Raw genomic sequence first — 72,089 nt, forward strand, 5'->3', positions numbered from 1 at the left:
TGGGGGTTGAATTTTGTCGAAAATTTCTCTGCATCTATTGAGATGATCATATAGTTTTTCTCCTTCAATTTTTTAATGTGATCTATCACGTTGATTGATTTTTGTATATTGAAAAATCCTTCCATTCCTGGGATAAACCCCAATTGATCATAATGTATGATCCTTTCAATGTGCTGTTGGATTCTGTTTGTTAGTAGTTTGTTGAGGATTTTTACATCTATGTTCATCAGTGATATTGGCCTGTAGTTTTCTTTCTTTGTGATATCTTTTTCTCATTTTGGTATCAGAGTGATGGTGGCCTTGTAGAATGAGTTTGGGAGTGTTCCTACCTCTGCTATATTTTGGAAGAGTTTGAGAACGGTAGGTGTTAGCTCTTCCGTAAATGTTTGATATAATTTGCCTGTGAAGCCATCTTTCCCTGGGCTCTTGTTAGTTGGAAGATTTTTAATCACAGTTTCAAATTCAGTTCTTGGAATTGGTCTGTTTATATTTTGTATTTTGTTCTGGTTCAGTCTCGGAAGGTTGTACATTTATAAGAATTTGTCCATTTCTTCCAGGTTGTCCATTTTTTTGGCAGACAGTTTCTTGTAGTAATCTCTCATGATCCTTTGTATTTCTGCAGTGTCGTTTTTACTTCTCCTTTTTCATATCTTATTCTATTTGTTTGAGTTTTCCCCATTTTGTCCTTGGTAAGTCTGACTAATGGTTTATCATTTTTTTGTCTTCTCAAAGAACCAGCTTTTAGTTTTATTGATCTTTGCTATTGTTACCCTCATTTCTTTTTCATTTATTCCTGATCTGATCTTTATGATTTCTTTCCTTCTGCTAACTTTGGAGTTTTTTTGCTCTTCTTTCTCTAATTGCTTTAGGTGTAAATTTAGGTTGTTTATTTGAGATGTTTCTTGTTTCTTAAGGTAGGATATTATTTCTTTAAACTTCCCTCTTAGAACTGCTTTTGCTGCATCCCATAGGTTTTTGGTCATCATGTATTCATTGTCATTTTTTTCTAGGTATTTTTTTATTTCCTCTTTGATTTCTCTAGTGATCTCTTGGTTATTAACTAGTGTGTTGTTTAGACTCCATGTGCTTTTATTTTTTACAGATCTTTTCTTGTAATTGATATCTAGTCTCATAGCATTGTGATTGGAAAAGATACCTGATACAATTTCAACTTTCTTAAACTCACCAAGGCTTGATTTGTGACCCAAGGTAGGATCTATCCTGGAGAATGTTCCATGAGCACTTGTGAAGAAAGGGTATTCTGTTGTTTTTGGATGGAATGTCCTATAAATTTCAATTAAGTCTATATTCTTTATTGTATCATTGAAAGCCTGTGTTTCCTTACTTATTTTCATTTTGGATTATCTCACCATTGGTGAAAGTGGGGTGTTACAGTCCCCTACTATGATTTTGTTACTGTCGATTCCCCCTTTGATGGCTGTTAGTATTTGCCTTATATATTGAGGTGCTCCTATGTTGTGTGCATAAATATTTACAGTTGTTATATCTTCTTCTTGGATTGATCCCTTGATCATTATGTAGTGTCCTTCTTTGTCTCTTGGAATAGTCTTTGTTTTAAAGTCTATTTTGTCTGATATGAGTATTGCTACTCCACCTTTCTTTTGATTTCCATTTGCATGAGATATCTTTTTCCATCTCCTCACTTTTAGTCTGTATGTGTCCCTAGGTTTGAAGTGGGTCTCTTGTAGACAGTATATATTCGGGTCTTGTTTTTGTATCCATTTAGGAATGTATATTTTTTGGTTTGAGTATTTAATCCATTTACATTTAAGGTATTTATCGATATGTATGTTTCTGTTACCATTTTCTTAATTGTTTTGGGTGTATTATTGTAGGTGTTTTCCTTCTTTTTTGTTTCCTGCCTAGAGAATTCATTTAGCTTTTGTTGTAAAGCTGGTTTAGTGGTTCTGTATTCTCTTACCTTTTGCTTGTCTGTAAAGGTTTTAATTTTTCCATCAAATCTGCATGAGATACTTTCTGGGTAGAGTAATCCTGGTTGTAGGATTTCTCTTTCTTCACTTTTAATAGGTCCTGTCACTCCCTGCTGGCTTTCAGTGTTTCTGCTGAATGATCAGCTGTTAATCTTATGGGGATTCCTTTTTGTGTTATTTGTTGTTTTTCCCTTGCTGGTTTTAATATATGTTCTTTGTATTTAATTTTTGATAGCTTGATTAATATGTGTCTTGTCATGTCTGTCCTTGGATTTATCCTGTATGGGACTCTCTGTCCTTCCAGGACTTTAACTATTTCCTTTCCCATATAGGGAAGTTTTCAAGTATAATCTCTTGAAATATTTTCTCAGACCCTTTCTCTTTCTTTTATTCTTCTGGGACTGTTCATTTCGAATGTTGGTTCATTTAGTGTTGTCCCAGACGTCTCTGAGACTGTCCTCAAAGCTTTTCATTCTTTTTTCTTTATTCTGCTCTACTGTAGTTATTTCCACTATTTTATATTCCGGTCACTTATCCATTCTTCTGCCTCAGTTATTCTACTATTGATCCCTTCTAGAGAATTTTCAATTTCATTTATTGTGTTGTTCATCACTGTTTGTTTGCTCTTTAGTTCTTCTAGTTCCTTGTTAAATGTTTCTTGTGTTTTCTCCATTCTATTTCCAAGATTTTGGATCATCTTTATTATCATTATTCTGAATTCTTTTTCAGGTAGACTGCCTATTTCCTCTTCATTTATTAGATCTGGTGTGTTTTTGCCTTGCTCCTTCATCTGCCATGTGTTTCTCTGTCTTCTCATTTTGCTTAACTTACTGTGTTTGAGGTCTCCTTTATGCAGGCTGCAGGTTCGCAGTTTCCATTGTTTTTGGTGTCTGTCCCAAGTGGCTAAGATTGCTTCGGTGGGTTGTGTAGGCTTCCTGGTGGAAGGGATTAATGTCTATGTTCTGGTGGATGAGGCTGGATCTTCTATTTCTGGTGGGCAGGTCCACACCTGGGAGTGTATTTTGTGGTGACTATGGCCTTATTATGATCTTAGGCAGCCTCTGTGCTAATGGATACTGTTGTGTTCCTGTCTTGCTACTTGTTTGGCATAAGCTGTTCAGCACTGTAGCTTGCTGGTCAGTGAGTGGAGCTGGGTCTTGGTATTGAGATGGAAATCTGTGGGAGATTTTCACCATTTGATACTACAAGGAACTGGGAGGTCTCTTGTGTACCAGTGTTCTGAACTTGGCTCTCCTACCTCAGAGGCACACCCTTAATACCTGGCTGGAGCACCATGAGCCTGTCCTCCACAATGCTCAGTAAAAAAGGGAGAAAAAAATTAATAAAAGAAAGAAGAATATAAAATAAAATGAAACAAAATAAATTAAAATAAAATAAAGTTATTAAAATAAAAATAAATTAAGTAATAAACACACACACACACACACACACACACACACACACACACACACACACACAAATGGACAGACAGAACCCTAGGACAAATGGTAAAAGCAAAGCTATGCAGACAAAATCACACAGAGAAGCATACATATACATACTCACAAAAAGAGAAAAAGTGAAATAAATAAATAAATATAAATAAATAAACAAATAAATAAACATATATATATATATATATATATATATATATATTTGCTCCTGAAGTCTACCTTCTCAATTTGAGATGATTTGTTGTCTATTCAGGTATTCCACAGATGCAGGGTACATCAAGTTGATTGTGAAGATTAATTCCACTGCTCCTGAGGCTGCTGGGTGAGATTTCCCTTTCTCTTCTTTGTTCGCACAGCTCCCAGGATTCAGCTTTGGATTTGTCCCCGTTTCTGTATGTAGGTCACCTGAGGGCATCTGTTCTTCGCTCAGAGAGGACGGGGTTAAAGGAGCAGCTGATTCGGGGGCTCTGGCTCACTCAGGCTGGGGGACGAAGGGGTACGGAGTGTGGGGCGAGCCTGCAGCGGCAGAGGCCGTTGTGATGTTGCATCAGCCTGAGACATGCCATGCATTTTCCTGGGGAAGTTGTCCCTGGATCCTGGGAGGGATCAGGCATAGGCTCCCCGGAGGGACAGTGTGTACAGTGACCTGTGCTTGCACACAGGCTTCTTGGCAGGTGCAGCAGCAGTCTTAGCATCTCATGCCCGTCTCTGGGGTCCTCGCTGATAGCCGCGGCTCACGCCTGTCTTTGGAGCTCCTTTAAGCAGTGCTCTTAATCCCCTCTCCTCAAGCACCAGGAAACAAAGAGGCAAGAAAAAGTCTCTTGTCCTTTCGGCAGGTTTTTCCTGGACTCCCTCTCAGCTAGCTGTAGCTCACTAGCCCCCTTCAGGCTGTGTTCATGCAACCAACCCCAGTCCTCTTCCTGATCTGACCACCTAAGTCTGTTCCTCAGCTCCCAGCCCCCACCAGTCCCGGCGGGTGAGCAGACAATCCTCTCAGGCTGGTGAGTGCTGGTCGGCACTGATCCTCTGTGCAGGAATCCATCTGCTTTGCCCTCCGCACCCCTGTTGCTGTGCTCTTCTCCGTGGCTTGAAGCTTCCCCCCTCCACCACCCACAGTCTCTGCCCGTGAAGGGCCTTCCTAATGTGTGGAAACCTTTCCTCCTTCACAGCTCCCTCCCACTTGTGCAGGTCCCGTCCCTATTCTTTTGTCTCTGTTTGTTTCTTTTTTCTTTTGCCCTACCCAGGTACGTGGGGAGTTTCTTGCGTTTTGGGAGTTCTGAGGTCTTCTGCCAGTGTTTAATAGGTGTTCTGTAAGAGTTGTTCCATATGTAGATGTATTTCTGATGTATTTGTGGGGAGGAAGGTGATCTCTGTCTCTTACTCTTCCACCATCTTGAAGCTCCTCTATTCTTTTATGAAGTAGCAAATAACTTGGCTGAATTATCTTTTAGTGTTTTGTGGAAAGTAGAAAATGGTAAGTTATAACTCTGTTATTTAATTGAGGCAATTTCTTCTTTTTTTTCATTCTGTCAGTGAAGCCATCTTTTCCTATGCTTTATTTCTTGGTAGATTTTTAAATTTCCCATTGAATCATTTTATTGGCTAGAGATCTATTCAGATTTACTATTTCTGCATGATTCATTCTTGGTAACTGTCTACATTTAGGAATTTGTTCATTTCATCCGTGTTTACCAAATTTGTTGGTATACCTTTGTTCTTATTATTCTCTTATAATCTTTTATTTTTCTTTTCTGTAAATCAATAATGTCTCTTCTTTGATTTCTCATTTTAGTTATTTGAATTTTCTTTTTTTTCCTTAATGTAGCTCAATTTTGTTAGTCTTATTGACCTTTTCAACAAACCAACACTTTGTTTGGTTTATTATTTATCTTTCCTATTTTGTTTATTTATACTTTATTTTTCCGTTGTCCTTCTACCTATGAGGTTAGTTCTTCTTTTTTCTAGTTCCTTAAGGAATAAACTTAGGTTGCTGATTTGAGACCTTTTGTAATGTAAATATTTGCAGACATGAATTTCCTTCTTAACACTGCTTTTGCTGCTTCTCGTATGTTTTAGTATGTTGTGTTTTCATTTTCCTTTGTCTCAGGAATTTTAAAATTTCTCTAGTGATATCTTTGACTCATTGGTTGTTTAAGAGTGTATTGTGTAATTTCCAGAGTATTTGTGGATTTTCCAGTTTTCCTTCTGTTGTTGATTTCTAATTTTAATCCATTGTGATTAGAAAATATATTTCATATAATTGCAATTAAAAAAAAACTAAGATATGTCTTGTGGCCTAATATGTGATCTATCCTCGAGAATATTCCATGTGCACTTAAGAAGAATATATATTCTACCTTTGTTGGGTATCATTCTGTGTAGGTCTGTTAGGTCTAATTGCTCTGTAGTTTTACTCAAATCCTCTATTTCCATATTCTTCTTATGTCTGGTTGTTCTTTTCACAATTGAAGGTGGATATTGAAGTCTCCTATTATTTTAGTAGAGTTGTCTATTTATCCCTTCTATTTTGTCAATTTATTTCATATGCTTAAAAGCTCTGATGTTTGGTGCATGTGTGTTTATAATCATCATAACATCTTGGAGATTTGATTCTTTTTCATTATCTATAATGCCTTTCTTTGTCTCTTGTAAGAGTTGTTTTTTCTTAAAGTGTTTTTTTTTATATATTAGTATAACCACCTTTGCTCTCATTTGGTTATTGTTTGCATGAAATATCTTTTTTCATTCTTTGACTTTGAAATTATGTGTATCCTTAGATCTAACGTGAGTTTCTTGTAGGGAGCATGTATTGGGTTCCTGTTTTAATTAATTTTGTCAATCTGTTTTTTAATTGAGGAGTTAAATCCATTTACATTTAATGCAATTACTGATAGTTAAGGACTTACTATTTCCATTTTGTTCTTTGTATTCTGTGTATTTTACAGCTTTTCTTTGTCTCTTATTTCCTCCCATACTGCATTCTTTTGTGATCAGTTAATTTGTTTTGTGTACTGGCATATTTTCATTCTTTTCTTATCTCATTTTGTATATATTCTAAAGATACTCTGTTGTTACAATGGGTATTATATATAACATCCTATAGTTATAAAAATTTATTTTAAACTAATATCATCTGAAATTCAATCACATTAACAAATACTTTTACAGCTCACACCCCCTCCTTTATGTTATTGAGGTCACAAATTATACCTTTATTTAATTAAATAGATTAGATTAAAATAGATTTATAATTACTTTTGTGCTTTTAGTTTAAATCCTTTGGAAGAATAAAAAATGGGGCTATAAACCAAAATTACAATAATGCTAATTTTTATATTTGCTCTTGTATTTATTTACCTTTATTCAGAAAGTTTATATTTATTGGCTTCTAGTTACCATTTAACCAATTTCATTTCCACTTGAAGAACTTCTTTTAGTATTTCTAATAGGGCAGGCCAACTCAGCTTTTGTTTATCTGAAAATAAGTTATTTCTTTCCTCTTTTTTTTTTTTTTTTTTTTTTTGCAGTACGTGGACCTCTCACTGTTGTGGCCTCTCCCATTGTGGAGCACAGGCTCCGGACGCACAGGCTCAGTGGCCATGGCTCATGGGCCTAGACGCTCTGTGGCATGTGGGATCTTCCCAGACCAGGGCACAAACCCATGTCCCCTGCATCGGCAGGCAGACTCTCAACCACTGCGCCACCAGGAAAGCCCTCTTTACTCATTGTTGAAAGAAAGCTTTACCATATACAGAAGTTTTAGTTGGCAGTTTCTTTCTTTTATTTTTTTTTAATTCCAGTACTTTAAACGTATAATCCCACTGTCTTTTGTCCTGAAAGTTTTCTGCTTAGAAATCTACTGATAATCTTACTGAGTATCCCTTTTACATGATGAGTGTCCTTCCTCTTGCTGCTTTCAAGTTTCTCTCATTATCTTTGTCTTTTGACAGCTTGATTGTAATGTGTCTCAGTGTAAGTCTCTTTGTATTTTTCCTACTTGTATTCCTTGAGCTTTTTGTGTTTGTATAGCTATGTCTTTCCTCAATTTTTGGACGTTCTCAGCAATTATTATTTCAAATAAAATTCTTTGCCCTTTTGCTTTTCTGTTCTCCTACCTGGACTTCCATCATATGTATATTTGTCTTTTTGATTGTGTCACACTAAGATCTATTCATTTTTATTCACTATTATTTTTCTTTTTGCTGTTCCAAACACATAATTTCAGATGACTTGTCACCAAGTATATTGACTTTTTTCTTCTGCCTGTTTGAGTCTACTGTTGAACCTTTCTGGTAAAATTTTCAATCCAGTTATTGCATTTTTCAGCTCCAGAATTTTTGTTTGGCTCTTTTTGTAATTTCTATCTCTTTGTCAATATTCTGATTTTGTTCATATGTTGTTTTCTGGATTTCCATTAGTTTTATTGTCTATGTTTTCCTTTAGGTGTTTGAGCATAATTAAGATAGTTGTTTTAAAGTTTTTATCTGGTAAATATGAAGTCTGTGTTTATTCATTGATGGTTTATGGAGATTAATATGTTTCTATAATGGGTTATGTTTTTCTGTTTCTTTGTGTTGTGATCTTTATTGAATATTGAGCATTAAAAAAAAAAAACTGCTCCTCTTGTCTTTGGATACTGGTTCCATGCAGGGGAAGATTTTCACCTATATGTCAGACATGAATGCTTTAGTTTTTCTCTGTATATTATGTACACGTGCCTTCTCTGTGTATATACATGTATGCATTTTTTCCCAATTCTCCTTAAATACTTCTGCTTTTAAATGTCTTAATTTCCCTAAGGGTCTTACCTTTGTTTCTACACAGAATTTTAGCTGCTTTCTTGCATATAGTAATGAGTAATTTCTTATTCTTTTGAGTGTGAGACTGAGTTTCCCTGTGGCATTCATGTATCATGCTGTTGATTCTTTTGTCTACCACTAGCCTGAGATTCCAGCTGCTTTTGACTATCTTAGCTTCAAGTTAGGGGTCACAGTGTCCTGTTACTGAGGAAGCCTGCAGACAAGTTAGAACTTTGCAATTTTCTCTTTGGTTCACAGCAGTGAACTACTAATCAGGTTGCTCCTTCCCCCAAACCATCCTGTACCACCTCAAGAAGGGTATGTGGCAAGATGAATTAAAAGCAACATAAAGTTTCCTACCATGTTGAATGTAGCTTTTTCTTTATTGGGTGTTTGTTTGATTGGTGAAGACCTTTGCATGATTTTCAGAACTCTTATTAAGTATTTTTAATTGAAATATTGTTGATTTACAATATTGTGTTAATTTCTGGTGTACAGCAAAGTGATTCAGATGTATATATATATTTCATATTATTATAGGTTGTTACAAGGTATTGAATATAGTTCCCTGTGCTATAGAGTAAATCCTTGCTGCTTAACTATTTTATGCATAGTAGTTTGTATCTTTTAATCCCATACTCCTAATTTATTCCCCTCTCCTTTTCCCCTTTGTAACCATAAGTTTCTTTTTTGTCTGCTAGTCTGTTTCTATTTTGTAAATAGATTCATTTATATTGATTTTAGATTCCACATATAAGTAATAACATATAATATTTGTATTTCTCTGTTTGACTTACTTCACCCTATTAATTTTGTATTCAGTTTTTTGTTGTTTATTTAATGTTTCCAGGGAAAGCATGAACCTTGAGCTTCTTAGTTCACCATCTTGCAGATATCATCAACCCTATCAGTTTTTGACTAACACATTTTGAAGATATGTAATTAGGTGCATGCAGATATGGATAGTTATTTATTTTTGATTAATTGAAACGTTAATTATTAGAAATATTCCTTTTGTCTATGATAATATACATTTTCTGAAATACAAGTTATCCCACATTAGAATAGCCACTTCAGGTTTCTGGATTAATTTTTTCACATTATAAGTGGGTAGAAATGAAAGCTTAGTCATCTAAGCTCCATGGTCACAAGGCTTTTCTGATTCTATAAAATACACACATTAATATTACTGCAAACTTAATTATACTAGCCTTTTCCTCACATACGTTCTCAAACCCAAGAAGAAACTCTCATTGAAAGACATATTTTCTTGAAGGTCAGTCTTATAGACTAGTTGGCTTTAGTCTTGTCTTTAGCCCATTTATTTAGCCTCTCTGAGCTCTAATTTCCTCATCTGCAAATGCATTATACATTTGACTTGACCTGTCAGAGTGCTTCCAGGTCTCACATTTCATAAATTTGGTCCTATGTTGCCACCTGAAGTTTTATTCTATTAGCCATAATGACCAAAGTATGTTCTGAAATTCCCTGGTATTCAGGGTAACGACTGATATGAATAATAGAGCAGGAAGAAAAATAAGTATAAGAATTCATTAATTCTTTATGTCAGATATGCTCAAGAGGTGAATTAGAATCAATCTGCAGATCTTAAGTACTTAAAGTTGTTAGCTTACAAATAAGCAATTTGTATAATTTATAGCATGGAGTAAGAAAGCATGGTCTTTCAGTAGACTGGTATCCTTCCCCACACAACTACACTGCCTGCACACAGTTCTCCCTATATTGTCATTGTCACAAAATGCTGGAGATAGAAATGAACCTATCTATGAAACAGAAACAGAATCAGCAACATAGAAAACAGACAGGTTGTTGCCAATGGGGAGGGAGTTGGAGGAGGAGTAGAGTGGGAGGTTTGGGTTAGCAGATGTAAGCTTTTATATACAGAATGGATAAACAACAAGGTCCTATTGCATAGCACAGAGAACTATATTCAAGATCCTATGATAAACCATAATGGAAAAGAACATTAAAAAATAATGCATATATATGTGTAATTGAATCACTTTACTGTATATCAGTAATTAACACAACATTATAAATCAACTATACTTCAATTAAAAAAGTAAATAAAAATTTTAAAAATATGGGAGAAAAATAGAGTTCTGCAGCAAAATGTTGAGGCTCCTGCCTCAAGATTTAGTTCATTCTCCAAGAAGAAAAAACTTGAAGAAATAACTCTGCAAGAATGTATTTTAACTTCTGACATTATATACCATGTATCATTTTACCTACACAGTCTGAATTTCTTTGTTAACTTTTGTTGTTCTTCATATTGCATGTCATATAAAAGACATGCTTATTACTAATGTGACTATCAGTCTTCATGTTGATTTTTTTTAGTAGGGAAAATTGGTACAACTGTGATCTTTTTGACTTTTCTTCATTGATTCAATACCTACTACAAATTCTTTGTTCCACTGAAAAGAAAAATTGTATTCCCCTTTTTGTAAAAAAAAAATATTAAGGAAGTAAAATTACATTTACTTTATAAAGTCAAATTGATGACTACAAATGTTCATATTCCCCCTTAAAATACACTTCTTTATAAATCCTGACATAATTGTTTCTTCAAAAGATGTTTATTTTAACTGAAATTGTTGCAATAATCACATTAAAATATATGTAAATCAAACCATCATGCTATATGCCTTAAACTTATGCATTCAATTATTTCTCAATAAAACTGGGGGAAAAAAGCTATTTTTTTCCTTGTGTTTAAATTTTTAAATGGGATCAAACTTAATCAATGCTTTTATTCAGTGAATATCTACTATATGTTCCAAACTGAAGTAATTGAAAATATTTTAAAAATATATTATGATAGATGAGAAGTTTTCAAAATTAAAAATTGGAAATATACTTTGACAAAATTAATTTTGTAAATGAAGTGTTAAAAAGGTCACTCTGTGTGGTGATATTTTTATTTTTTATAAAAATTGTATTGTGTTAATAATCTTGCAAACTCTCAGAGCAATTATTAAGAATAAAAAACATGTTACATAAGGAAAGGAAATGTATGCTATTTGCAGTGTAAAATGGCCCCACTCTAGTGATGACTGATACCACTTGAATTTACAAAAGTGCTTGTAATAAAACTTTTGTCTTTTTTTATGTCTTTTCTGCACAAAGAAAAACTCTGTGTTTTATACTCAATGGAGTGCTCCTAATACAGCCTGTGTGTATATTTTGTACGTGTGTTCATGGTCTATATTCTGCAAGATCTTCAACAGAAAACTTATCAAACTCATGAGGTACAGGATTTTGTCAGCTGTGGGACATAAGCATTCTTTTTGTCATGATTCCAGGCTTCTAAAAACAGTGCTTAGAAGTTGGAAGGTATTGAGGGGGTGGAGGAAGTGTTACATTTGGGTGAATTTGGGTTAGACTAGAGTTAGATGTGCCAAGATTTTCTCTGGAGTTCTGAATGACATAAAGCACTTGGCATTAGTTCTGGCAATTTTATTTGCCACCTATTCAGAAACAGAGAAGCCCAAAGGAACCCTCATATGTTTTAGTAGAAAGCAGAACAGCTTTTGCTGACTTTCCCCATGTATATTCCTCAGAGGATTTATCAAGTACAAAGAGGATAGCAAGTTTGCCAGCTGCTGAGGTCCTGTGCCAGTACCAACTAAAAGGCAGGCAGTAGACACTTCCTCTACTGATAGTTCCCCAAATGTTAAGAATGGCCAGGAATTCTGGGAATTTTTAAATTCTAGGAGACTTAGTTTACCTGAAACAAAAGAAATGTCATACCAAAATCCCATGGAAACAATTTTTCTGTCTCTTCCCCTTCTTTCCCCTGCTTCTTTGGATTTTCTCTTTTGTTCTCTTTCCTTTGAGCATCTGTTTTATGTTATTGGTGTCCATTCATAGGAACTAAAATAAACTTTATAAACTATATTATGTACAGCATTCTTGATAGCTTACAATGTGACATTAATAATAGAATAAATGGAATTCAAAAACTTTTCTCTCTCTCTGTCTCTGATTTTCTCTCTCTCTCTCTCTCTCTCTCTCTCTCTCTATATATATATATATATATATATATATGTATATTTTAAGTGTCTAAACCAGGCCAATTACAGTTAGAAGCTACTTTACTTAATCCTCTTGTTTACCTCATGGGAAAAATCACCAAAAGCAGCTCTTAAAATGTCAAAACCCCAAAATATGCATTAAGGCAGAAACGAAATCTGTTTCTTCCCAGGCAATCCTTCAGGAGTCTCCTCGTATTTTTAATTAAAGTAGCAAATAGATTAATATCTCTTATATCTGGACAAACATACTGCTTGGGGGAAAGTAGATGAAGAACAATGCATTAATAATTCAAATCACAGAGGCTATGTCCAAAGCAGGAGTTCAATCATGGATTGTGCAGTATAGTTGTTTACAGGCTCTTTGATTTTCTGTAACTACGAATGCCTTTGCAATGACTGAACTTCATACCAAGAACATTAACTGACAAATGAGAAAGGGCAATGGGTTTCTGACAAAAAGAAAAAAAAAAAAACAATGTTCTAAAAGGTAGAGAAAAAATTTGGACTTTTTTTTTTTGTAGAAGACACAGATGCCTTTAGATAAAGCACTTGGCATTTGACTACCCCTCTAAGAAAATGAAGAAGAAAATTTCTTCTGACACAAAGACATTCATATCCCCACTGAATCATGAGCTCTAGCAATCAGCTTTGACTTGAACCTTTGCAACATCTTAATAGATTTTTTAGAGTTTGTGGTTTCATTTTAAAAATTCAGAATCACATTGTGCCATTAGAAAATCAGAACCAGTTGTGAAATTTGTTGAATGTTAATATCTGATCTTGCCCACTTAAAGTTAGAATCAGTTCACTTTTGTTTGTAGTGAGAATTAGTATTCCCTTTGGCTAGAATAGGATACCTTCATTTATAGGTACTAGTGCTACACGAAGAGTATAATTCTACATGGAAGAAGATTTTCTGGGTCTAAGTAGCAGAGTGAGCAATTAACGTGAATACTCAAGTGTGTGAGTTTGATAGTTTAATAAGCTATTAAATAGCTATTAATAAGCTATTAAACCAGGACATCAACTTATGAATAAATGTTCTTGTAAAATAATTATTACAGAATTGCATTGTAAACATGATTAATCATCTCAATGTGTTAGCACAGGGTATTTCCCCCACAGATTTCATGGCACTTGCTACATAAGCCATGGGTTAGCATGAAGACTTCAGTAGCAGACAGTTATAATATTTTAATTTGGGGATATATGGTTTGGCAAAGTCTAACCATTTTCTTTATCTGGAAAACAAACATTCTACATTTAAAAAATTTTTTAAAAAAGTTTTCAATTTGAATTACAAATCTGAATATAGTACTTCATAAGAAGCACGAGTTAGAGATTTGAGTCACCAATAAATGTAATGCAAATGATTGGTCACTTAAAACGCATTGGCTATTGAGGTACGTTCAGTAATACCTAGTACATATAGTTAGTAAAATAATTTAATTGCAATGTGTAAGTTTATTTTAACAAAATAATGTTTGTAAGAGGATTCCAATCAGAGGCAGCTGAATGTTTACATAAAATCCCTTATCTAAAATGTACAAAACACATTTTAATCTATTTGTAATTAACAACTAGAGATTTACACAGAAAGTATAATAAACACATGAATGATATTTCATTTGTTCTTCCATAACATATAGTAAAAGTGTTATCCATTTTTATCTGAAAATAATCTCTGTAGAAATTGAAAACTGTGAGGCCTTTAGGGACTTGGTATATATTTTGGTAGTGGATAAAAACAGAAAGCACCAGGAAGACCTTCTAAAGTACTAGAAGTATATAAAGTAGAGCTATTGTTTTTGAGTAAATGTAAGGAAGACTGGGGAGCATTAGAGAAATGTTAACACTCCTGTATGGGAGTTTTTAAAAAGCTGAGATGGTGATGAATTCTGAATAGGATGAAAAAGTCATTAGAATAATTGCCATTTTTTTAACTGGGAGTCTGAATTAATTTAGATAAAGAAGGAAAGGTTTGTCTAGAAAGAAGGAATTAGAGGCAACAAAAACATTTTGGCAAAAATGTTAGAAAGATCTGCACATAAAGATAAAGGAAGCATCAAAGATGATTTTAAGATTTCATCAGAAATTTGGTGGGTAGTTTTACTGATCAACGTTATTCATGTTAAGATTAACAATAAGTTCATCATCATCTGCCTTTTTGGAAAGCAAAAGCATTATTTGAGGGCTATGACTGATAATGGTTGAATGGGGTTGTAATGAAAATACAATCAAAAGTAGAGTATACCTATCAGGATCTTTCATTGGTGAAATGCAAATATTGCCCTTTTCAAGTTATAAACAACCAAATGTCATATAAATATTGTATTGGGTATCTTACATTTACACTTCCAATCCATTTTAAACATTTCTTCTCTATAAGACCTACCTGTTTGGACTATATCTGTCTGCTCCTTTGCCTTCTGCTAGAAGTTGGCCTTTATCAATGGGGAACCCCAGTACAAAATTAGAGGAAGGAGAACATTAAATTCAGGGTATTTATTCATCCACCCCATCCCCTCCCTACAGTGTCTTTGATAGTGAAGTGACTCTCTAAAAGTTTTCATCACAAAGAGAAATATTGTAACTATGTGAGGTGTTGGATGTAAACTAAGCTTACTGTGGTAATTATTTCAGAGAATACACATGTATCAAATCATTATATAGTACACCTTAAGCTTATGAAATGTTATATGTCAATTATATCTCAATAAAATTGGAAAAAAAAAAATAAAGGGAACTGGTCCTCCTAAGGTGACATCTCTCTATGAGACTTTTCTAAAAATTCCAATAACTTGTTCTTCCCTTCATCATTTCAAACCTCGTGGTGGTGACAGATATCCGGTTATTGTGGTATTATTGCTTGTAGTTTACCTAAATCCACTTCACATTTGGGGAAAAATCTTATATTAACCCCCTTCAAATTATCTTTTTTTTCTTTTTTTGTTATTTATTTTTTTATTGGAATATAAATGCTTTACAATGTTGTGTTAGCTTCGGCTGTACAATGAAGTGAAAGAGCTATATGTATACCTATATCCCTTCTGGCTTGGAACTCCCTCCCACCCACCTCCCATCCCACTTCACTCAGTAAGACAGACTCGATCCATCTACATCTCTACAAATGACCCAATTTCATTCTTTTTTATGACTAATAGTCCATTGTATATATATATATATATATATATATCCCACATCTTCTTCATACATTCATCTGTCAATGGACACTTAGGTTGTCTCCATGTCCTGTCTATTGTAAAGAGTGCTTCAATGAACATTTTGGTACATGTGTCTTTTTGAATTATGGCTTTCTGAGGGTATATGCTCAGTAGTGGGATGGCTGGGTCATATTGTAGTTCTATTTTTAGTTTTTTAAGACACCTCCATACTGTTCTCAATAGTGGCTGTATCAATTTACATTCCCACCAACAGTGCAAAAGGGATCCATTTTCTCCACACCCTCTCCAGCACTTATTATTTGTAGATTTTTAATGATGGCCATTCTGACTGGTGTGAGGTGATACCTCATTGTAGTTTTGATTTGTGTTTCTCTAATAATTAGTGATGTTGAGCATCTTTCCATGTGTCTCTTGGCCATCTGTATCCCTTCTTTGGTGAAATGTCTATTTAGGTCTTCTGCTCATTTTTTAATTGGGTTGTTTGTTTTTTGCTATTGAGATCCATGAGCTGTTTGTATATTTTGGAGACTAATCTTTTGTCCGTTGCTTCATTTGTAAATATTGTCTCCCATTTTGAGGGTTCTTTTCATCTTGTTTATGGTTTCCTTTGCTGTGCAAAAGCTTTTAAGTTTAATTAGGTCCCATTTGTTTATTTTTGTTATTTTCTTTACTCTAGGAGGTGGGTCAGAAAAGATTTTTCCTGTGGTTTATGTCAAATGGTGTTTTTCCTATGTTTTCCTCTAAGAGTATAGTAGTATCAGGTCTTACATTTAGGTCTTTAATACATTTTGAGTTTATTTTTATGCATGGTGTTACAAAGTGTTCTAATATCAGTCTTTTACATGTAGTTGTCCAGTTTTCCCAACACCACTAATTGAAGAGGCTGTCTTTTCTTCTGCATTGTATGTTCTTGTCTCCTTTGTCATAAATTTGGTGACCATATGTGTGTGGATTTATCTCTGGGCTTTCTATCCTGTACCATTGATCTATATTTCTGTTTTTGTGCCAGTACCATACTGTCTTCATTACTGTAGCTTTGTAGTATAGTCCTTTATTTGTATAGATTAATACATAATAAAACTCTTTGTTGGTCAATATTTCTTATTTTTTAGTTTGATATGAGATATTGATTATCAACATTTTTGTCATTCCAGAATATTTATTGCAGAACTATGTTGATTTGTTTTTCTCCTTCAGAAACACATTGCCTTACTAGAAACACTTTTTGTTTATCTTAACAGGACTGGTTAATTTGGATGTCAAAGTATATTGCATAGTTGCCTCTTTCAATTAAAGAGCTACTTCTTCATTTATACTTTTTTTTTTTAAATTGGGGTATAGTTGCTTTACAATGTTGTGTACACTAAAGTTAGTCAGCTATATGTATACATATATCCCCTCTCTTTTGGATTTCCTTCCCAGTTAGGTCACCACAGAGAACTGAGTAGAGTTCCCTGTGCTATACAGCGGGTTCTCATTAGTTTTCTATTTTATATGTATTAGTGTATATATGTCAATCCCAATCTCCCAATTCATCCCACCCCTGTTTCATCCCTTGACATCCATAAATTTGTTTTCTACATCTATGTCTCTATTTCTGCCTTGCAAACAGATTCATCTGTACCATTTTTCCAGATTCCACATATATGTGTTAATATACGATATTTGTTTTTCTCTTTCTGAGTTACTTCACTCTGTATGACAGTTTCTAAGTCTATCCACATATCTACAAATGACCCAATTTAATTCCTTTTATTGCAGAGTAATATTCCATTGTATATATGTACCAAATCCTCTTTGTTTGTTTGCTTTGGACTGGTAGAAGCACCTTATTTATTTTTAACTCATTTTATATTGTACTACAGTTGATTAACAAAGTTGTGTTAGTTTCAGGTGTACAACCAAGTGACTCAGGCCTACATATACAAGTATCTATTCTTTTTCAAATTCTTTTCTCAATTAACGTGTTACAGAATATTGACCAGAGTTCATTATGGTGTTTTTCTTTTTATTCTATTGATATTAAATATTACATTAATGGAGTATATTATGTTAAAACAATGTTGAGTATCTGAGATAATTCTCATTTAATTTTGGTATATAATTTATTTTATATGTTGCTGGATTCTACTTGCTAGTATTTTGTTGGAAGATTTGGAATTTGTATTCGTAAAAGATTTGGTCTGTAGTTTTCCTTACTTTTATGTATTTTTCTAGTTTTAGTATCAGGGTAATACTGGCCTGATAAAATTAATTAGTATGCATTCTTTCCTATTCTATATTTTGGAACAGTTTATAAAGAATTGGTATTAATTCCTATTTCCATGTTTGGTAGAATTTGAAAAACACTGGACCCATCTGAGTCTGTGCCTTAAGAATAATTTCTCGTAGAGACCTAAAGATGGCAGAGGAATAAGACCTGGATTTCACATTCCTCCCCACAAATACATCAAAAATGCATATACATGTGGAACAACTCCTACAGAACACCTACTGAATGCTGGCAGAAAACCTCAGAATTCCCAAAAGGCAAGAAACTCCCCACGTACCCTGGTAGGGCAAAGAAAAAACAGAGACAAACGAATAGGGATGGGACTTGCACCTCTGGGAGGGGCCTGTGAACAAGGAAAAGTTTCCACACACTAGGAGGCCCCTTCACTGGTGGAGATGGGGGGTGGCAGTGGAGAGGAAGCTTCAGAGCCACAGAGGCAAGTGCAGCAACAGGGGTGCAGAGGGCAAAGTGGAGAGATTCCCGCAAAGATGATCAGTGCTGACCAGCACTCACGAGCCTGAGAGGCTTGTCTGCTCAACCGCCAAAGTGAGTGTGGGCTGGGATCTGAGACTCCAGCTTCAGGGGTCAGATCCCAGAGAGAGGACTGGGATTGGCACATGAACACAGCCTGAAGGGGCCTAGTGAGCCACAGTTGGCTTAGAAGGAGTCGAGGAAAAGGTCTGGACCTGCCTAAGAGGCAAGCGACCATAATTTCATGGTGTGCAAGGAGCTGGGATCCAGGGCACCACCTAAACGAGCTCCAGAGACAAGCAGGAGCCACGTCTATCAGTGCAGACATGACAGATGGGAATGATAGGCTAAGGCTGCTGCTGCAGCCACCAAGAAGACTGTATGAATGCACAGATCACTATCCACACCTCCCCTCCTGGGAAACTGTGCATCCCACCACTGCCAGGGTCCCGTGATCCAGGGACAACTTTCCCGGGAGAAAACATGGTGCGACTCAGGCTGTTTCAACGTCATGCTGGCCTCTGCTGCCTCAGGTTCGCCATGCATCCACAGGCCTCCCTCCCCACGGCGTCAGTGAGCCAGAACCCACTAATCAGCTGCTTTTTAACCCGTCCTGTCTGAGCGAAGAACAGATGACCTCAGGTGACCTACAGGCAGAAGCAGGACCAATACAGAGTTGAACCCCAGGAGCTGTGTGAACAAAGAGGAGAAAGGGAAATTTCTCCAAGAAGCCTCAGGAGCAGCAGATTATATCTCCACAACAAACTTGATGGACCCTACATCTGTGGAACACCTGAATAGACAATGAATCATCCCAAAATTGAAGCAGTGGACTCTGGGAGCAACTGTAGACTTGGGGTTTGTTTTCTGAATCTAATTTGTTCCTGGTTTTACGTTTATCTTAGTTTAGAGTTTATTATCATTGGTAGATTTGCTTATTGATTTGCTTGCTCTCTTCCTCCTTTTATTTAATATATACATATAATTTTTATCTTCTTTCATTTTTGTGGGGTGTGTATGTGTATGCTTCTTTGTGTGATTTTGTCTGTATAGCTTTGCTTTTACCATTTGTCCAAGAGTTCTGTCTTCCCATTTGTCTGTTTGTTTGTTTTCTTTTGTATAGTATAGATTTTAGTGCTTGTTGTCATTGGTGGATTTGTTTTCTGGTGTGGCTTCTCTCTTCTTTTGTTGATTCTTTTTTTTTCTTCGTTACTATTTAATTGTTTTAAAATGTTTAATAATTATGTTTTATTTAAATTATTTTATTTACTTTATTTTTTCTTTCTTTCTTCTTTTATCCCTTTTCTTATGAGCCATGTGGCTGACAGTGTCTTGGTGCTCCAGCTGGTGTCAGGCCTGTGCCTCTGAGTGGGAGAGCCAAGTTCAGGACATTGGTCCACCAGAGACCTCCCAGCTTCACATAATATCAAATGACAAAAGCTCTCCCAAGGATCTCCGTCTCAATGCTAAGATTCAGCTCCACTCAATGACCAGCGATCTACAGTGCTGGGCACCCTATGCCAAACAACTAGCAAGACAAGAACAAAACCACACTCATAGCAGAAAGGCTTCCTAAAATCATAATAAAGTCACAGAACCCAAAACACACCACCGGCCACAGTCCTGCCCATGAGAAAGACAAGATCTAGCCTCATCCACCAGAAAACAGGCACTAGTCCCCTCAACCAGGAAGCCAACAAAACCCACTGAACCAAATTTAGTCACTGGAGGCAGACACCAAAAAAAAAGGGAAATACAATCCTGCAGCCTGCAAAGAGGAGACTCCCAAACACAGTAAACTAAGCAAAATGAGAAGACAGAAAACACACAGAAGATGAAGGAGCAAGGTAAAAACCCACCAGACCAAACAAATGAAGAGGAAATAGGCAGGCTACCTGAAAAAGAATTCAGAGTAACGATAGTAAAGATGATACAAAATCTAGGAAATACAAGAAATGCTTAAGTAGGACCTAGAAGAACTAAAGAGCAGCAAACAATGATGAACAACACAATAAATGAAATTTAAAATTCTCTAGAAGGAATCAATTGCAGAATAATTGAATCAGAAGAATGGATAAGTGACCTGTAAGATAAAATAGTAGAAATTACCCCCACAGTGCAGAACAAAGAAAAAAGAATGAAAAGAAATGAAGACAGGCTTAGAGACCACTGGGACAACATTAAACACATCAACGTTTGAATTATAGGGGTCCCAGAAGAAGAAGAGAAAAAGAAAGGGACTGAGAAAATATTGGAAGAGATTATAGTTGAAAACTTCCCTAATATGGGAAAGGAAATAGTAAATGAAGTACAGGAAGAACACAGAATGTCATACAGGATAAATCCAAGGAGAAACAAAACAAGACACATATTAATCAAACTATCAAAATTAATATAAAGAAAAAATATTAAAAGCAGTAAGGGAAAAATGACAAATAGCATAAAAGGGAAACCCCATAAGGTTAAAAGATTATCTGTCAGCAGAACTCTTCAAGCCAGAAGGGAGTGGCAGGAAATATTTAAAGTGATGAAAGGGTAAAACCTACAAAAAAGATTACTCTACCCAGCAAGGATTTCATTCAGATTCGACAGAGAAATTAAAACCTTTACAGAAAACAAAAGCTAAGAGAATTTAGCACCACCAACCCAGCTTTACAACAAATACAAATGAAGACCTTTAGGCAGGAAACACAAGAGAAGGCAAAGATCTACAATAACAAACCCAAAACAGTCAAGCAAAACATAATAGGAACATACATATCAATAATTACCTTAAATGTAAATGGATTAAATGCTCCAACCAAAAGACATAGACTGGCTGAATGGATACAAAAACAAGACATGTATATATGCTGTCTACAAGAGACCTACTTCAGACCTAGGGACACATACAGACTGAAAGTGAGGGAATGGAAAATATATTCCATGCAAATAGAAATCAAAAGAAAGCTGGATACGCAATATTCATATCAGACAAAATAGACTTTAAAATAAAGACTGTTATAAGAGACAAAGAAAACACTACATAATGATGAAGGGATTAATCCAACAAGAAGATATAACAATTGTAAATATTTATGCCTCCAACATAGAAGCACCTCAATACAAAAGGCAAATGCTAACAGCTGTAAAAAGGGAAATAGTAACACAGTCTAGTAGGGGGTTTTAACACCTCACTTTCACCAATGGACAGATAATCCAAACTAAAGACAAATAAGGAAAGACAAGCTTTAAATGATACATTAAACAAGATGGACTTAATTGATATTTATAGGACCTTCTCTCTAAAAACAACAGAAAACACTTTCTTCTCACCAGGATAGATCATATTTTGGGTCACAAATCAAGACTTTATAAATTTAAGAAAATTGAAATTGTATCAAGTATCTTTTCTGACCACAAAGCTATGAGACTAGATATCAATTACAGGAAAAATTCTGTAAAAAATACAAACACATGGAGGCTAAACAGTACACTACTCCATTATAAGGAGATCACTAAATAAATCAAAGAGGAGATCAAAAATACCTAGAAACAACTGACAATGAAAACACAACAACCCAAAACCTATGGGATACAGCAAAAGCAGTTCTAAGAGGGAAGATTATAGTAATAAAATCCTACCTCAAGAAACAAGAAACATCTCAAATAAACAACATAACCTTACACTTAAGGCACTGAGAGAAAGAAGAAGAACAACAAAAAAAAGTTAGCCAAAGGAAAAAATTCATAAATATCAAATCAGATATATATTCTTTTAAATGAAGGAAACAATAGTAAAGATCACTAAACTAAAAGCTGGTTTCTTTGAGAAGTTAAACGCAATTGATAAACCATTAGCCAAACTCATCAAGAGAAACGGGGGAAGACTCAAATCAATAGCATTAAAATTGAAAAAGGAGAAGTAACAATTGAAACTGCAGAAATACAAAGGATGACAAGAGATTGCTACAAGCAACTATATGCCAATAAAATGGACAACCTGGAAGAAATGGTCAAAATCTTAGGAAAGCAAAACCTTCTGAGACTGAACTAGGAAGAAATAGAAAATATAATCAAACCAATCACAAGCACTGAAATTGAGACTGTTACTAAAAGTCTTACAACAAACAAAAACCCAGGACCACATGGCTTCACAGGCAAAATTGATCAAACATTTAAAGAAGAAGTAACACCAATCTTTCCAAACTTTTCCAAAATATAGCAGAGGCAGGAACACTCCCAAACTCATTCTACGAGGCCACCATCACCCTGATACCAAAAACAGACAAAGATGTCACAAAGAAAGAAAACTACAGGGCAATATCACTGATGAACATAGATGCAAAAATCCTCAACAAATACTGGCAAACAGAATCCAACAGCACATTAAAAGGATCATACACCATGATCACTGTGGTTTATCCCAGGAATACAAGGGTTTTTCAATATATGCAAATCAACCAATGTGATAAACCATATTAACACACTGAAGGAGAAAAATCATATGATCATCTAAATAGATGCAGGAAAAGGTCTGACAAATCTAACACTGATTTATGATAAAAAACCCTCCAGAAAGTAGGCTTAGAGGGAACTTACCTCAACATAATAAAGGCCATAATTGACAAACCCACAGCCAACATCATTCTTAATGGTGAAAAAGTGAAACCATTTCCACTAAGATCAGGAAGCAGGCTAGTTTGCCCATTCTCACGATTATTATTCAATATAGTTTTGGAAGTTTTAGACACAGCAATCAAAAAATAAAAAGAAGTAAAAGGAATCCAAATTGGCAAAGAAGAAATAAAGCTGTCACTGTCTGCAGATGACATGACACTATACATAGAGAATCCTAAAGATGCTACCAGAAAACTATGAGAGCTAATCAACGAATTTGGTAAAGTAGCAGGATACAAAATTAAGGCACAGAAATCTCTTACAGTTCTATACACTAATGATGAAATATCTGAAAGAGAATTAAGGAAGTACTCCCATTTACCATTGCAACAAAAGAATAAAATACCTAGGAATAAACCTACCTAACAAGACAAAAGACCTGTATGCAGAAAACCATAAGACACTTGTGAAAGAAATTAAAAATGATACAAATAGATGGAGAGAGAGACCATGTTCTTGGATTGGAAGAATCAACTATGTGAAAATGACTCTACTACTCAAAGCAATCTACAGATTCAGGGCAATCCCTATCAAACTACCAATTGAATTTTTCACAGAACTAGAACAAAAATTTCACAATTCGTATGGAAACACAAAAGACCCCGAATAGTCAAAGCACTCTTGAGAATGAAAACTGGAGATGAAGTCTGGCTTCCTTACTTCAGACTATACTACAAAGGTACAGTAATAATGACAGAATGGTACTTGCACAAAAACAGATATACATATCAATGGAACAGCGTAGAAAACACAGAGATAAAGCCATGCACATATAGTCACCTTATTTTTGATAAAGAGGGCAAGAATATACAATGGAGAAAAGACAGCCTCTTCAATAAGTGGTGCTGGGAAAACTGGACAGCTATATGATAAAGAAGGAAATTAGAATACTCCCTAAAACCATACACAAAAATAAACTCAAAATGGATTAAAGACCTAAATATAAGGCCAGACACTATCAAACTCTTAGAGGAAATCATAGGCAGAACACTCTATGACATAAATCACAGCAAGAACCTATTTGACCACCTCCTAGGCAAATGGATATAAAAACAAAAATAAACAAGTGGGACCTAATGAAACTTAAAAGCTTTTCACTGCAAAGGAAACCATAAACAAGACCAAAAGCCAATCCTCAGAATGGGACAAAATATTTGCAAATGAAGCAATTGACAAAGGATTAACCTCTAAAATCTACTAGCAACTCATGTAACTCAATATCAAAAGAACAAAAAACCCAATCCAAAAATGGGCCAAAAATCTAAATAGACAGTTCTCCAAAGAAGATATACAGATTGCCAACAAACACATGAAGGAATGTTCAACATCATTAATCATTAGAGAAATGCAAATCAAAAGTACAATGAGGTACCACCTCACATGTGTCAGAATGGCCATCATCAAAAAATCTGCAAACAATAAATGCCTGAGAAGGTGTGAAGAAAAGGGAACCCTCTTTCACTGCTGGTGGGAATGTAAATTTTTCCAGCCACTATGCAGAACAGTATGGAGGTTCTTAAAAACTAAATATATGTCTAGCATACGACCCAGCAATCCCACTACTGGGCATATACCCTGAGGAAACCATAATTCAAAAAGAGTCATGTACCACAATGTTCATTGCAGCTCTATTTATAGTAGCCAGTACATGGAAGCAACCTGTGTTCCTCGACAGATGAATGGATAAAGAAGATGTGGCACATATATACAGAGGAATGTTACTCAGCCATAAAAAGAAACGAAATTGAGTTTTTTTAGTGCGGTGGATGGACCTAGAGTCTGTCATATAGAGTGAAGTAGTCAGAAAGAGAAAAACAAATACTGTATGCTAACACATATATATGGAATCTAAAAAAAAAAAAATTTCTGAAAAACCTAGGGTTCGGACAGTGTTAAAGACTGTGACGTAGAGAATGGACTTGAGGATATGCATGGGCATGTGGTAAGCTCAGACGAAGTGAAAGAGTGGCATGGACTTATATATACTAACAAATATAAAATAGATATCTAGTGGGAACAAGCCTCATACTACAGGGAGATCAGCTTGGTGATTTGTGTCCACCTAGAGGGGGGTGGGATAGGGAGTGTAGGAGGGAGATACAAAAGGGAGGAGATATGGGGATATATGTATATGTATAGCTGGTTCACTTTGTTATAAAGCAGAAACTAACACACCATTGTAAAACAATTGTACTCCAATAAAGTTGTTAAAAGAATAATAAATAAAATTAAAAAATACAATTAAACATAATTTCTATACTATGAATTTAACATTTTAATTTTTATAGGCTTCTTCATCTTTCTATTTCTTCTTTATTCAGTTTTAGGAGTTTATGTGTTTCTAGTAATTTGTGCATTTCATCTATGTCATTAAATTTATTGACATACAATTATTCATAGTATTCCTTTATGATATTTTTTAAAAATTCTATAAGGTAAATAGGAATGCCCTGGGTTTTATTTGTGATTTTAGTAGTTTGAATCTCGTTTTCAGTTTTCTGTTTTTTTCTTTTTGGATGGGGGGAGGGGCTGGTGAATCTAGCTAAAATTTTTCAAATTTGTTGATATTTTCAAAGAATCAACTTTCATTTTAAAAAATGCTCTATTAATTTTCTAAATTATACACTTAATTAATTTTCACTCCAATCTTTTTTTATTTCCTTCTTTCTACTGGTTTTCTGTTTAGTTTGCTTTTCTTTATCTAGTTCATTAAGATTGACTGTTAAGATAATGATTTTAAATATTTTCATTTTTATTATAAGAATTACAGCTCTTCATTTTTATTAAGAGCTGATGTCATGGTATCCCATAAGCTTTGGGTTGTTTTGTTTCTGTTTTTTTTTTTCCCAAATATATTCCATTCAACTTGTAATTTTAACTGATCCTATGTTTATTGTGGTGTGTTGACTAATTTCCACACACCTATGAATTCCATTAAGTTCCTTTTGATATTGATTTCTCATTTAATTTCTTTAATACCTTGAAACAGTAAGTCTTTGCCTCTTTTCCAGGAGATTCTGTGTATGTGTTGGGACACAATGTCAACAATTGAAAAATTTACCAGTTTGACAAAACCTTCACTTCCTGTTTTCCCAAGCTCTCAAGCTGAGCCAAAATTTACAGATTGGGGCTATTTCTGACATTTTTTGAGCATGAGTGTTGTCTTCTAGTACCTCAGGATTATGTCAGAGTTTTCCAAATCCTCCTATGTAACAGCTTGTTCTTTAGATTTTTCTTTTAAGCTTTTGGACATATTACTGTTTTCCTGAACTGACCTCACAGCCTTAGGCATCTGTGTTATAAATAATATCCACCAGGTGTTTACAACAAAAGCTTTGGAGGTATAGTGCTGACTATTAAGTGAGGTCCAAATTAGGTCAACTAACACCACCATGTAAAAGGAATTGTTCCAGAAATTTGTGAGACAGGTCATATGACAATAAACATTGGATGGGGCATTTTTATTGAAGTATAGTTTATTTACAATATTGTGTTAGTTTCAGGTGTTCAGCAAAATGAATATATATATATATATATTCTTTTCCATTATGTTTTTTGCAAGATACTGAATACATTTCCCTGTCCTATGCAGTGTATCCTTTTTTTAAATGTATTTTATATATGATAGTATGTATCTGCTAATGACATACTCCCAATTTATCCCTCCCCACTCTCCCCATTTGGTGACTGTAAGTTTGTTTTCTATGTCTGTGCACTTGTTTCTATTTTGTAGATAAGTTCACTTGTAATATGTTTTAGATTCCACATATAAGTGATATCATATATTTGTCTTTGGCTTACTTCACTTAGTGTGATAATCTCTAGGTTCAACCATGATACTGCAAATGGTATTATTTCATTATTTTTATGGCTGAGTAATATTCCATTCATATATAGATATATTATAAATATATTATATATTATATATATATTATATATATATATATATGACATCTTCTTTATCTATTCATCTGTTGATGGACACTTAGATTGCTTACATATATTGGATATTGTAAATAATGCTGTGATGAACACTGGGGTTCATGTGTTTTTTCAAATTATAGTTTTCATCTTTTCCGGACATATGCCCAAGGGTGTGATTGCTGGATTAAATGGTAACTCTATGTTTAGATTTTTTTAAACATTTTTATTGGAGTATAATTGCTTTACACTGGTTGTTAGTTTCTGCTTTATAACAAAGTGAATCAGTTATACATATATATATGCTCCCATAACTCTTCCCTCTTACGTCTCCCTCCCTCCCACCATCTCTATCCCACCCCCACTAGGTGGTCACAAACCACCGAGCTGATCTCCCTGTGCTATGTGGCTGCTTCCCACTAGCATGAATTTTACATCTGATAGTGTATATATGTCCATGCCACATTCTCATTTTGTCACAGCTTACACTTCCCCCTCCCCATATCCTCAAGTCCATTCTCCAGTAGGTCTGTGTCTTTATTCCCATGTTACCCCTAAGTTATTCATGACCCTTTTTTTTCTTAGATTCCATATACCTGTGTTATCATATGGTATTTGTTATTCTCTTTCTGACTTACTTCATTCTATATGACAGACTCTATGTCCATCCACCTCACTACAATTATCTCAATTTCGTTTCTTTTTATGGCACAGTAATATTCCATTGTATATACATGCAACTTCTTCTTTATCCATTCATCTGATGATGGACACTTAGGTTGCTTCCATGACCTGGCTATTGTAAACAGAGCTGCCATGAATATTTTGGTAAATTACTCTTGAATTATCATTTTCTCAGGATATATGCCCAGTAGTGGGTTTGCTGGGTCATATGGTAGTACTACTTGTAGTTTTTTAAGGAACCTCCATACTGTTTTCCATAGTGGCTGTATCAATTCACATTCCCACTAGCAGTGCAAGAGTGTTCCCTTTTCTCCACACCCTCTCCAGCATTTATTGTTTCTAGATTTTTTGATGATGGCCTTTCTGACCGGTGTGAGAGGATATCTCATTGTAGTTTTCATTTGCATTTCTCCAATGATTAATGATGTTGAGCATTCTTTCATGTGTGTATTGTCAATCTGTATATCTTCTTTGGAGAAATGTCTGTTTAGGCCTTCTGCCCAGTTTTGGATTGGGTTGTTTGTTTTTTTGTTATTGAGCTACATGAGCTGCTTGTAAATCTTGGAGATTAATCCTTTGTCAGTTGCTTCATTTGCAAATATTTTCTCCCATTCTGAGGGTTGTCTTTTCGTCTTGATTATGGTTTCCTTTGCTGTGCAAAAGCTTTTAAGTTTCATTACGTCCCAGCTGTTTATTTTTGGTTTTATTTCCATTTCTCTAGGAGGTGGGTCAAAAAGGATCTTGCTGTGATTTATGTCATAGAGTGTTCTGCCTATGTTTTCCTCTAAGAGTTTGATAGTGTCTGGCCTTATATTTAGGTCTTTAATCCATTTTGAGTTTATTTTTGTGTATGGTTTTAGGGAATGTTCTAATTTCATACTTTTCCATGTACCTGTCCAATTTTCCCAGCACCACTTATTGAAGAGGCTGTCTTTTCTCCACTGTATATTCCTGCCTTCTTTATCAAAGATAAGGTGACCATATGTGTGTTGGTTTATCTCTGGGTGTCCTATCCTGTTCCATCTATCTATATTTCTGTTTTTGTGCCAGTACCATACTGTCATGATTACTGTAGCTTTGTAGTTTAGTCTGAAGTCAGGGAGCCTGATTTCTCCAGCTCCATTTTTCTTTCTCAATATTGCTTTGGCTATTCGGGTTCTTTTGTGTTTCCATACAAATTGTGAAATTTTTTGTTCTAGTTCTCTGAAAAATGCCAGTATTAGTTTGGTAGGGATTGCATTGAATCTGTAGATTGCTTTGGGTAGTAGAGTCATTTTCAAAATACTGATTCTTCCAATCCAAGAACATGGTATATCTGTACATCTATTTGTATTATCTTTAATTTCTTTCATCAGTGTCTTATAATGTTCTATATACAAGTCTTTTGTCTCCTTAGGTAGGTTTATTCCTAGATATTTTATTCTTTTTGTTGCAATGGTAAATGGGAGTGTTTTCTTAATTTCACTTACAGATTTTTCATCAGTAGTGTATAGGAATGCCAGAGATTTCTGTGCATTAATTTTGTATCCTGCTACTTTACCAAATTCATTGATTATCTCTAGTAGTTTTCTGGTAGCATCTTTAGGATTCTCTATATATAGTATCATGTCATCCGCAAACAGTGACAGCTTTACTTCTTTTCCGATTTGGATTCAGTTTATTTCTTTTTCTTCTCTGATTGCTGTGGCTAAAATTTCCAAAACTATGTTGAATATTAGCGGTGAGAGTGGGCAACCTTGTCTTGTTCTTGACCTTAGTCAAAATGGTTTCAGTTTTTCACCGTTGAGGATGATGTGGTTGTGGGCATGTCATATATGGCCTTTATTATGTTGAGGAAAGTTCCCTCTATGCCTACTTTCTGCAGGGTTTTTCTCATAAATTGGTGTTGAATTTTTTAAAAAGCTTTCTCTGCATCTACTGAGATGATCATATGATTTTTCTCCTTCAATTTGTTAATATGGTGTATCATGTTGATTGATTTGCATATATTGAAGAATCCTTGCATTCCTGTAATAATCCACACTTGATCATGGTGTATGATCCTTTCAATGTGCTGTTGGATTCTGTTTGTTAGTATCTTGTTAAGGATTTTTGCGTCTATGTTCATCAGTGATATTGGCCTGTAGTTTTCTTTGTGACATCTTTTTCTGGTTTTGGTATCAGAGTAATGGTGGCCTCGTAGAATGAGTTTGGGAGTGTTCCTCCCTCTGCTATATTTTGCAAGAGTTTGAACCCCCATACTGTTTTCCACAATGGCTGCATCAATTTACATACCAACCAAAAGTATAGGAGAGTTCCCTTTTCTCCAGAACCTGTCTAGTATTTATTACTTGTAGACTTTTTGATGATGGCCATTCTGACTGGTGTGACATGATACCTCATTGTAGTTTTGATTTACATTTCTCTAATAATTAAGAATGTTGAGCATCTTTTCATGTGCCTCTTAACCATCTGGATGTCTTCTTTGGTAAATGTCTGTTTAGGTGTTCCACCCATTTTTTTTGATTGTGTTTGTTTGTTTGTTTTTTTATTGAGTTCTATTACCTGTTTTAATATTTTGGAGATTATTCCCTTGTCAGTTGCATCTTTTGCAAATATTTTCTCCCACTCTGTAGGTTGTATTTCCTTTTGTTTATGGTTTCCTTTGCTGTGCCAAAGCTTGTAAGTTTGATTAGGTACCATTTCTTCATTTTTGTTTTTATTTCTATTGCTTTTGGAGACTGAGCATAAGAAAAAACTGGTATAATTTATAACAAAGAATGTTTTGCCTATGTTCCCTTTTAGGAGTTTCATGGTGTCCTGTCTTACATTTAAGTCTTTAAGACATTTTGAGTTTATTTTTGTGCATGGTGTGAGGGAATATTTTAGCTACAGTGATTTACATGTGGCTGTCCATGGTTTCCCAACACCATTTGCTGAAGGCACTGTATTTTCTTCTTTGCATATTCTTGCCTACTATGTCAAAGATTAACTGACCATAGTTGTGTGGATTTATTCCTGGACTCTCTATTCTGTTCCATTGATCTATGTGTCTGTTTTTGTGCCAACTTCACACTGCTTTAATTACTGTAGCTTTGTAATATTGTCTGAAGTCTGGAAAGGTTAGGCCTCCAGCTTTGTTCTTTTTCCTCAGGATTGCTTTGGTAATTCTGGGTCTCGATGGGGCCTTTTGATGAGCTCCATATCCAGTCTCTCCCCTCCAATTACTGTAAGTTTATTGTTTTTCATAGTTATCATTGTGATGTTCCTGATTTTCCAGGCTACAACAGAGTTAGGGATACAGAGGCAGGAGTAGATCAATTCTCCACACCATGATCAAACCTGTTGTTCTTAAAGAAATTCAAGAATTTTTCTTTAATTAGTGATCCTCAGATTGTTGTAAGCCTTTAGTTTACTACCAGAATACAGAAAAATGTTGATTTTGACTTTCTTTCCCAGTGCTTTTATTATTGCTTTGGTAGAGAGTTGAATTTTGGGAGATCCTAATTCAACCAAACTGGAAGTCCCCCCATGAGAAAACCATAGATATTTGAAGTAAATCAGAAAAAAAAGTAATTCTCTCTTTAAATATGGTGACTAGCCATAATAGAAAGGCCTCTGAAATGTGTAATATGCTTAATCAAATGACAAATTAAGTAAGTGACATAAGAGTTCTGTATTTCACTGATTTCTTTAATGGTTATCTTAACTCATTATGGATTAATTATTTATATTAATTTATATTTTCTAATAATGTGTTTTAATATGTTTTATCAAAATTATACATATAGTTTCCACTTACATGAATGTACAGATCATCAGATAGAAAATCAATAAGGAAACACTGGCTTTAAATGACACATTAGATCAGAAGTAGTCTCTCTCTTTCTCTCCACATATATATATTCTGGTATAGAGAAAATAAGATGAACCAATGAAATATTCAGTACAAGAAAAAAAAGAAGATGGTTTTTGGGGTGTATGTCCAATATACATATATGGAATGTTCTCTCTCTATATATATAGAGAGAGAGATAGAGAATGTTACATTCAAAATCAGTAGAATAAACATTCTTTTCAAATGCAGATGGAATATTCTCCAGGATAAATCACAGGCTAATCCACAAAACAAGTCTTGGTAAATTTAAAAAATTGATATCATATAAAGCACAATGTTTTTCCAACCACATCACTGTGAGACTAGAAATCAACTACAAGAAAAGAAATTCAAAAATCACAAACATCTGGATGCTAAACAATATACTACTAAACAGCCAATGAATCCCTGAAGAAATCAAAGATGAAATAGAAAAATACCTGGAGACAAGCAAAAGTGAAAACACTATGACCCCAAATCTATGGAACACAGCAAAAGCAGTTATAAGAGGGAAATTTACAGTGGCACAAGCTTATCTCAGGAAATAATAAAAATCTCAAATAAACAACAGATGCTTACACCTAAGGAAAATAGAAAAAGAAGAACAAAATAATTTCAAAGATAGTTGAAAGAAAGAAATCATAAGATGAAAGCAGTAAAAATTGAAATAGAGACTAAAAAAATAGAAAAGATCAATGAAACTAAGAGCTGGTTCTTTGAAAGGATAAACAAAAGTGATAAGACTTTAGCCAGACTCATCAAGATAAAGAGTGTCCAAATCAATAGAATTAGAGCTTAAACAAATAAGTTACAGCTGACACCACAGATATACAAAGGATCATGGGAAAGTACTATGAACAACTCTGTGCCAAGAAAATGGACAACCTAGAAGAAATGGATAAATTTCTAGAGATGTACAATCTCCCAGACTTAACCAGGAAACAATAGAAAATATGAATTACCAGTAATGAAATTGAATCAGTTATTTAAACACTCCCAACAAACAAAAGTCAAGGACTACAGGTGAATTCTACCAAATATTTGAGAAGAGTTAACACTTATTCTTCTAAAAGTAGTCCAAAAAATTAGGGAGGAAGGAAAGCTTCCAGACTCATTCTATGAGAACAATATCTTTCTGATGCCAAAACCAGACATAGATGTCACAAAAAAAGAAAATTATAGGTCAATATCACTGATCATAGATTTTAAAACCCTCAGCAATGTATTAGCAAACAAAATCAAACAATACATTAAAAGGATTATACACCATGATAAAGTAGGATTTGTCCAAGGGATACAAGGATTTTTCAATATCTGTAAATCAATCAGTGTGATTACACCACATTAACAAACTGAACAAGATAAACCATATAATCATATCAATTGATGCAGAAAAAGCTTTTGACAGAGTTCAACATCCATTTATAATAAAAACTCTCCAGAAAGTGGTTATAGAGGGAACATACCTCAACTTAATTAAGACCATGTATGATAAGCTCACAGCTAACATCATACTCAAGAGTTAAAAGCTGAAAGCATTTCCTCTAATATCAGGGAGGAGAGAGGGATGCCAATTCTTTCCATTTTTACTCAAAATAATACTAGAAGTACTAGCTACAACAATCAGACAAGAAATGGGGGAAAGAAAAGGATTGAATTTAGAAAGAAAGTAGTAAAACTGTCAGTGCTCTCAAATGACATAATACTCTACATAGAAAATCATAAAGATCTCATGAAAAAAATTTCTGGTGCTCCCTAATGAATCCAGTAAAGTTTCAGGATAAAAAAATAATATATAGAAATTTGTTGCATTTCTATACACTAACAATAAAGTAACAGGAAGAGAAAGTAAGTAAACAATATAATTTACCATTTTATCAGGAAAAAATACACAGAACAAACCTACATAAGGAGATAAAAGACCCGTACTCAGAAAACTATAAAACACTGAGTAAAGAAATTGAAGAAGACACAAAACAGATGGAAAAGTATACTGTGTTCCTGAATTGTAGTTTTGATTTGAATTTCTCTGATAATTAGTAATGTTGAACATCTTTTCATGTTAATATGACCATATTACTTAAGGCAATCTGCAGAGTCAATGCAATCCCTATCTAAATACCAATAGCATTTTTCACAAAACTGTGACAAATAATTTTAAAATTTATATGGAAACACAAAAAGACCCAAATAGCCAAACACCTTGAGAAGAACACCAAAGCTGGACGTATCATGCTCTCTGACTTCAGACTCAACTACAAAGCTAGAGCAACCAAAACAATATGGTACTGGAATAACAAAAGACACATAGATCAATGGAACAGACTGCAGAGCCCAGAAATAAACCCAGACACCTATGTAGATCAATTAATGTATGACAAATGAGGCAAGAATATACAATGGAGAAAAGATAGTCTCTTCAGCAATTGGTGCTGGTAAAATGAGACAGCTACATGTAAAAGAATGACATTTGAAAATTTTCTAACACCATATACAAAAACAAACTCAAAATGGATTAAAGACCTAAATGTAAGCCCAGAAACCATAAAAGTCTTAGATGAAAAGATATGCAGAATGCTCTTTGATGTAAATCTTAGCAATAATTTTTGGATATTTCTACTGTGGCAAAGGAATCAAAATCAAAATAAACAAATGGGACCTATTTAAACTTAAAATCTTTTGCACAGCAAAGGAAGCCATGGACAAAATGAAAAAACAACCTACTGAATGGGAGAAAATAATTGCAAATGGTATGACTGATAAGAGGTTAATATCCAAAATATATAAACAACTCATACAACTCAACATCAAAAGTCATAATCCAATTAAAAATGGGCAGAAGACCTGAATAGACATTTTTCTATAGAAGACATACAGATGGCCAACAGGTACATGAAAAGATACTCAAAATTGTTAATTATCAGACGAATGTAAATCAGAACCACAATGAAATATCACCTCACACCTATCAGAATAGCTATCATCAAAAAGACCACAAATAATAAATGTTGGCAAGGATGTGGAGAAAAGAGAACGCTTTTACACTGTCAGTGGGAATAAAATTTGTGCAGTCACTGTGGAAAACAGTATGGAGGTTTCTCAAAAAACTGATAATAAAGCCACCATATAATTCAATGATTCCATTCCTGGATATGTATTTGAAGAAAATGAAACATTAATTTGAAAAGATATATGAACCCCAGTGTTTATAACAGCATTGTTTACAATAGCCAAGATATAGAAGAGTCTATTAACATATATATGGATAAAGATATGGATACACACACACATACACACACATGCAATGGAATACTACTCAGCCATAAAAAAAATTCAATTTTTTCCATTTGCAACAACATGGATGGACTTGGAGTGTATTATGTTTAGTGAAATAAGTTAGACAGAGACACATAATGTATGATATCACTTATATGTGTAATTAAAAAAAATAAAACTAATGAATACTGCAAAAGAGAAACAAGCTTACGAATATACAGAACAAACTTGTGGCTACCAGTTAGGGAGGGAAAGATGGGTGACAAGATAGAGGTAAGGGATTAAGAGGTACAAACTACTATATATAAAATAAATAATGTACAAATATGTATGCTACAGCACAGGGAATATAGCCAGTATTTTATAGTAACTATCAGTGGAATATAACCTTTAAAATCTGTGAATCACTATGCTGTGCTTCTGAAACTTATATAGTATTGTTAGTCAACTATACCTCATAGATAAAAGGAAAAAAAATATTGGTATAAAGTTATTAATAGAATTTTATTATGAATTAAAAAGAATCCTAACTCTATTATATTCTGATATTGTTTGCTTATACTTGCTCACATTTTTTTCTTTTTTTAACATCTTTATTGGGGTGTAATTGCTTTACAATGTTGTGTTAGTTTCTGCTGTATAACAAAGTGAATTAGCTATATGTATGTATGTATGTATATATATATGTATATATATATATATATATATCCCCATATCCCCTCCTTCTTGTGTCTCCCTCCCACCCTCCCTATCCCACCCCTCTAGGTGGTCACAAAGCATGGAGCTGATCTCCCTGTGCTATGCAGCTGCTTCCCACTAGCTATTTATTTTACATTTGGTAGTGTATATATGTCAATTGCTACTCTCTCACTTTTTCTTGATTGCTATTTACAGCTTTTAGTTTTAGTGTTCGTCTACATTGAGTCTCAGTTTGTTCATTTGCTACTACTTTCATTAAATATTGATTTTATCTTTACATTTTTTTATCTTTACATTTTTTCACCTTAGGTTTATTTTTTTTCCTGTTCTTATGTGAAGTATCTAGTGTATTTTCTTTCAATTTTTCCTTTTTCCTAATGTATTTATTTAAACTCAAAATGTTCCTCTAAGTTATATATTTATTGTCTCCCACAATTTTACTGTATACATAGTTCTCTTGAAAACAGGAAAAAAATATACAACTCATGGTCTTTTTCTCCAGTGGTTTCTAAGAAGATAGTGTAACCAGTACATCAAGTAGAATGCAGTACATTCATAAAATGCAGCAGAAAACATCTTCTTTTTTTCTCCAAAGCCCTTTTAAACACACTCTCTATGAATAGAGATTGCCATGCTTTTTCTGACAATATTTTGAGAAAAGTTTTTCTTACTATAGTCCAAAAAATTCAGTTCAGTAAACAATGTATACATCTCTGTGTTCTAATAAACAAATCTAGATTTTTCAGGATAAGTGAGGGTCTTGGCAAGAAAAGGTTGACACTATGAAACAAGGTAATTGAAGAGACTTAAATGAAGAAATTGTTTACAAAGTTATGGACAGAATTGAGGTAAATCTTCAAATTATTGCAACCTACAGGTCTAGCAACTGTTGTCATAACTACCCCTAGGACTTAATGGGCAATGAGAGGGATTAATAGTAAGTATAACATGAGACCTCTAGCTGATGAGAGAGCATCCCAATAGAATCTTTGTCTTCTGTTATAGGATCAAAACCCTGCCAATCTTTGACCAACAGGGAGGGATCCAGAGGAATAAATATGCTGACCTCTTTCTTCTTCTGCTCTGTGATCTCAATAAGGTGCCTCCCATTTAATGATACCAACACAAATCTAGAGGTAAGGGAGGCTGATCAATCCAGTCCAGGTGAAATTACGTTGGAGAATGGATCTATAGATGCAAACAGATATGATCTAGCATACTCTATTTAAAATTGTATTTGCTTTCATCTCCTAGCTTAGGCTGGTTGTAGGAGAAAATCTTAATGTAGAAAATGAGAGAAAGGTCAGCATTTTCTATTTCTTTTCAGTTGTACATCTAACCTACTCTCCACAGCTATGCTAAATACATTTTCCATTCCTTTTGCCCAAGGTATATGTGTATATGTGTCAGAGGGAAAGAGCTAAGGAAAGAAAAGTGGAGTAGGAAAGGCTTTCTTGGCTTCTACTGCCACGGGTTGGTGTTGAAATTCTCTACTTAAGAAGATATTTTATTTTGGCTAATTCATGGGTGCTTTGTGGTTCTTTGGAACTCTTCCATCACTGGGACCTCTCAAGCTACAGTTCTCCCTACTCAGACAGTTCCTTTTGTGGTCCACTCCAGGGACTGTCTCCTCCTTCAGCCTCTATGTATACAGCTGTAACATCTTTCTCCTTGGTCTTCATACCCCTTTACATTAGCTTCTGGAAGAATAACTCTTTTTCATATGGCCCATATATGGTTCATAGGATATGCAAACCTTAGACATGCTCTTCGTGGTAATGCAGTTACATCCAAACCATTGTTCTCTACTGCTATGGAACATTTTAGCCAAGTCTCTTGCACTTTGACTTCTCAAGAATGAGTTATACACTAGTTGAATGTGTCCCTCAAGCTCTAAAACACTGGCATTGAGCTCTCTAAGTTTCCTCTTGAAATTGTTTCACTGGCCTTGATGTAAGGAGAAAATTGCTCCTTCTCCACTTCCCCATGGGAGATGGTGGGACTCTGTACTTCTAATTCCCAACTTTATCAATTATTCTGTCCAAATTATTTTACAGACTAAGATTTGGAATTGAGTGAAGGGTTGCAAACCACCTGATTTGTAACCACCTCATTTGTAAGTCAGGCTTAATTGGCTGAGCTACTTGCTTTGGAACGTAAGATAGGTTATTTGCCACTTATTGTCTTAGTGCCTCATCCATAACTAAAACAGCAAGTCCCATTATAATGTCTTATAAGCATAGCATGTCATGTAAGAGACATACTGCCACTGTCTACCTCTAACCTTATCTTTTAATATACTCTCACTTGTACAATTTGTTTAATTCACACTCATCTAATGCAATTTCTGGAATGTGCTCTGTTCTCTCAGGCCTAAATGAATTTTTATATGTTGTTTCCTCCTCTTAGATCACCAGTGTTTCCGCTTTTTCTTCAAATCACCCTGTCTACCCTAACTGAAGCTACGTGGTCACATTTTTTTTTTCTCTAGTAGCCATTTAGATGTTCCTTTTCATAGGATGCTTCTTTTATAACCTTCAGTCTGATGTAGTCATGAATAGTCTACATTCTCACAGTAATTTATTTTACTCTATTGTAACTTTTAAAAATTTGGATTGAAATTATTTGTTTTCTTATGGGGTCTGCATCACTATATTTTGTGTCCTGCCAGGTTAGTAAAAGAATCTACTTATTACTGAATCTCAGAGGTCTAACAGAGTCCATGAACTACAATAAATGTTTAATAAATTCATTCATTGAATGACTGAATGAGCTGGAATAGTCATAACAATGACTTAAAACATATTATGACAAAACATATATGTGAGCATAAATAAATATATGTATAAAGAATACAATGGTTGAGAAATATATATGAAGAAACTAATATGAACGTGAGAATGGATAAAATTTAAGGAAAGTATTTTAGCTATGTGATCTTGGTGATTCATTTTTGCTCTATTTCCATATTTCTGAAATAAGAATTTTGAAGTACATTGCTGGCTTTCAAATAGTCTTGCTTTTCAAATTTTATTTAACTTTAAAATACTATTTATATTTTTATTTTCCATGGAACACTTTCTTCAAACTAAACCATATTAAGAAGCCTAATAAGAGAATTGATCTTTAACAGTCATTTGAAAACTCAAGTTTGTAGTTTGAGTGGTTATGTTTTGTAATATGTGTTTGACATTCATACAGCAATATACAGGGAAAGAATGAAGAGCTCCTCTATTTAAAGTTGAGAGGGAGAATATGGTGAAGCCTCTAGCACAGTGGTCCCCAACAGTTTTGGCACCAGGAACTGGTTTCATGAAAGACAATTTTTCCACAGACTGGGGAGGGGGGATGGTTTTGGGATGATTCAAGTGCATTACATTTATTGTGCACTTTATTTCTATTATTATTATATCATAATATATAATGAAATTATACAATTCACCATATGGCAGAATCAGTGGGAACCCTGAGCTTGTTTTCCTGCAGTTAGATGGTCCCATATGGGGGTGATGGGAGACAGTGACATGTGAAGTGTGTTGCTTATGTCCAGTCTACTCCATAATCACGTTTTGGTTGCTGTCACTGCAGAAAATCCTGCTTCACAAAAAAAATAGAATTTTGGAAATGGAAGCAGGCTTTTCAGTGCTTTTGTGACAAACTCAGAGTATTTAGCCTTGACTTTATTCCAGAACAGATGGAGATTTGAAGTTGTCTCAAACATACTTTTTAAGATCACCGTCATTTGTGATCTCAAGCAGTTGATCCTCTTCTAGCACAGACAAAGTCAATTCATCTGGCTTATTCACAAATGGGTCACGGACCCATACCTTCCCAGTGTGGGGGTCTTGTGTGGTTGGGAAGTAATGCTCAAGCCCTTTTGAAAGCTGAGATAGGTGATCATGCACCAGCTGGGAGAAGGAAGGTCCTGGCTCAGTCTCTTTCAAAATCTCTGCTATGTTTGAAACATGTCAAAAATCCCAATGTTCACTCATCGTTCCCATAATTCCAGTTTGGCTTTGAATGCAGCCACTTTGCCGACTTAAACACAGTTGTCGTTCTCCCCTGAAGTGACAGATTGAGTTCATTGAGCAGGTTGAATATGTCACACAAGTAAGCAAATTTTGCGACCCATTCTGTGTCACTGAAATGAGCTGCCAGTGGTGACTGTTTTTCTAAAAGAAATCTCTGAAGCGGCTCTCATAACTCAAAAGCTCTGGTCAGGGAGCTACTCTTAGAAAGCCGTCTCACTTCTGTGTATAAGAGAAGATGTGTGTGCTCTGCACCCATCTCCTCACAGAGCTGCGTGAACAGACGTGAGTTAAGGTCATGTACTTTTATGTGATTGATAATTTGAATCACACCCTGAAATAAGTTGTTAAGTTCAGGTGACATTTTTTGGCTAGCCAGCATTTCTCTATGGATGACACAGTGCATAGAATCACATTCAGAAGTGACCTTTTTGACTCGAGTAGTGAAACCAGAAAGCTGTACAGTCATGACAGCTGCTCCGTCCGTGCATATAACAACACAAAATGACCAATTCAGTTTTCCTGATTTGTAATCATTCAAAGCCTTGAAAATTCTGCAGCTGTGGTGTTGATTGGCAACAAAAGTGCACATAACATAACCTCATGCACATCCTCCTTATAAATATATTGCACAAAAACAAGCATTTTTGCCTTGTCGTCAACTTCAGTAGACTCGTCAACCTGGATTGCACACCATGGTGACTCATTAATCCTCTCTAACAATTTGCCTCAATATCCTCTGCTGTTTCATCAATTCGTCTAGTTATGGTGCTAGCTGAAAGAGAAACATGTGCCACCTTTTGAACTGCATCCTCCCCTAAAAGTTCACAACAAACGTCCTTAGCAGCAGGCAGGATCAACTCTTCAACAATAGTAAAGGGCTTCTTAGCTTTAGCAATGTGGTTAGCCAATAAGAATGATGCTCTCAGTGCAGACACATTTGATGAAGTGGTGGCTTTCAATAATTGCTTCTGTTCTTCTTGTTCATGTTTTTTTTTTTCTTTTGAAAAACTCCAAAGGCTTGTCTTTTAAAGCAGGGTGCTTTGTCTCCATGTGGCAAAGCAGTTTTGAAGGTTTCATGGCTTCATTGGATAGCCGCTCACTACATATTATACAAAGTGGGCTTGGAGAATGTGAATCACTTGTTGCAATGAACCCGTAATTTAAGTAGGACCCTTGGCATTGTCTTTTATTATTTTTTATTTTTTTAAATTAATTAATTCATTTATATTTATTTTTGGCTGTGTTGGGTCCTCGTTTCTGTGCAAGGGCTTTCTCTAATTGTGGCAAGCGGGGACCACTCTTCATCGTGGTGCGCGGACCTTTCACTGTCGCAGCCTCTCTTATTGCGGGGCACAGGCTCCAGACGTGCAGGCTCAGTAGTTGTGGCTCACGGGCTTAGTTGCTCCGCAGCATGTGGGATCTTCCCAGACCAGGGCTCGAACCCGTGTCCCCTGCATTGGCAGGCATATTCTCAACCACTGTGCCACCAGGGAAGCCCAGCATTGTCTTTTAAGTTCAGCTTTCTTTTTGTTGTCAGTCTTAGAGTCTTCAGCTGTCTCATCATTGGGTCTTTCCCCCTTTTCAAAGAAGCTCTCCAGTGATGTTTGTTTTTTACTCATTTTGGCTGAGGTTAGCTTGTGGGCTTACCAAAACTGTGACTGATGCAAGTGCACAATGCCGGAAAGAGGTGCGGATGAAAGTGGTAAATAAAATAATGAGCAGGCGATGAGCAGACTAAAATAAGTGTTGGAGTCTAACTTAAAACCTGCCACCAGATGCATCTGTACAATTAAAGTACATCAACTCACTTGCCACTATAAAGCCTACCACCAGATGCAGCTTAATTGTCACTTGCCACTCACTGATAGGGTTTTGATATGTCTGCAAGCAATTGATTTATTATGGTCTCTGTGTCATCAAACCTCTCTGCTAATGATAATCTGTATTTGCAGCTGCTCCCCAGTGCTAGCATCACTGCCTTGACTCCACCTCAGATAATCAGGCATTAGATTCTCATAAGGAGCGCAAAACCTAGATCCCTCACATGTGCAGTTCACAGTAGGGTTTGCACTCCTATGAGAATCTAATGCTGCCGCTGATATGACAGGTGGAGCTCAGGCAGTAATGCTAGTGATGATGGGGAGTGGCTGTAAATACAGATGAAGCTTCGCTCACTCATCCGCCACTCACCTCCTGTTGTGCAGCCCGATTCCTAACAGGCCACAGACCAGTACCATTCTGTGGCCCAGGGGTTGGGGACCCCTACTCTAGGATACTCCTAACTTTTGAGAATTATCTGAAGAATTGTGTAATTTCACCATAAAATTCTTAAATCTTCTGATTCCACCAGGGAAGAAGTGATTATTTTTTTATTTTTCTTTTTTAGTAAAAAGTAAACATTTAATATGATAAAAAAACTAATAGCAAATCAATTTTTATAAAAAGTGACAAATAATTTTATGCAATAAAATATAATATTACCACAAAAGTGGTCTGATCTTTGTCTTTGTTTACTAGAAAGTGATCTAGGTTCTGTAATGCCTGATAGGAAAGTAATTTTTTTTTTTGCTTGGGGACTTTGGCCACCAGTCTATCAATGTAATTTATGATGGGGACTTTGGGCTGCTGACTAAAAACCTTTCCCCATATTGATATATATGTGAAATATATACAATGTGATCTCTAAGAGTCATTTGAAAATTTGGGTTTTGAATTTAAGACAGTAGTCATGGCTGATAATATATGTTTGACAATCATGCAATTATACACAGAGGTTACAACTGAAGAAACAAGACTGAGAGAGATTAACTCAGGTAAGGAGCATAAAGTAAGGATAGCAAACATAGAAGCCTGAGAAGTGCTTAAGTATTAGTTAAACAAGCAGGCAGAAATCCAGATTAACTTAGTGAAAATTCAGGTGCCACTACTTAAAATATGTATGTATTTGGCTACATTATTTAACCTCTGTGTAACTCAGTTTCCATATCAGTTTATTGGCATAATATTAGAAACATTCTCATAGGACACTTAGTAAATGATCAATACAGTTTAATTGTTATCAGTAGCACTATTATTACTATTATCATTCAAAGAGAAGAAAAAGGAAGATGTAGGAAAGAAATGTAAAACCAGTTGAAAGGTCACAGTAGTTAAATAAGAGTAAGAGACAGTGAATACAGATAACTTTTAAAGATAGTTTTAAAGAAAAAGTAAGGAGGAAACAGAGCTGTACCCTGAAGGGAAGTCATGGTTGAACACCATTGATTAGTTTAGAAGATTTATTTGGTTGTTTTAGAGAGATCTGACCAGCTTTGTAGGTTAAGGAAATGTGTAAATGGAAAACAGAATGAAGATATCTAAGACCCTATAGGACTAATTGTTGCAAGGGATGGGAAATGACAGAGTGGAAGATTAAGCCTGAGACAAGCATTGAACACTTCATTCCCTGAGAAAAGAAAGTTGATAAAATAAGGTAAAGATAGAGATATTTGGGGATCTAAGTAAGGGAAGGCACATAACCTCTCACCAGAAGGACTTGATCTTCCCAGCAACAGATTGTGGTAAAACAAAAAGCACCTTTAGTGAGAGTGAAGGTTTGGATGAAGTTGAAAGACAGAAACAATATGGTCTAATATGGGCTGTATATTTTAAAATACTGGAGTGGGAGTTGATGTGAGAGATATTGAGTTTTATAAGGTTACTGGATATATAATTTGATGGAATGGAGAAGTATATATATGCATGCAGAGGTGCTGAAGGATTTTAAGGCAGGAGTCATAAGCACTGATTCTGAAAAAGGAAGCAATGAGAGGGAATGGAATAGGGTAAATGTCTGCTCTGGCCAAAAATATTCAATAAAAGAAATTAGATAAAAAGAGTTTTCTATTGGTTGAGGACACGTGATGAAAATGTTAAAGAGCCTTAGAGTGGTGTGAGAGGAAATCACAATTCACTCCTTTTCTTTGTATAGGGTAGTTGGAAGAAAAAGAGGCTAGACAGGAAGATCAGTTAGGAAGCTGTTTTAGTCATCATTTTCTGAGACAGAATTAGTGATGGAAATAAATAGAAAGAGACGTTTTTAAAATGACATTGTGAGGGAAAAAATGTCTATTAAAACTTGCTATATTACATAAAGTTGATAATTGCCATACCATAATTACATTTTAAGTAATTTCACAAAACCATGTGTGAAAGGAAAGAACATTGTAGTGATAAGTTGTATAATCTATTTTCTCAGGGTTAATATTTAATAATATAAAGTTGACACTGAAATTTATATAGGCAATTCTACATTTTCATTTTTATTTAAATTGTAAGAAAAAATTTCCACTTCACATAAATTCAACTTATAGACCCTCATGGATCTAGGCTTATCAATATTAATTGGAGAAAGCACTTTAAATTTTAATGCAATAAAAATGAATTTATATATAGAAAATATGGGAAAATATTATACTTTAACTTATCTCCATCCTCGCCCTCACTAATTTCTGCTTTTAACATTATCATAACATCAGCAGTATCTTTAATCAGAATGATTACTCATTTTATATTTTTAATAGGGAATGCATATATTATTAATAATGGCTTAAGTTAATTAATTAGAAGCTCTAGCTTTGCCCATAGGTGAACTTCAGAAGTTAACTTCACTATTCTCTCAAAGTAAACATTTATAATTCACGTTGCATTATATACCTCAGTTTCAAAATATTAGGAAACTGTAAAGTCAGGATATAGAAGAGTTTCAAGTACTTTTTCAGTCCATACCCTGCCTCAGTATATGACTGTCCTGAATCATGCCAACTATTTCATTCCTATAGAAAAAAGATTTTCCTTCTTTATAGGCTGGAAGTCTCCTGCTGTATGATAAACTCACAGTTTTTAATCTCTGGTTGCATGAGCAAAAGCTATTCACTACTCTTCATAAAATAGCCATTATTTACCTGAAATCTGTTACTAGAGATATTTGACACAAGATCATAAGGTCAAATATTTTGGCCAAAAATACTTTAAACCAAAACAAAGCAGCATTTATCAACTTTCAGAACAAATGGGCATTTTGGAGTGTGTACTTTGTTACTTGTTTAAAATATTTGATTTGGTGGTTATAGAAAACATGTTCCTAATAACAACTCTTCCTCTTTTTGCATGAGAGCAGAGGGAAAAGGTCACTTCACATGCTGAAATAAACAACAAACTGTAAAGGTACAAACCTGCATATATTTTACTGTATAACCAAATCAAACTTGCCAGAGAATTAATCTGACATTTGTTTAATATATGAATTTTTCAAGTGAGACATGACAACTAGTTATAAGGTAAACAGGCTGCATAATGACTGCCATTCACTTTTATTCAAGCATAGAAAAGCTGAAGCAATTTAAAAAAATAATTTCAAAACTATTGCATGTGAGTAAATTATTATATATATATATTTTTAATTTAACATCTTTATTGGAGTATAATTGCTTTACAATATTGTGTTAGTTTCAGCTGTATAAAAAAGTGACTCAGCTCTATGTATACATATATCCCCATATCCCCTCCCTCCTGCGTCTCCCTCCCCCTCTCCCTATCCCACCCTTCTAGGTGATCACAAAGCACTGAGATGATCTCCCTGTGCTATGCAGCTGCTTCCCACTAGCTATCTACTTTACATTTGGTAGTGTGTATATATAAATGCTACTCTCTCACTTCATCCCAGCTTCCCCTTCCCCTTCCCTGTGTCCTAAAGTCCATTCTCTACATCTGTGTTTTTATTCCTGCCCTGCCCCTAGGTTATTCAGAACCATTTTTTTTTAGATTCCATATATATGTGTTAGCATACGATATTTATTTTTCTCTTTCTGACTTACTTCACTCTCTATGACAGACTCTAGGTCCATCCACCTCACTACAAATAACTCAATTTCGTTTCTTTTTATGGCTGAATAATATTCCATTGTATATATGTGCCACATCTTCTTTATCCATTCTTCTGTCAATGGACACTTAGGTTGCTTCCATGTCCTGGCTATTATAAATAGTGCTGCAATGAACATTGTGGTACATGACTCTTTTTGAATTATGGTTTTCTCAGGGTATATGTCCAGTAGTGTTATTGCTGGGTCATATGATAATTCTAATTTTAGTTTTTTAAGGAATGTCCATACTGTTCTGCATAGTGGCTGTATCAATTTAAATTCCCACCTGAATGTTATAAGGCTAATTTAAGTATAACATTATGGTTGTGGGAGCTTCTGTAATCATTATTTGATATTAACAGCTTTTCTTGATATCAGGGATAATTTATTCTCGACATTTTGATTGCATTCATGACCACAAATATTAAAAGAAAAAGAGCTTGTATCTAATTCACTGATGGCTGGAGTTGACTATAATCCCCCATCAAATGTGCATTCTATCAGTCCTCTTCCTCCTTCGAGTTTCTTCTTCAAACAATAGCTTCACCTGGTTCCCTACAATCTCCACAGGCATCATGTGCTGGAGGTGTCCAAGTAGTAGAACTCTGGTCCAAGAGGTTGGGAATTTTCTCCTAGAGGACTGACAGTACTATACTCCTGCTGCAGGTGGGAATATCTGACCCAGACCAACTATGTTCCATGAGTTCTTATTGTCAGATTCCCTCTGTCTTCTCTTCTAGTCCAGTGAGTTTTTAGTCTACAATAGTGTGTTTACTCATCATATATTCTTCCAAGTATATTATTTAGGAAATGAATTTTAAACCATGAGTCCTTCATTATTTCATCTTTTGAAAATCACTGCCATGAACTGTTGAAAATTAAAAACCTATTTTACCAAACTCTCTGTAATAAATGGGATCTTTCTGTTCCCTTTGTATTTCTCCTTCAATATCTCTCTCCTGAGACTCTGGAGATTGAATGCACTAGTTGCCTGAGCTGCATGAATGGCCACTGGTATAAGTAACTTACATGGGGAGAAAGAGAAAAATGAACTCACAGTTAGTATTTAAAATTTATATTCTGACTCATTTTATCTCTAATTGGCTTCTTTATCCTCCACCAAGGAGAATGGTTTTCAAAGTCCTCCTCAAAAATACAGATAATATTTTAAAATTATTTTTATTTTTCTATTGTCTTCACACAGTGTTAGGAATTAAGTAGTTGCTCAAAAATATTTTTAAGTTTCTTTATGTTGGCATAGGTCCAGAACTTCACTATGGTCTTTAATGAAAACCTTAATTTTATTAATTCATTCAATATTCCACAGATATTTATTGAGATATTTCTATGTTCCAGCCACTGATAAGTTCTAGGGATGAAAACACAAAAACATAAATGTCACACTGCTGTGCCCTTAAAAAGATAACAGTCTAGTAATGAAGATAGCCAAGGAAACAGAAAATAACAACAGCTATATAAACTCGACGAGAGCTGTCATTATTTTGTTTCACTAACGTGTTCCCAACACCTAACATAGTATCTGCTATAGAGAAGTTGTTCCATAAACTTTTATTGACTATTTTGTGGGTAAGTACTATAAAAGAGCAACAGTTCTCACTAATGAGTTGTGATTAGGTTTGAGGTTATTGCACAAATAAGATGTAACCAGTTACTGCTAAACTATCAATATTTACAAAATGTTTTCTTTATTTTTTAATGATAGAGTTTAGGTTTATTGGTAATATAATTCTCACTCATTTGTATTTCAAAGTACTTAGAAAGGCTGGGGTAGTATAAATTCTGTTAAGTAAGACTGTCTTTGAATCCTGCTTCTAATTCTTATTAAAAATGTGATTTTAGCTAAGTTACCTATTTTCTCTGAGTCTTATATTCTTCATCTGTAAAATAGGGATAATAATAGTCCTACTTCATAGATGTGTTGCATGGATTAAATGCTGATATACACAAAGTGCTCAGAACAGCCCTAACGTGTAGTGCTATATAAACATGAACTGTTCTTATTACCATATAAGTTTTTTTTTTCTGCAAGTGAGAAACAAAGACGGTGGAGTCCAGACTAGCTTGTTGACAGTTGCATATTATTCTGGGGATGGGCCCATAAGAATGTTTGTGCTATGAGAACTGCCTTTTGATCATAGCAGAAAAACAGCTGAGAACAACAATGACAGAATAGCTACAGGATATCTTGAGAGCCTGTAGGAGCAGTATCTCAGGCCTGCATATTCTCAATAGCTGAGGAGTATAAATTACACAGGCTTATTTATTTATTTTAGGACAGTTATCTCTTAGCCATTAGGCTTGCTGGCTGATTTCTAGTGTCTTCACCCAATATCCTTTCTTTTCGTCTGAGTTAAGATAATCTATTTTAATGTCCAAGTTAAAATAATATATTCCCTAGAAAGAAGTTAGATACTTAGAGGTTATTTTCTTTCTTCACTCTCCTAGTTCTTTTATCCTGTGCTCTTAAGGCAGTTCTGACGATGCCATTCTTCAACCTAGGAAGTGAATTTTTTAAACTTAAAAATCCTGATAAAATATTTTTAAAATCTTACATTCCTTCCAACTCTTTACAGTTTTGTCACTTGGAGGCATGCCAATATTATGCATTACTATAGAGATTTTTTTTCCTCCTGTTATCTAGGTATAACCGATGCAGGAACCAAAAGAAAAGGCCCACCTGAACAATGATGGAAGGAAAGAGAATGGCTATCTTCTAGTCATCAGCCAGTGATTCGTTTTTATTGTTAAGCTAACCCCAATCTGTCTGGCTTCAAGTCTATTGACATTCCTCCTTGTACTGTGGATCAGCAAATTTCCTGGCTCCTGCTGAAGAGCTTTGTTAACTTGTGCAAGAGTGAGTTTGAATATTCAAGATGCTATAAGTCTGTTTCCAGAAATTTACAGGCAGTTGTAACTGAAAAACTTTCCTAACAGGTAATGTCGGGCGCTTCATATTTACTATTCATATAAATTTCACCTAAGCAGACATTGGCTTTATTTCAATAATCTGATCTCTTTACAAAATATTCTAAATAAGCAAAAATAAATATTAACAATGTTTTGTTGGTTTGTTTCTTTTACAAATTTGTATAGAATATTAAAAGAAGATGTTGTCCCATAATCTATAACCTGGAAAGATATGTTATTATTTTTCTATATCTCAGAAATATGAATATTAAGATTTGTTCTTCATGTCTGGTTTTCTATGCAACACTCTCACTTAGACATTTCTATCATTTATAAAAATCCGCTGCAAGCAGGAGTGCACACACATAAACACACATACACATAAACAAGCTCTTCACATTATTTCCAGCTGTTCTGGAGCTAGTAGAGTTTTACTCTTAGAAAATGTGTTCAATAAAAAAGTAATATTTTAATATCTAAAGCTTGTCTAAATGTCTTCTCGTGACGTCTGCTATGTTCCTTTCTATATTTAGGTCTGTACTTTGTCTGTGTTTGCATCTAATTCTGTTTTCATCTTTATCTTTAAGAATGTTTAAAAATAGAGGTTAAATAAAAGAGAGACACTTTGCAGCTTCAGTACAGTAAGAGCATTGAGGTTCTTAGTACCTCAGTAGTCAATCACTATAGGGTCATAATAGGGACCACAAGGTGATTTCACATACGTTCTTTCTTACTTTCAAAGTTGGTTTCTCAAATTTCCATGTTATCACAAAGGTATTTTTTCTCCAAGTGAATACATATTATATGTCTATATGTTTAGATTGTTAGATAAATTCTGTGTGTGTGTGTATATATATATATATATATATATAATCTGTAAAACATGGAAATTAACATCCACTGAGGTACATTTTTAGCAACACAGAACATAGATGATTGACAGAACAAAGCATATGGAAATGAAGAAGAATATAACACACATTTATATCTAAGAAAAAAAATATTTGCCTGAAGGGAAAATATTAATTAGTTTGTCTACATGCAAGATAAAAGTCTGGAAGACATATCCATCAAAAGGCAGCAGAATAAACAGCAAAATGGAAATTATTTGTAAATTGACAGTAAACTTGGCAAACATTAAGGAGGTAAACAAGTTATTTGGCATGCAAAACACTTTGAAATCACAGCCTCTGTCAGGAGGCATCTGTGCATAGATTCACTTATTTGACAGAAATTAACATTTCACAGAAATCTTTGTTGCATGCTAAAGATTTCTTCACCCTCCTTAATTATTTTAATTGCTGCTACAGAATGTTCCATATAAACACTCAAAAGATGTTAAAAATGCACAAAGTTCAATCTAATTTCATCAATAATACACAGTTACTACACTCTGGAATTAACTAAAATATGTACCAAAAGGCAAGTTGTTTAAGTAAATGTACCAGGCTTATTTTTCTGGGATGAAACATAAGAGCCACATAACTCAAATAAAGATCCTTTATAGTACTAGGAAAACTAAAATTGCTTTTTAAGGAAAAGAAAATACCTCACCAACTTTTATCTATCCTAAAAAGAATTCAAAACACCCAAGGGTCCAAAAGTTTACAGACTAAAATATTTTTCACTAACTTCAAAATTTTATAACTATTCAAACAATCTAATAAATGTGATATAGTGTAAATAGTATCATCACAGGTATTCAGAAGTCCTATCTCTGACACTTACAAGTTGTCAGTTAATTTCTCTGGTTCTCAGTATCTTCATCAATAAAGAGTTAGAGATTGAATCAATCTTTTCTGAAGTCTCTTCTAATCTTCAATTTAGAGGTTATGGGTTATTTGAAATTTGAATATTAATTCTCAAAATATCTAATGTTTGATTCAAATGAAAATTGTCTCAATCAAAAGTAATATTCCTTTCTTTTCTAAATTTATTTATTCTTTATGAGAGACATTTATGAACAAAAGTCCAAGGGTCTTTCAAATTCAGGGAATTTTTACCTTTTAGAAAACTGGAGCTCAATGGACTTGAACTTAAGTGTTATATTTAAAATAGTTCACTATTATGTTCCAGACCCTTTGTTAAGTACTTCATTTTTATTATCTCAGTTTTCTCACTTGATTATTAAAACAGCATATGAAATAAGAGGGCAGTCTTGTAGTAGAATCAGAATCAAAACCAAGTTCCTTGATTCAAAGTCTCTAGTGTCTCCACACTACTATATTCATAAATTAAGTAGGCAGTTGCCTGTTTAAAGTATATTTCAAGGGAATCTCCTGACCTGCTATTATACATTAGATTCATTCCTATGTCTTAATAACTCAGAATCTCCTTCTAAGAGATTCCTATTACCAGCCACAAAAATTAATTAACAAAATGATCCTTGAGTGCTTGTTTATAACAAATATTTAACTTGTCAGCAGCAAAATCAATCAATTAGTTGTTTTTCATAAAGCTAGATATAATTTGTTGGAAGTATTCTTCATCATTCTAAATTATTCTTCCTATTATTTTGGTGTTAAAGGATATTTCTCTTATGAAATAATGGTCAGTGTGGAAGATAATATACTCTATGTAGTCTGGCAGAAGCAGTTTGGCATGATAGTTGAAAAGTGGAACTTTGGCTTCAATCTATCTTGGTTGTAAGATACTCATTTCACTTCTAATTCTAGAACCTTGTGCAAGTGATTAAACCTCTCTAAAACTTACTTTTCTCAACTCTACAACTTAGCTAATAATGGTATCCATTTCGTAAGACTATTGTGAGGATAATTTGAGTTAATGCCTATGTGGTGCCTTGTACAAGTTAATGGCATTAAAAATATTAGCGGTTACTTGTATGGTAGAATGTGATTATATATGTGTGAGTATGTGCACACACAAGTGTGCATGTAGGTTTTTAAAAATATCTTTACCTGTTAAAATAATGTACTTTAACTGAGACTCAACTGCTTGCTTAATCTAAAATCAGACATCCTGCATAGCAACAATGCAAAACAAGCAATCAGATGAAACTGGGACAAGCAGAACTAAGACAAATGGGCTTATACAAAATAATAATTTTGTGTGTTTACCTTTATAATCCTCACTGTAACTTTAATCCAGTGGAACACAACTCAGTTGTATGGTCGAATCTGTGTGTCCCCGGATGCAGTCCTCATACTCTCCTGAATAAAATTCATTATTTTGTATTTGTTTTTTGGTTCAGAAGTTTTATAAATTGACATTTCTTGGCATAGTTAGCACGAACCATAGCAGCTGACCTGGATCCCTGGACTTCCCTGGATTTTTGGCTGGTACCTCCAAGAGACCCTTGTTCTCTAACACCTCTCTTAGCTGACTGAAAACTTTAGCAGTAAGTCATCTGGATTCTGAAAGCCACAGCTTGGTAGTTCAGACTGGAAGAAATATAATTCAGGAGACTGTGAAATTCAGCTTTCTTATTCTGGCTTGAGATTCAGGTTCAAGATTTTTTTCCATCTAGAGTTTAGGGTTTCAGGTCTTGGTGAGTACTCACAATAATGGGAAGTTCTTTAGCAAAAATTCAAAGAAAGATGATCCTCCCAACTTCCGTCAGTTTTATGTTTAACACCTATGGACCCTCATCCTTCAACTACTGGTCTAAATAGGTCTCTTTAACCTGGGGTGATTTAAAACTGCACTGGGCAAAATGGGGATCATTTAAAAGTCCTAAACTGTTTTGTGTGCTCAGTTGGAGAGGGCTTACAAAACCAGACAAAATGAATGGGAAGCATACTTCACTTGGTATTTAGAGGCTTCTATACATAAAACTGACAAACTTGCTTTGCTCCAAACTGTTAACCAACAATCATCTGAGACCTTTTCTCTCATTGAAGGAATCTACTCCAGACCAACCTAAACCTCCTCCTCCTGCTCAAGCTTCCAAACCAACCTGCACTCTCTGCCCCTTTATCCCTCCCTTTCTTTCCTATTTCTTCTTCTTTGGAGGCCCACTGTTTAGAGTTACCACCTCCTGTGCTAACAGTTCCATTTAAATAAAACCCAACAGGTGAGGAGAGCCTGTGGTAACCTATGCTCCTTGGACAAAATCAGAACAAATAACAATAACTACAGAGTTTCCTGATCCCACTTCTCACCCTATCTCCTTTTTATTTCATCTAGTCATACAAACTTAGGAAACTGGATATTCTGATTTATACCAATGTATTCACAACTTAGTAGGGGAAAGAAGGGCAAAGGAATGGATAGATAATGTAAACTGAGACAAACTGATCAATGATTTTGATTAAAAAAATCAGCTGAGGATGAAAACAAGGTGAATGACTTAGCGAAAAACCTTCATTAGGTTATTCCACAAATTTTCCCTAAGATTATAGATTGGGAAAAAAATCAGTTAATTACCCAGAAACCAGACAAATCCATTTTAAATTTCCTTGAAAAATTCGAGAAAACCTTAAACAATACTCAGGTATGAAAGATATTAACTATCAAAACTCATCTTTGTTCAATTACTGTTTTCTAAACTGATTAGATGAGGAATTAGCCACCTTGGTAAAATGACATCAACTCAATCGGGCTCCTATTGATTCCCATGATTTAGTAAATCTAGCTGAACAAATTTCAAAAACTATTAAAAGAATAAAATAAGAAGAAGGCCTTCCAAATAATGAATTAACAATTACAGAAACTTGGGACTAAAAGGCAGAAAGCTCAAACCATATAAGCCAGCCCCACAGGGAATCCATTTCTAATACAAAACAAAAATAAAACCAGAAAGAAACAACAAAAAACAACAACAAGTAATTACAAAGATTATTAGACAAAGAACCCAACCAATCTTTCTTGGGAGAACTAACAATCTAAGCAACACATACCACAATGGAGGACTCCAAGAGAACTTTAGGGGAATTTTTGTTTTTCTTCTTACCCCAATTCTACTGCCAATAGCCAAACAACCTGATGGTTGTATCATCTTGATGGAACAACTTTTGTGCCTCCAAGCAGACCTGAGAGAAATGCCCCTACCTAATACTGAGTTGATATAGTTTACAGATGGCTTATATTTAAGGAATTCTGAAGGGATTTTTCAAGCAAGATACGCCTATGCTTCCCTCACTGAAATAATTGAATCAGGTTTGCTGCCTAGTACAAGAGGCTGAATTATATGCTCTTGAATGCACTTATATTTTGGCAGAAGGGAAAACAGTTAACATATATCCAGAAAGCAAGTATGCATTCAGGGTGGCCCATGACTTTGTGATGTTATGGAAACAAAGAAAAATTTTTTTTGTTTACTTTCTAAAGCAGAAAGATTTTTAAAAAAAGAAACAGTGATTATGTAATTGCTCTGCTGGATTCTATTCGGCAACCCCAAACTCAAGCTACCATAAACGTCACTAGTCATTCCAAGAAAATCATGGAGGAAAGCAAAAGGAATCCTTTGGCCAATTCAGCAGCAAAGGCCACAGTGCCAGCCATTCAGTTCTAGTGATCATGTCCCTCATTCTGAATAAATCTGACCTAAAATTGACTCTAAGATTTCCTAAAGGAGGTCCAAATGTCAGTGGGACAAAATTGATGTAATTGGGTTAAAAAGGGCTACATTTATGACCAGAATATAAATCTATGTTTCAGGACCCACAATAAGCTGGTATTCCCTGGTTCTTTACAGAAATTTATGCCAGAGCTTATACATAATCTTACTCACTGGGGCCTAGACAAGATGGTCCAATGGAGAAAACAGTATTTCTGGAAACTCTTCACAAATGTAGCACAGTAAGTGTATCAAAATCGTTCTACTTGTCCAAAGTATAACTGAAGTAAACCAATACAGACCACACCTGGGAATTTCCCAATGCTTTCAGGTCCCTTTGAAGTATGGCAAATAGAGTTTATTCATTTTCCTCCATCATAAGTTTATAAATATGTGATAGTAATGATTTGCCAGTTCTCCCATTAGGTAGAAGCTTTTCTTGCTGCCAAGCTACAGTCATGACAGTGGACAAAACACTCCTGGAGAAAATCATTCCAACTTGGAGAATTTCAAAAGAACTACATAGTGTATTGAAGAATGTATGTAGCATTTGGCCAGTAATATGACATTTCGATTGTACACACTATCCTCACTTTCGGGTTTAGTGAAATGCACAAATGGAACCATTAAGGCAAAATTAACAAAGTTTATAGAGTGTTTTAACCTGTCAGGGCCTAAAACTACTTTAATTTGCTTACCTTAAGAACTTCCCTCGTAGGTAAACATAGACTGTCTCCTTTTGAAATAATCACTGGGTAACACATGTGCCTAGATGAAGGAATGTATGAACCTACTATGTTGAAATAAAATCTCTTAACATACAGTCAAGATATTATTAAGGCCCTAGCACATAATACTAACCTTGTTTCAGACTCCTTCCACAGCATGCTCCTGGGAGAGGAAGATATTCAACATTGTATTCTAAAACCATGTAACTCTGTATACTGGAAGAGACATCAGAAAGAAAGATTTTCTCCAAACAAGATGAAAGGAACCCTAGCAGGTATTACTGATAAATCTTTGTGATACAAAATTAAAAGACATTGATTCTTGGATCCATATATCTCATTTTTAAAAAAGCCTCCAACATCTACAGTGGAGTGGATTGCTTCCACAATATCAGATATTTGATTGAAGTTGACTCGATGACAGCTCAACACCTTGAATCAGCCAACAGCTAATGTAAACAGCTTTCCCAAGACCCCAGACCAGGCCTGTATAATATGAATAATCCTTAAATTTACTATTTAGTGTTCATCATAATCATCATTTAATTGCACCTCAAGGTGGAATAGGTTCTGTTACTAATACTATTTTTATACTTAGATAAATGCATCACACCAGGTCCAACTTGAAACTGGTAAGCTCATAAAGCTGGCAGAGAATCTCTTAAAGGTTGATCTAATTCTCCTCTGGATGGGATCAATTTTAAATTTCCTAACCTCTTTAGTTGGCTCCAACCTAAAATCGGGACCCTACTTCATTCAAGACTCCAATTTATACTTGTAATAATTATTGTAATGCTCACACTCTTTCTCTTGTTTAAGCTATTCTTATTAATCATAGCAAAATGTGTCAGCGAATGTACAACCAAGATCATGATCACTTAAGATATGACCAATAGAGACTATAACAATCAGAGCCAGATGGCCAGAGAATATGATTGCTCTATCCATACCCTGATAAATATGGAATCCACCTATGGCCTTCTTTACTGTGTCTCAGTGCAAATTTCAAAGGACATTGCAATCTTTTGAACATGAGCACCTTTTTTGTTTCTCTGATTACTATGAGATTCAGCTCATTAGATGACGGTTATTTACCTTGATTGGCTGTATCAATCCTGGTACCATAAAGTCTCACTGAAGGACAAGATGGAACTGGGCAGGGTGAACCCTCCACCCACCCCCAGCAAGGGATAGATCAAAGCGAAAATAAATTTCTTTAAATATTTAGATCATCAAAGTTGCAAAACAAGTCAATCAAAAGGGGGAAATTATATGAAAGGAAGGAATATTTAAGAGGATTTTTATGTGAATGGCCTTTTAAGATAGATTCACAGTGGTTTAGGGGAACTAAAACTGTAACTAAGTCCAGGTAGACATCTGCGAACTGAATTCTCACCCACATTTTTCACAGAAAAAACACAGAATATAATTTATCCAAGACTCAACTGCTTGCTTAAACTAAAATCAGGTATCCTGTATAGAAATCATGCAAACCAACCAATCAGACAAAACTGGAACAAGAGAGGCTAAGACTAATGGGCTCATATAGAATAACAACCTTGTGGGTTTTGCCTTAATAAGCTTTACTGTAACTTTCATCTGGTGGAACACAACTCAATTGTATGATTGAGTTTTTGTCCCCTAGCTACAGTAGTCATACTCTCCTGAATAAAAATCATTTCTTTGTCATTTTGTTGTTCAGAAGCTTTATAAGTTGACATGTTACTAAAGCTAGGTATTTTAATAGCATGAAAATGACATCCACAGCAAATCTTTGAGTATTTTTGGAGGTAAATATTATGATTGGTTCACATAATACCAATGGAAAATCAAAAAATATAAACTGTGATTTTATTTTTTATTTGACTTTAAATTGAGAATGCAATTATTAAGATGTTTAAGGGGAAAAAGTAAATATATTCACCTTATTAAAATATACTTAGTGGTTTCATTCATTGTAGTCTTGTGTCACTTCTGTCACTGATCTTTAAGATTAGGGATACCAGAGTCATTAAAATGAAAATTTGTGAAAGAGCTCATTCCAATAGAGTCTAAACAAAGTAGGAAATAACGTGTGATTCTAGATTAAAACCTTACAAAATTCGAACCTGGACAATTCTGTAAGGATTTGTTCCATTTAATTAAAAATTAAACAAAACAATCATAATGTATGCTCCTTTAATATATGTGTGATCAGAATTAAAATGCTTGGTGTTGATATAAAATTGGGGTGTTATAGATGGTAAATTATTTATTTATAAGTATTTTTATAAGAAATTTAAGCATGATGATTGATGTACTGACAATATCTTAAGAAAATTTTTTTCATATTAAGATAAAGAAGAAGGAATCTAGTGGGGACTTGGGTAAGTAAATTTACCTCTGTAGGCCTGAGGTGCCTTCCAGTTCAGGGGAATTGTATGAAATAATACTCTTGAATTTAGTAGTATAGCTCAAGATCAAAATTTTAAAAGAGTAAAGCAGCAGAGCAGTTTACTCCAAGGACTTGGGTGATAAGCAAATAGTGTTCCTAATTTTCTTATTGCTAACCATTTTCTAAACCAAGAACAAAGAGTAAATATCATTCAGTGAGTTTCATCATGTTAATAACAAGAATCAAGCTAATCTTCTGAGCATCCTGTACTGCTCCTGAGTACTCCTGTTCTCTAGTCACTAAACCATACTTTCTCTATTTCATCTCCTTGATCCCTGGTCCAAACAATAGTTTTTCGCCTCTCTCTCCTTCAATCAGTCTAAAATATAATTGGGACATTGTAAACTCCTAAAATATTTAAGTATATCTATTTTTAAAACCATAGTAGTTTGTGCTTCCTGGAAGGCAAATTTCATGTTGCCTTATAGTTCTCATACAGATTTCAAAGCATGCTTTTTCTTTCTAATTAAATGTCAACACCTCTTTGCTTCAAATGGCTTCTTTTGAACAATAAGTTACAGAACTTACTGCTAATTAGGAATGGTTGCAAAATGAATAAATCCTGGGAATGTAATGTACTGCATGGTGACTATGGATAATAAAGTTGTAGATTTGAAAGTTGATAAGAGAGTATATCTAAAAATTCTCACCACAGGAAAGAAAACTATTACTAATTATGTGTGTTGATAGAGATTACCTACACAATGAGGTGACAATTTCAAAATAGATAAAAATATCAAATCATTTTGTTGTACTCCTGAAACTAATATAATGTTATTTGTCAATTATATCTCAATGAGACAGCAACAACTACTTTCAAAAAATAAACAAAAAGGGATTAAAAGAATTATACATAAGTATTATGGACATATGCTAACAAATTTAATAACCTACATAAAATGGACAAATTAATAGAAAAACACAAATTACTGAAACTGGCTCAAGAAGAAAGAAAAAATATATACAAAGCTCTAACAAGTAAAGAGATTGAATTAGTGATCAAAACTTCTTACAAATAAAAGCCCAGTACCAGATGACATCACTGATGAATTCTATACAATGTTTAAGGAATAATTAACAGAAAGGAGTGACATAATCAAACGGTGAAAAAGGTGTTTCTACCATCTTTCCTCCAAAGAAAACTGATTTTGACAAACATCTATGGATAAGAGGGCCTTTGTGGAAATCTGGGAGTCAAGTGGAGAAGTTCCAGCACACCAATGGAACAAAAAAACAATCTGAAATTGGATGCATTGAAGAGGGTAAGAGGAAAAGTTCTTGTTGGTGGGAATGTAAATTGACACAGCCACTATGGAGAACAATACAGAGGTTCCATAAAAAACTAAAAATAGAACTATCATATGACCCAGAAATCCCAGCACTTGGCATATACCCTGAGAAAACCATAATTCAAAAGGACACATGTACCCCAATGTTCATTGCAGCACTATTTACAATAAGCAGGACATGGAAGCAACCTAAGTGTCCATCGAGAGATGAATGGACAAAGAAGATGTGGCACATATATACAATGGAATATTATTCAGCCATAAAAAGAAACAAAATTGAATTATTTGCAGTGAGGTGGATGGACCTAAGGTCTGTCATACAGAGTGAAGTAAGTCAGAAAGAGAAAAACAAATATCGTATGCTAACACATATACATGGAATCTAAAATTAGAAAAAAATGGTTCTGATGAACCTAGGGGCAGGATGCAGAGAATGGACTTGAGGACACGGGGAAGGGGAAGGCGAAGATGGGACGAAGTGAGCCAGTAGCATTGACATATACACACTACCAAATGTAAAATAGATAGCTAGCAGGAAGCAGCTGCATAGCACAGGGAGACCAGTTCAGTGTTTTGTGACCACCTAGAGGGGTGGGATAGGGAAGAAGGGAGGGAGAAACAAGAGGGAGGGCATATGGGGATATATTTACACATATAGCTGATTCACTTTGTTATACAGCAGAAACTAACACAACATTATAAAGCAATTATGCTCCAATAAAGATGTTAAAAAGACACAAAAAAGAGGAACTGTTCTACTTTACCTGCATATCCCTCTGCTAAGGCAGCAGAGCTCAGTGCCAAGAGAGATATTTTTCTTGCCTTCTACCACGTGGAAAGTAAGAAAATATGAGTGAGTGTCAGGCTTCTTCAGCAATGCAGGACACTCTCAAGTGATCCAGTATTTTTTTTAATTTTTTATTTATATATTTTTCCCCCATCCGGAACACTGAGGTGCTGCTGCTTGATTGGGGTGGGAAGCAACTGAGAGGAGAGCATCCAGGGATCTCAGAAAGCGTCAATGGGACACATGTTTTGAAAACTATGTAGTGAATAACACCAGGAAGCTTGCAAATGAACTGCAGGGGGATGACTTGCCTGTGAATTCCCCAACTGACCCGTGGGAATCCCCAATCATCTTCACAACTTTACCATATGGCCAGCTCCATATATGCACCTCCAAGGGTAGTGAAAGTGAGGCTTTGTAGACAACTGGTGAGCTTGCACAGAAAGCTGGTCCAATTCTGCAGGACTGGGAGAAAGCACACAAAGTTGAGCCTTCACCACTGCCCTAGGGAAAGAAAAGGGGAGGATGCCAATTCTTATCCTAATTTGTAGACTCAAGAGAAGGTATACAACCTTAAGAATCCCCACCTCCCAATAGGAAACAAGAAGGGTGGAATAGGTGTGTCCATAGAAGAGTTCTGAGAAAGGCTCAGAATTCCTAATAGGGCTGATGGAATTTATTACTCTCTAGAAGCAAGCCTGTAAGAATGGAGGAGGTGACTGTTTCTTCAAATGCAAAGACACCAAAGTAAGACTTCAATGAATGTGAAAAATAAAAAGAAGAAAAAAAACAAAACAAAACATGTTACCATAAAAGGAACACAACAGTTGTCCAGTAAACAAACCCAACAAAATGGAAATCTGTGATATAACCAATAAAAAATTTCAAAACAGTTGTTTTAAGAAATTTCATTGAGCTACAAGAAAATACAGAAAATCTATTTAATGAAATCAGGAAAGCAATACACAGACAAAATGAGAAGTTTAAAAGAGAGCTGGAAATCTTAAAAAAGAACCAAACAGAAATTCTGGAGCTGAAGAATACAATGAGTGAAGTAAAATATGCAAAAGAGAACATCAATAGCAGATTTAATCTTTTAAAAAAAGAAAGGATCCATGAAGTAGAAGATAGGTCATATAAATGATCTAGGCAGAGTGTTACCATGTCTTCTCCAGATTCTTGAACAGCAGTACCATAGAAATATTGCTCCCACAAGATTCTTAGGCAAGTAATAATTTTTATTGAAAGGATAGCTGTACACAAGGGAGACAGAAGATGAAAGGGTGCCAACTCTTTGAGGATTTTCAAGGAAGGGGTTTTAAAGGTAGTATGAGGGAGAGGATTGCAGGGTGCCTTATCAGCTTGTGCTCAATTCTCAGATTGGTTGGCATCAAAGTGAAGGTTTGAGCATCATCAACCTTCTGGTTTCTACAGGTCTGGGGTCTATGTGTTTGCAATCAGTTTTCATCTGGTGGGGTCTGTTTCCTGAAAAACAAACGAACAACAACAAAAAAACCTCAACAACTTAGGAGTGTGTGTCAGGCCTTTATAACTTTCAGGGAACTGGGAGTTTGGTAATTCTGATATGTGGTGGATTTATAGCCCCACTTTTGTCCTTCGGAAACTATGTACATACACCTGTGGAAGAGAGATAACCTTTTACTCCTGTGGGCCTCTGGTTATAGTCTCAAAGACGCAGGCTTTCAGGTGCCTTGTTTTACTGGGTTTTTAGGCCTGTTTGCTCAAGGTCATTCTCCAGTCCTTTTCCAAGATGGCTACACTCGTTTCCCTGTCTCATTTCCCCTCAGAATTCATGCCGCCTTATTCTTAAGGGGTTGATGAAGAGCAAGGGTCCATCTTCAGAAATTGCTTCAAAGCTGACTCAGGGCTGTTGTCCCTTCCTGATGGGAGGCATAATAGTCTCTAACTACCTGGCTTGAGTTAGGAGAGTGCTGGACCCTATTACAGAGTGTTTGAAATCTGCTGGGAGTTTTTCTACAGACCAGGCCATGATAGCAACTTTTACAATGTGTTTACCCACAACTAAGAAGAAAGATGATTATGAGAGTCACTATGGTCAGGATGATAAGCTCCAATCCCAGTGACATGGACTCCTGGGTGGGAAATATGCAACCAAGTCACCAAAGTACCCTTTGCAAACATTGTCATGTTCCTTAATCAAGCAAATTTTATGTTTTCCCCCTTAGTCTACTGTAAGCTCGACCTTGTGGTATTTCAGAACAGATGTGTTCAGTACTTGTTCCATTTCTTGGTCTAATAACTTTAACTGTTCTTCTGACCACTGAGCCCCCATTAGACTGATTTCAAGATGTGGAGATTAACTGGTTTCTAAGAACAGCTTGTCTTCCACATACAAGTTGTTAAAAGACTTATTCACTTGCAACAAAGAAATTATTTCAGTGTGCTGAGTGCTACATCAGATTCTTATTCGGTTGACATTAAAATTTTTGTTTTTACAAGTAAAGTCAGATAGTACCACTTTTTCATTGAGCTTATCTTGCCAGCAGAACTTTCCCTTTCCCATATACTGTATATTGTTCTGTACAGAGTCTTTACTATGGGTCAGGTTAGAGTGTCCCCTGAGTCCCACTTAGTTTGAGGGCACAACCAAATATTGTTTTTCATGGTGCAACTTAGCATTGAGACTGGCAACCAAGTTTGGTATTCATCTTTTTATCTAAGAGAGCCTAATATTTCCCTATGAGTGTATGCATTGTTTTGAAATATATTCCCTATTTCAACCAACTGTAGTACTTGGCATAGCTGCTTTTGACTAATTCTGAGAACTGAGGCAGTCAGGGCACACAGATGAAGGTTACAGTTGCCACTTATCCCATAGCTGTGGGGGACCATAAGTCTCCAAGATGAGTATCCTTGCCTTGTGCCCCAAGTATGGTAGACCACTGTTTTGATGGCACTTCTTGTTCTATAGTTACATTGAGGTCATAAGGTTGCCATTGGCAGCTGCTAACTGATATTGTTTTGAGAACAGCTGGTGGTGAACTTAAGTCTGATATGATTCAGAAATTCAAGTTCTCAGTAATGTGAGAATATGGAATGTGCCTGAAATCACATCCACAATGATCATCTAGCTCTATTTTGGATGCCTGAACCACAGTTACTCTATTTTGAGTTTTATATGTATTTTTTCCCATAATGTTTAAAGCAGATATACAGTATATATTTGACAAGTCACAAAACAGGCTGTCCTAGTTAACCAGAATAACTTTTCCATACTTTGATATGTGAAAATTTACTATATCATTTCTGCTTTTTGTTTGCAAATCTTTGAATAGAAAGCATTGATGAGCAAAATATTTGTCCCCCAGTGCCAGTGTGGTTGTTTCCTGTCCTGGGTCCATCACGTGTGATATATATATTTGCCTAATTATCCATGTTGGGGAAAAACAAATTAGACATAACAAGCAAGTACAGAGGTATGCCAATGGGGACACATTTTATAGGCTATACATTGTATCATTTATACCAAATTGTCACACAAACACTGTACATGTTCTTCAAGTAGTAGACTTACAGCAAGCAGTGATACATGTCATGGGTAGTTATACTCTGTGGCAACTTCACTAGAAAATTTTCTTTTCATTCTAAACATTATGGTCAGAAGTATGGCTAGAAGTAAAATGATAACTTTCAGTTGGAACTGTTTAATTTCTTACCCAGTTCAGCAGTATGATTTGAACATTATCAGAAACCTGTACTTGTTAAAAAGTCTTTACGAATCTTCTTAAAGATGAAGCATTTTTACAAAACATTAGAGTGAAACAATAACTGTCTATGAATGACAAAAGACTTAAAAGACATGGTTAAAGATCTGATTACATGCAACTGAAAAAGAAGTTTAATTAAGTTGTTGTGGCATATAGCATTTTAAGAAAATAACTAGAATTATGACTGATAACATTATACAGGACATATTCAAATTTAAGGAACATTGTATAATTTCTAGAACACCTACATTAATGACATTTACCCATACAATATAACCTAAGAATATCTATCATTATTTGACAACGTTTTCCATGTATTTAATTTATCAAATAATCCTAATTAATGTAATATTTCTCTCTAAGGTGCATCAAGTGCCCTTTGAAATATCCCAAAGTTAGTTAGAGATCCAAAGAACTTCATCTAAACTTGATCCTTGGGAAGTTTATCAGAAATATTAAAAATTTCAAAACACCTAGTCAAATAGTATCTTAGCTCACTGTGAAATAATACTTATTTAACCTAATTTACAATAAAAGACTTTGGAGGGAAATACAGAAAATTACAATAGATCACTAGAGATGACTTTAAAATGTAAAGAAACTTACGGTCTGTTATAAAAAGCAATTCAGCATTCCAGGAAAAACTTTGTTCCTTAACAGAGAGAGAAAACCAAACTCGAGTCTTGTACAAGCTTAATTTTAACAACAAAATTAATTTACTTAATTAAATTTAATCTAATCTTAGACAGTTTTGACCGTGCACAAAACTTTCTCAAGGTTCTTTTTTAATAAACCTTACATCACTTTCTTTATCCACATTAGTTTGTACCTTATTTTTCCCATCCGGAAACAACCAGCTCTAGGACAAAATTATTCTGCCTCACTTTTTTTTTTCCCCCTAAAGCGAAGGTATCTCCATTCTTCATAAATTCTATCACTGACAATATATATCCCACTTCTATGACATAAATCACAGCAAGATTCTTTTTGACCCACCACCTAGAGAAATGGAAATAAAAACAAAAATAAACAAATGGGACCTAATGAAACTTAAAAGCTTTTGCATAGCAAAGGAAACCATAAAAAGACCAAAAAACAACTCTCAGAATGGGAGAAAATATTTGCAAATGAAGCAACTGACAAAGGATTAATCTCCAAGATTTACAAGCAGCTCATGTAGCTCAATAACAAAAAAACAAACAACCCAATCCAAAAATGGGCAGAAGACCTAAATAGACATTTCTCCAAAGCAGATATACAGACTGCCAACAAACACATGAAAGAATGCTCAACATCATTAATCATTAGAGAAATGCAAATCAAAACTACAATGAGATATCATCTCACACCAGTCAGAATGGCCATCATCAAAAAATCTACAAACAATAAATGCTGGAGAGGGTGTGGAGAAAAGGGAACACTCTTGCACTGCTCGTGGGAATGTAAATTGATACAGCCACTATGGAAAACTGTATGGAGGTTCCTTAGAAAATGACAAATAGAACTACCATACGACCCAGCAATCCCACTACTGGCCATATACCCTGAGAAAACCATAATTCAAAAAGAGTCATGTACCAAAATGTTCGTTGCAGCTCTATTTACAATAGCCAGGAGATGGAAGCAACCTACTTGTCCATCATCGGATGAATGGATAAAGAAGATGTGGCACATGTATACAATGGAATATTACTCAGCCATAAAAAGAAATGAAAATGAGTTATTTGTAGTGAGGTGGATGGACCTAGAGTCTGTCATACAGAGTGAAGTAAGTCAGAAAGAGAAAAACAAATACCATATGCTAACACATATATATATAGAATCCAAGGGGAAAAAAAAGATCATGAAGAACCTAAGGTTAAGATGGTAATAAAGACACAGACCTACTAGAGAATGGACTTGAGGATATGGGGAGGGGGAAGGGTAAGCTGTGACAAAGTGAGAGAGTGGCATGGACATATATACACTATGAAACGTAGGGTGGATAGGTAGTGGGAAGCAGCCACATGGCACAGGGAGATCAGCTCGGTGATTTGTGACCACCTAGAGGGGTGGAATAGGGAGTGCATGAGGGAGGGAAACACAAGAGGGAGGAGATATGGCAACATATGTATATGTATAACTGATTCACTTTGTTATAAAGCAGAAACTAAGACACCATTGTAAAGCAATTATACTCCAATAAAGATGTTAAAAATAAAAAAAAATAAAATGCTTCCCTTATTATATTGGTGTTTAATTACATATATTATCATTTTTAACCCTTAAAAAAGCCTTAATCTCTAGTGAAAACTAACAAGCAGTCAATATGAACTGTTTGTCATACCAGTATTTCCTGATTAGCAAACTTAAGAACATGGTCCATGACCTCTAAAAAATGCATTTTTCATTGAATAATTTATCTTTTTAATGTGGCACATATGTCTAATAAACCCAAACATCTTTAGCTTTTCTCTCATAAGAAGGGAAACGTAGGTGGAATTAGACTTTTCTAGCAGCCAATGTTCCAGGATTTTGTCTCATTTAAAAAATGATTTAGACCTTCAATGAATTCTCATTATTTAACTTAATTTAGCAAACTCTAAATTTTCCTTACTAAGAATCTAAAAAATCTAAAACGTAATTATTCCCAAATAGTTCACCTAAAATATTTTATTGCATTTTTCTATATTTGATTACTTATGAAAATATCATCATACCAAGTTAATTTTCTTGCTGACAAATTTTGCCAAAGATATAATATGAAATTATTGTCTTTAAGTAAACCTAGATTCAATGGAAGTACTATACTTAATATTGATGACTCTAACGACATGTCTGTATTAATTAAAAACTTAACCTAACTTAAATACCAGATATTAAGTTAATACTGAATATTCCCCAAATCACATGAACCAGAAATTTATTTTGGTTGGTTTCTGTTGATTTTTAGAAATGTTTGATTAGTAAGTGCTTACTTTTATTTAAGCCAATTAAATAGAGTTCACTCACAAGTTGATTTTGTTAATACTATCCAAAGATAAAGACATATATTCATAATGTACACATAAACATATTTATTTCCAGACAAAGGTCTCATAACTTCATTTTAAAACTTATTTATGAATCAGGAATTTTAATACAAAACTTATTAATTTATAATTTTATCCTATTTCCCTCTGTATAAGAAAACACTTATAATTGCATAATAGTACCATAGTTTAAAGATACATTAAGAGACAACTTTTCCCTAAATCTAGGGAGTATTATGGCCACGTCATATTACAAAGGAAAATCATCTTTTTATATTTCATTGGCTTGTGACTGAAAGTGGTCCAATTCTGGAGAATTCACCCCAAGGAGCTGCATTTGAGAAATAAATTTGTTTTCCATGTCCAGACCACTTACATTACACATGCAAACATACATACACAAAACAAAATTTAATTCCTGTAGGACAAAAACAAAGGGATAAGTCCAACAATTCCCTTAACTTTTTCAAACATGTCCCTCTTTTAAACAAAAAGCAAATGGAAAAATAGGGAATCATGACTGTGTGTAGTGGCAATTCACCTGGCAAATGCAAAATCACAAATAGCAGTTGGAATAAGTTAAATTTACTTACTTGAGTTTAAAAAAGGCCTCTTTCCCTTTTTTTCCTTTGTTTTGAAATTTTATTAGTTAACCCAATGCTGAAGTCTCAGGCAATGTGTGCTGTGTATGTATTTTCAAGGCCATGGTAAAAGTCATAACTTCAAGTTTTCTCCTAGGCATATTTTTGTTCTCTCAGGGTCTGAAAAAAAATATTTTATCAAGCCAGCTTTTTCTAACTGCATATGTAAAAAGAACAAGTTCTAAATTTTTTTTCTTTTTCTCCTCTGGAGTCTAAATAATATTGTGGCCATACAATGTTAAAAAATCTTCCTTTATATTTCTTTATAGGAGTATAACTAAAGATCTTTCAGATTTTGTAAAATACGTCCTAGGGAACAACTACAAAATGGAATAGAGCTCTCATTCCCAGTTGTTCTTTCACAAACCTGCTATTGCCAGAAACATACAGATCAGAGCTAGATAAACCACTTCTTAATGGCCTCTCAGGGTTGCTGCTCCCCACCATGAGAATGGAAGATTTCCTACCTACTGTTTCAGACAGGGGTTACAGATGAGCCTCGGTCTTAACAGAGGATGTTCCCAGTCACTACTCAGATGGTGCCAGATGGCCAAGGGATTCCACAGCCCAGAAGGGAAAATCCAATTAAAGTGGCAATCTGCTCAAAACCAGGTGACCAAGTTCTGCAACTTTCCCCCTAAAAAGGAAAATTTCCCGTCAGGGCATCCCAGTAGAGAAGTATACCCTTGTGTCACTACAAGTGAGAATCCACCACTTACCAGAGACATCTCACAGATCAGAGCAAACCAGACCAGAATAGGACCAGAGCCCCGTTTCCTTCACTACAGAATTTAAAGTGCTGTGGGTTAGTGATGCCCAGTCACTTGTCAGCACTCGGGACAGTCCCTGAGACAAAAATGCTCAGACAGCTGCTGGACAGAATCTGAGAGCTGCCTTTGGCAAGAGGCCAATGTCCTATGGGCAAGATGCCCAATTAACACAGAGCCCAGAGTTGAATGTATTCCTCTATATTTCCTGTCTCAATATATGGAGGCCTGAAAGTGGTCCCAAATTACTCTCCAATAGAGTTGCTCTAACAAACCCTAGGCCACTAAAGACTGCAGAGAGTACTCCTTTATCAGATCTTGAATTCCTTTCAATTTTTCAACAATATACACTTTAGCCTAGGTCCAATCTCTGCTTACTACCATGTTATATCACTCAACCATCTTATAACATTCACACAGATGCCCAATTAAATGGACAAAGAGAAAAATCAGAGGAATCCATGGCTCAGAAATTGTGTGTTCCAAGGTGGAGAGTAACCATAAATAACATTGAGCTGAGAGAGGGCTGCAGCCTCTGTGACTCCATCAACTTATGTCACAAAAGTCCTTTCCTCCCCAAAACCAACGCCACTCAGAAAAATACCATTGAGATTCAAAGAGGTAATTAAAGCAAGCATAATCCCCCAGGGTGCACCACAACAACAGAAGCATGCAAAAGGAAATCAATTCCCAGCCGCACCCAATACAAAGGGATCAGTCTAGGATTTTCAGGTTTTGGAAGAGCAAACCAGACATCAACAGAACAGAAGGAGGATGTTTCCTTCTCAAGAGAAAGGGAGATAGAGAGAAAGGGAGATATAAAGGGAAAAGTTATGTTTTCCCATTGTAGATGAACAAAAACTGAAAGCCCCAACAGGGACTTACTAGCTTCAAGGATGATGAAACAGAAGAGCTTCAGGTGGCTGCTTGTCCTATGCTATGAAAACAACCCTTTTCGTCCAAGAACCCTGGAGTCTGGGACCCCCCCACCTCCAAACAAAAGGGGTGTCCCAGCACAGCTGTCCCTACTGACTGGCTTGCCAAGAAATGTTACCAGGTCTTCTCCAGATTTTTGAAAATCTCCCACAAGATTTTTAGGCAAACAATAATTTTTATTGAAAGGATAACTTGTGCACAAGGGAGAGAGAACATGAAAGGGTGCCAACTCCTTGAAGACTTTCAGGTAAGTGTTTTAAAGGCAGTGTGAGGGAGAGGGCTACAGGGTGTCTGACCAGCTTGTGCTCAATTCTCAGACTGGTTGGCATCAAAGTGAAGTTTTGAACATCATCAATCTTCTGGTTTAAACAGGTCTGATGTCTATGTGCTTGCAGTCAGAAGTTTTCATCTGCTGTGGGTCTGCTCCCTGCAAAAGAAGAAAAACAAAACAAAGCAAAACAGGAGTGTGTGTCAGGTCTTCATCTATATCTCAGGGAACTGGGAGTTTGGTGATTCTGCTATGTGGTGGATTTATAGTCCCACTTTTGTCCTTTTGAAACTATGTACATAAACCAAAGGAAGAGAGATAATGTTTTACCCCTTTGGATCTCTGGTATTGTCTCAAACACCCAAGATTTCACGTGCTTTGTTTTGCTGAGTTTGTTAAGCTTGTTTGTTCAAGGTCACTCCCTGGTCCTTTTCTAAGATGGCTACACTCTTGTCTTTCTGTCTCAAGAGGACAACAAAGAAAACATAAAGAAAAAGAGTGAAGAAAACCTTTGTGAACTGTGGGATACCACTAAAGGAAACAGTATACGTATTACTGTAGTTTCAGAAGGAGAAGAAAGGGGGAAAGGAGCAGAAAGCTTATTAAAAGAAATAATAGCTGAGAACATCCCGAGTCTGAGTGGAGATATTGTCATCCAAGTTCATGAATGAAGCTCCTAGATTTCCTAAAATAATTAACTCAAAATGATATTCTCCACCCAAGTATGGTGGCCATTGCAGCACTGGCAGCAGCATGAAACTGGTGACAAATCATATATCCTTCAGTGGGGACTGTACGGATGAAGGATGTACTTCCATTTGACTGGGCACTGTACAGAAGTTAGAACAAAGGGGCTGGATTTACATGTACTGACAAGAATAAATCTCAGAAATAAAGTTGAGTGAAAAAGCAAGTTTCTGGAAGATATGTGTGCGTGAAATCATTTCTGTAACTCATAAAAACAAAAATCGGTACAATGTTGTATGAATATGTGAGAAAGAATGGGAGTGCAGGGAAAGACACCAATTTGTATGTGAGAAATACATATGCTTCTTAAAAGTACAGGATGCAAAGGGGACTGCAACAGTATCTGTAACCTTTTATTAAAAAAAATAAAGAAAACAATATAGGAACATGAAAAAAATAAAGGAAATATGGCAAAATATTAATTCCTAAATTGTGGGTACATTACTGTCATATTTTTCTCTGTGCATTTATTTCAAAATAAAAAGAATGGTTTGAAAACCTCATTAAAATGCTTAAAGAACAACAAAAATGTATTATAAAACACATATTAAAATAAAACTGTGTGAGTTAAAAAAGAGAAAAAAACAAGGGTCTTCATATAGAAGAGAACCCTCATAAGTCTATTAGTGGATTTCTTAGCAGAAACTTTGAAGGTCAGGAGAGAGTAAAATGATATATTCAAAGTGATAAAAGAAAGCAAAAAAAACAACAAAAAAAAAAAAAACAAAAACTTGCCAACCAAGAATACTTTATCTGGCAAAATTGTCCTTCAGTAATGAGGGAGAGATAAAGACTTTCCCAGACAAACCAAAGCTGAAGGAGTTCATCACTACTAGACCTGTCTCTTAAGAAATGCTAAAAGGAGTTTTTTAAGCTGAAATGAAATGGTGCTAATTAGTTACATGAAAACATATGATATCAAACACACAGGTAAGTTTTAAGTTATAAAGTCAAATTCAGAATACTTTAATACTGTGATATTGTGGTGTGTTCATCTTTTTCACTCTAGTATAAAGATTAAAGGACATAAGAATTACAAATAACTATAGCTACAATAATTTGTTAATGGGTATAAAATATAATGACAGGTTAATTGTGGCACCAAAAACATAAAATATATGAGGGAGGAGTAAAAGGATATACTTTTTTAATGTGATTGAAGTTATTTTGTTATCGTCTAAAAATTGAATATTATACCAGTAAGAAGTTTTATGTAAGTCTTATGGTAACCACAAAGCAAAAACACACAGTAGAAAAAAATAAGAATATTTGTAAACTTTAATTTTTCTGACATCAACAGTGAGTAGTTTCCTTTTCTCCAGTGTGTAGTATGAAACTGAATGATGGAGAAATTCTTGTGAAAATATGCCCACAGGTATTTGCCATGTCATTTCAACTGATCTTACTATATATGTGAGCTCCATACATCCCACCATGAATAATGACTGAGACCCCTCACAGAATGATTTGGTTTGCTTGTTTACATGATCTTTTCCCCAAATGACACAGTTTGTTTACATTGATCAAATGAAACTGAATTCACTTCACTTTGCAGCTGTGTACATATAGATGCAAATGAGTCATACAGACAGGTAAACCAATTAGATAGGAAAGGACTTCTTGTCAGTTAAATATTTGCTATAATTGAAATATTTTGTCAAAATTTTAAAAAATGAATACAGGAAGATAAAATACATGTCCATAAAAAATGAATGGCAGGAAGATAAAATATATGTTCTGGGAGTTGATGTGACATAAAGAATATAATTAAAAGTTGTATCATCTATCACTTTACTAATAAGAAAACTTGAAAAATCAATATTTCTTACAACCCCCGGTACATATTTTTAGTTTATTAACCCAGGCTGGTACCAGAGCTAAAGAGAATCAGTGCTCAAAGAGTATAATACCTACGTAAATAGTTTTGGATAACTAATATAGTTGTTTTCTTTTTATCTTGACCACATGAATCTTTAATGAGGTATAATTTTGTTAACAGTTGAAGTAACAACTTGTATAGGTATTTAATAGATGAATTATTTTAAACCTTAGCCATTTAATACACAAATTGTATTTTCGGTATGAATGATTTCCTTGTTCAGTGATAAATTCTCATTGCACTTCAAGATCAGCTTCCCCAAATGACTTGTTCTCTAAAATTTAAGGAAAATTTCCTAATATACGTCTTTTTCAACCTAATACTTATAAAGCTGTCATCTTTATTTGTATGCAGTTTGACTAGACCAAATAAAGAACAATTATAAAAACTTAATACATTTTTGGAAAAGGAAGTTCCATTAACCAAAGTAATGTCTATTCTGAGCCCTGTAACACACAAAGTCTCAGGAATATTAGTAAGTGTGATCAATGAGTAATTAGATGATACCTTGACATTTTACTTTGTAGTAGTTTAACTCCCTTCAGGGGGCAAACATAACTTCCAATATACAAATCTGAAAGAAATGCCTTGTTTTTGGTAAGACTATTAGTGAAGAAAGTCTAATATTCTGTCTAAGAATTTGTATAGAAAATAGCAACAAAAGATAAATAAGAAACATATAAAATGATGCCACCTAAAATTCTTCAGTAGAAGACTGCACAAATTCATGATGTGAGCCAATTAAGACATCAACATATAAAAGAGGCAACACCAGTCTGAGGTAAGAACTAAAAGTTTAAAACTCCCAGGTAGAGGTTTCAAAAGAAGATGGCAGAGGAGTAGGATGTGGAGATCACCTTCCTCCCCACAGATACACCAGAAATATATCTACACGTGGAAAAATTCCTACAGAACACCTACTGAATGCTGGCAGAAGTCCTCAGACCTCCCAAAAGGCAAGAAACTCCCCACATAACTGGATAGGGCAAAAGAAAAAAGAATAAACAGAGACAAAAGAATAGGGGCAGGACATGCACCAGTGGGAGGGAGCTTTGAAGGAGGGAAGGTTTCAACACACTAGGAATCCCCTTTGCAGGTGGAGACTGTGGAGGTTGGAGGGGGAAAGCTTCAGAGCCATGGAGGAGAGCGCAGCAAAAGGGATGCAGAGGGCAAAGCAGAGAGATTCC

This window comes from Aethalodelphis obliquidens, unplaced genomic scaffold (assembly GCF_003676395.1).
Source record: "Aethalodelphis obliquidens isolate GAN/ISIS:26980383/991018 unplaced genomic scaffold, ASM367639v1 scaffold106, whole genome shotgun sequence".
Lineage (NCBI taxonomy): Eukaryota > Metazoa > Chordata > Mammalia > Artiodactyla > Delphinidae > Aethalodelphis > Aethalodelphis obliquidens.